Source organism: Carcharhinus amblyrhynchos, chromosome 4, assembly GCF_965287045.1.
Source record: "Carcharhinus amblyrhynchos chromosome 4, sCarAmb.v2.hapA, whole genome shotgun sequence".
Taxonomy (NCBI): Eukaryota; Metazoa; Chordata; class Chondrichthyes; order Carcharhiniformes; family Carcharhinidae; genus Carcharhinus; species Carcharhinus amblyrhynchos.
The window spans coordinates 104,229,099-104,301,187 of NC_137327.1; positions in this window are offsets into that span (position 1 = coordinate 104,229,099).

Sequence of the window (72,089 nt, forward strand, 5' to 3'; positions counted from 1 at the left end):
ATGCATGCACATGCCTCTTCCATCGGTTTCATGGTGTTTTGTTGCATGAGACATTCCATTGCTTGTCTTTGCCATATTCCTACAGAGGAATACAATTTGGACAGCCACTGTTTGAAGGACCAAGCAAATAGGAAGTAGTAATTGTTTTCAAGTAAGGAAAATAGTGGCCACTGTTATAGGAAGCAAGAAGGAAGGAGAGCATAAAATAGGGTCAGTGCTTCTGGCCTACATCAATTGTGATATTTTGGGATAATACTGGAGAGTGTGATTATAGCCTGGGGCTCTGGGGAACTGCACTCAGGTACAAAACAAATTCCACGTCATGGAATCAGCCTCTTTAAAATATGCATTATTTTATTTTTATTTTATGTACTTTGTAGAACTACACGCCAAGCAGAAACTTAGACAGCACAGAGGTTGTAAGAAGTTTGGGAATCGCTGGTACAGATAATGTTTGTCTTCAACCATGCAGTATGGCTATGGGTCACCAATTAAATGAAAAAGCTCTGGCATGCTGCAGTGGGTAATGCCAATTTGATTTACTATTAAATAGTCTACTGCTGTACATTTTTTGAAACAGGAAAGGATATCTGGAACCATGCAAAATATTGATGAATAGTGTGGAGTACAGTCAATAATGCGTTCCTGCTCCCTTATCTCATTATTTAGAGTGGCATGGTGCACAGTGGTTAGCATTGCTGTCTCACAGCGCCTGGGATCTGGGTCAAATTCCCGGCTTGGGTCACTGTCTGTGTGGAGTCTGCATATTCTCCCTGTGTCTGCATGGGTTTTCTCTGGATGCTTTGGTTTGGTCTCACAGTCCAAAGAAGTGCGGGTTAGGTGGATTGACCATGCTAAATTGCCCCTTAGTGTGAGGAGGACTAGTTAGACTAAATGCATGGGGTTATGGGGATAAGGCCTGGGTGGGATACTGGTTGGTGCAGACTCGATGGGCCAAATGCCTCCTTCTGCACTGTAGGATTCTATGATTTGGTTTCAGACTATCTCCCTTGGAGCCTCTAGAAGTGCTAACAAGTCTAATTGCAGCAGTGCTACTGTCACTTAACTGACTGTATTCTGATTCCATTGCCTCTCACTACATAAAGCATAAGCTCATGATATACAATTGGAGGATAAAGTACTCAATGATATTGCACTAGTAATGTTTGCCTAAAGCTGATTTTAGTTTAAAGATAAAATTCTTAAACATTTTCAATGCAATCAATTATAACATTATTTCAAGCAATTTCACTTTATCCGTTAATCAAAATGCTTGGAGTTACACCATGTTAGGACACAAGAACATTAAAATAATTGAACAGTCATTCAACCATTTGGCATCCTCTTTTTACTAAACAGGTAAACTTTGTGCTAGTATAAATAACATCAAACCTATTTAATCTCCTGAGGGCACTGAACACCAGCATAAAACTTCCCAAATGCTGAACTCTGGAGAACTTTTTCCTTTAATTTGAAACATGCAGGATATCAATTCAAAACTACAGTATACTTTACTCAACATTCAAGTAGTTCAGTTTCATATAAAATAGATTCCATATTCCTCTGATTCTTCTGATCTGGTTTGGAAAGCACTTAATTGTTCCTCTATCATCCATTCTTGCACTCTTTTGCACAAAGGTCATTTCCACCTCAATTTTTAAAAGACTAGGCATGGAGGACAGGAAAATTTAGATCTCTGATGGGTTGCTTTTGACCAGAGAGCAGCCATTTTGCACTAACTCATGAAATTTAAAGTTTCAAGCTTGAAGGTTTGGAGTTTATTTATGTTGATTTTTGTGTGCAACACGAAGGGCTTCTTTGCAGATTTGTGAATGACTTTGACAAATGTTTTTGATCCCCTAGCACCAAGAGGTTCGATGTCATTGTTATAGACTATTTAATTGTCCATATGTTACTCAAAAGGCAAAGTCCACAAAGAATGGCCAAATGAAAGAAAATACTGTCATCAGGTTGTATGTAGATCCTCCCCAGGGATACATCATGTAAATTACAGAATAGTCCTAAGGATATGCCGCTCACAGTCACTACCCACCATTATTTCAGAGTGAGACAACGTAAATATAATAATGCAAGTTGAGTAGAGTCAATATCAGGGCATCTTGCAACTGCAATGTTGTTTAATAAGGGCGAAGCCTGTTTTGCTCCAGTATATCACGTCATTTTAGTGAAATGAGCACAAAAACTGCCCTTTAAGATGTGCGCTATTTAATATTCCAATGATTGATATATTCATTTGGCTAGAAATAATTCTTATACAAAGATAATTGTGATCGAAGTCAGCAAGTACATTTTTAAACTGTCAAGATGCCAGAAAATTCAATCTTTGAACCTAAAAACACTAACGTTAAACTTCTAATTGTAAATATTGTATCAGAGTTCAAATGAAAGTTTAATATCAAAATTTGAGATTGCTGAATGCATTATTTGAGAATTAGATAAAAGAAGGCTGTTGTTCTGTCAGAAAACTAATTCCATTGACAATTACCTACTAGTTTCTGGAGGTATGCACATGGGAAAGCATATGATGCTTTCGTAAAGGATTTTAAAGCATTTTCTTAAATATTTATTTTTAACTTTGTGCATTAAATCTAGATAACTGAAGTTTATGACATCATACCATTGAGGAACAATTTCAGACTGTGTTAATACTGGAAGGCAGGTTTCTTCTTTTGGAAATATGATCATCAACACACAGCAATATTGTAACAAACAATGCTATCATGTTAATGTTCTTTTACATTTTCTGTTTCCCACCAGTGGATCACTTTTCAATGGAACATGCAGTAAGATGTAGACAATATTCAGGGTTTGGTTGATAAATCATTGCAATTATAGAATTCCTGCAGTGCAGAAAGAGGCCATTCGGCCTATTCAAGTCTGTAATGACTCTCAAGCTGAGCATCTTACCCAGGCCCATATCATCACCCCTTGCCCTATCCATGTAACCTCTTATAATTACCCCACAAATTCCCCCATTCTGCACATCTTGGGATACTAAGGGATAATTTAGCTTGGCCGATCAACCTAATCTGCAGGTCTTTGGATTGTGGGAGGAAATTGGAACACCCAGAGGAAATCCACACAGACACAGGGAGAACGTGCAAACTCCACACAAACAGTCACCCAAGGCTGGAACTGAACCCTGGTCCCTGGTGCGGTGAGACAGCAGTGCTAACCACTGTGCTACCGTGCCAGCATCACTTCATAAGTAGCAGATAACATTTACACCACAAAAGTGCCAAACAATGATCATCTCCAACCTGCTTCTAACCTACTTCCGTGATGTTCAACGACGTCACCATTACTGAGGCCCACCATCAAAATCTTGGGGGTTACGATTGACTACTGAGCTCCACTGAATTAATCATATAAATGTTGGGTTATGGGTGGGATCTTGTCTTCTTTAAATACAAAATCATGGGATGGAATAATTTCCAGACCTCAACAATGCATGGCCAGTGGCATGTCTACAGGGTGGCCTCCTAATTTGCCATCTCTGTAACTTCCATCCAATTGAGAGTGATAGATGGATCCCTGCAGGCCCTATTTGGAAATGTGCAGCCTTCAAAGGATGGCACACTCATCAATAGAGGCAGGTACTTAAGAACATAAGAAATAGGAGCAGGAATAGGCCACCTAGCCCTTCGAGCCTGCCCCGCCATTCAATAAGATCATGGCTGATCTGTCGTGGCTCAGTTCCACATTCCCGCCCTCTCCCCATAACCCTTAATCCCCTCGCTTATCAAAAACCCATCAACCCGCGTCTTAAAAATATTTAGCGAGGCAGCCTCCACCACTTCAACGGGCAGAGAATTCCAGAGATTCACCACCCTTTGAGTGAAGAAGTTCCTCCACAACTCTGTTCTAAACCGCCCCCCCTTTATCTTGAGGCTGTGCCCCCTAGTCCTACTGTCCTTTCTGAGCGGGAAGAGTCTCTCCACCTCTATCCTATCCATCCCATTCATCATCTTATATGCCTCAATGAGATCTCCCCAGGAGATGTAAGGGCTCTTCCATCTTGAGGCCCCTTTGAAGAGGTTTCAACTCAATGATGGGCATGACTGCCAGAAGCTGCCCTGTGGAAGGAAAACTCTCTTGTTACTTACATATCAGGTGTGGAAGAAACTATAATAGTCTGTGCTGATCCACTGTCAGCTGCCTCAGGGACCTGCTGGCCTTTGGCATCAGTAGTGTCTGTCCATCACGAGGAAGATTCCCAGCAGTCTTCCTAATTTCTCCTGAATTGGGAACTTCATTATTTAAAGGCAAAATACTGCAGGTGCTGCAAAACTGAAATAAAAACACAAAATTCGAGAAATGCTTAGCAGGACATGCAGCACCTGCTGGGAGAGAAAAGAAAATGATATTTAAGATTGATGAACTTTTTTCAGAACTGGGAAAAGTTAGAAATGTATTGGGTTTTAAGCAGGTGAAACAAGCAAGACAGGAAACATGACAAAAGAATGAATTACGCCAAGTCAAAGGGAGCAATAATAGAACAAATAAAGAATCAAAAAGGTGTGTCCGGAGGCGGTCTGAATGACAGGATGATGAACAGTTGCTGTCCAAAAGCAAAAACAAGTGAACATCAAGTTCAAGAAAATCACTCGAGTATACAGAATTGAAAAAAGTGCTCATAAATCGTTGTTTCACCCAGAAGATGCTGGAAGTGATGGAGGATGTTTCCCTGAATACAGAATCTGATGGGTGGGAAATGAGGACAAGAAAAATGCTGTCATGGTTCTGGGAGGGTTTGGGGAAGGAGGGAGAACAGCATTGTAGTAAATGGCCAAAGGCCTTAATAACCATGGTGAAGAATTTGTAGGCTGAGGAGAAAGGAAGACACATCAGATACACAGGTACAGAAGTTTGCTCCATCAGGACAGATGCAACAGAATCAGAGAAACTGAGAGAACGGAATGGAGTCAATGCAGGAAGGTGTGAGGAAATGTTGTTGAGGTAACTGTAGAAGTCAGTGGGCTTATAGCGAATATATGCTCATAGACTATCCCAGAAATTGAGACAGAAACGTTCGACGAAGGTAGGAGAAGGCTTAAAGACAGACCTCGTGAAGCTGAGAGAAGGGTAGAGGCAAAGTTGATGAAGCTTTTCAGTTCTGGGTGAGAACAGAAAATATCACTGATGTAGTCATCAGTGTACTGGGAGAAGAGGTAAGGAATGAGGCCTGATTAAGACAGGAAAAAAGAATATTCAACATGTCACACAAAGTGGTACATGGACCCAAACTTTCAAGAAGGTGGCTCCTACTACCTTTCGAGGGCAACTTGGGATGGACAATAAATGTTGGTCTTGCCAGTAACGTTCTTGTCCCATGTAATAATTTTTAAAAAGATATATTTGTCTTCTTGCTAAAACATGCATTTAATTTTACAGGTGGATGGTATCACTAATGTTCAGTAAAGTTCATGAATTTAATAAGCTTACTCAAAGCTTTTGAAGTGATGAAGAACGATCTTGAAATAAAGGCCCCAAAGAGAGATCTCTGAAGTCTGAGCTAGAAAGGAGCTTGGGCTCAATTTCAACTCTAACTAACTATTCTCCACTTCTAAATCTGGCAGTGCCTGTTAGAACTTCCAAAGGAATAGTCATTATGGTGTCTTTCAAAGATGGGTGACCAACAAGGAGGTTAATGAACGGAAAGTTTATTAAGGTAAGGAGCAAGATACAGAGAGTGATAAAAAGTCTACTGTATGCCATGACTCCTGGCAAGCAAAACATTGTGCTCCCCCCCTAGGGTTTGCATACTCCAACTCGATTGGCCAAACAAGCCTCATGACCCTCTGAGAGCTTGCCCCTTAAAGGAGCATGCAACCACAGTCACCCTGATACTTATCTTGCTGCCGGTACATAACAGCTGGAAGTAAGCCTTATAGGTAATAGAGTTATTAATACAATTCTTGCAATGTGAAGAAATCAAGCCTAAATGCATGATGAAACTTTTGATTCAGAGCCTTTGGATTTGCAACATCATTTGCAACTACATATGCTGCAATGAGAACCATTGCAATGTGTTTTGTTTTGGTAAATTTTATGAATAATATTTAAATAAACATTCTCAAATCCACTTCTTGCAAGAGCGGACCTGATTGGTAATGCAATGTGGTTTTAGTTGCATGTTCCCCTTTGCAATCTTGTAAGTTGATAATGGACTGGGTAACGCAATGAGCTAACAAATTAATCTTTTATTTGTGGATGCTTTGTTCAAATTTATTCCAGATCGATTAGAAGAAGGAACCTTTTCTTTAATGGCTGTAAATGTGTGTGAAATTGTTTTAAACGGATTCACTAAGGCTACAAGAATACCCAGAATTCAGCAAAATTTTGCGGATTTTACAGCCTTGCTTAGAAAATTCTCCATTTGGTGTTTTCTGTGAATCAGGAGAACTTAATAATAACATAGGGCTGCATTGTATGTGCCCCCACAAGGCAAGTTTCCGGCAGGGTAGGCATGTAAAATACAATGGATGCCCACCCCATAACCTTTACACGCAACCCAACCCCACCCTTTAATAAGGGAGATGGGTGCATGTTAAAATTGGCAACTCATGCTCCATATTTAAATAGGTAAACAAGGGTCAATTAGACTTGTTACCAAGCCAATTGATCCTTATAACACACTATACATCCATAAAACATTTGGTGTGGGCATCTGGGTGGTAGTGGGCAGCCCGATTTATTTAAAGGGGACCATCAAAGGGCGGGACAAAAGGGGATGTTGATCATCCGGAACTGTCCTTTATGGATGGCAGATTGGCCACAATTAAAATCAACCACCCCCTCTTCCTAACACCCCCAAGGCCTAAAGCCCCCTTGACCCTGACCAGCTAAAACCCATCCCAGCCAAGAGCCAATACTTGCTAGCTTTGGGGAGGCCTGGACCTTTCACTTCTTGCAGTCCTGTAAGTGGCTCCTAAAGTGCCCTTGGCAAAAGGGACAAATGGAGCCACCAGGCAATCTGATTGGCCCGAAGTTCCAAAGGGTGGGACCACCTCCCCAATTGGGGTAGAAGTCTCACATTGCCCTTGAAAAACCTGCCTGCTGAGTGTTACGAGTGCAGGGAGGGCTGACACAGAATGGGTCGGATCTATGCCAGCTGTACTTCCAGCGATCCATCCAATTTGTTAATAACCTTTTGCATCAGTTTTGAGTAAGGGCATTGATCCAACATCAGTCTGTAATGTTTCTTTTGCTCCCTCTTGAGAGAGAGAGGTGAGGTTCTGGTCCACAAAAAAAGTCAGATGGCCCTTAGGCAGTCATATTTTCAGTTTTCATTTGTGTTCAGTCTTAAAATATAAAAGTTAATTTGAAGTTCAGGTTACACTGGGCAAGACAATAGGATGCCTATAAGGGAAGTCACATACTTCATTGCACAGCATTAACTTCCATAATCTTAAGTACAAGTATTCATCAAAACCCTTGGGCTGATATTGTGAGGTTCAGCCTCTTACTTTCATGATTAGAATTTTCTGACCATGTTTTCATTGAGCTTCATTAAATTAGCCTCAAGTAAAATGCAACCTCTATTAATAGCCCCACAATCTACCTTACAATTTGATAGATGTCTGGGATTGCTGTCTGGGCTTGATTTCTTTTTTTGCATTGCAAGAATTTCAGCCACAACTCTATTTCCTCCAAGTCTTGCTTCCAGCTGCTATGCACTTGTGCAAGAAAATTGGGCAGAATAGATATTCCTTTTGAAGTTCCAAACACACCATTAGATTTGGAAGAGGAAGAATAGTTCTCCAGAGAACAAATAAAGGTAGAGCTCAAGCATTGAGTAGCCACCTTTACTCAAGACCACATTTACTGACCATATCATGGGATTCAAAATCCACCCAATCACACAGAGTTAAAATGAGTTCCAATCATTTTTCTAGATGTGCCAAAGTTCTGTCTTTGGCATCTTCATTTCAGCATGATGTCACATAGCTATGATGTCATCAGGCAACTCCTGCTGCAAGGAAAGCTCTCTGCGGGGGGCATGGGGGGTAGTTACATCTGGATTGATTGTCCTAGAAAATCAGTTCTTCCAAATGCTCATGTCAAATCTACACATGTGTCAAGCAGGTAATAGATTTTGTCCCAAATTCTCCAGCCTTTCATGCTGCTGCAATTCTCTGGTCCCACCAACGGCGTATCCCTTGCCATGGGTGTCTGGGTGGCATGGAGTGGCTTCAATGGGAATTTCTATTAACAGTGGCAGGACCAGAGGATCCTGTCACCAGTGAATAGTGTGCCACCTGAGGGGAGGCCAGACAACCTCACCTCTAGTTTTTAATAAGGGACATGCTAATCGCTTTGCTTTGGAAAGGAGAGATCAATTCAACAGGGCACAGATTGTTTACCAGTAGACAGAATTCCCAAAGCCGATCAAAAGTAACATTCAGGACGATCCAGGTCCTTTTCACAGACCCTATGACCTACATGAATTTAAAGAGTTTATAATCTCTTAATAGTTCAGCGGTGTTGAACCATATAATGTCATTTGGCTGGCTAATGATTGATATCCCGTGAACACCTGCAACTATTTCCTGTTGCCAGAATTATATGAAGGATGTAGGAGATTAGACTTATGGTTCTCTTGAGAACATGGGACATGTTGCCAGTTCTGGAGCGTAACAGATCATAAATGGCAATAATCTGTCTTGTTTTTTTTTCCAGCCAATAGTAGATTTGATGTGCATTTCTAGTATTCTCTGTTTAGTTTACTCTTACAAATTTGACTAATGACCCTCGAGGAAAAGATAATTAGCAAGCATATTCCATGACCAGAACTCACGTGCGAAAACAAAATTTCTGTTCTCCAGATTAATTATGGACCAATATATCTCCAAAATCATTAGAATTCTGTTGCATGTTTTTGGATATTGGAAATAAAATAGTGATGTAATAGGATTAGAAGGTCCAGGGTCAACATCATCCCTGTGCCCATGCATGATGTGATGATGTATTGGTTTCCAATTAAGCAATGCCCCAATTTTAAAACTCTCATCCTTGTTTTAAAATTCCTCCATGGCATTGCCTCTCCCTATCTTCAGCCTTGCAATCCTCTGAGATATCTGCATTCCTCTCATTCTGACCTCTTGAGCGTCTCCTATTGCTGGCTGTGTTTTCAGCTGCCTGGTCTCTTAGTTCTGGAATCCTCTCTCTAACCTTCTCTGCTTCTTTTTCATTCCAGCCAACTTTTACATAATCCTTCAAGCCTATTACTTTCAATAAGCTTTGGTCACCTGTCCTAATATCACCTTATGTGGCTTCGTATCAAATTTTGTTTTAGGACACTATTGCGAAGGGCCTTGGGTTATTTCATTACAGTAAAAGCCTTATAGAAATACAAATTATTGGTGGTGGTGTTATAAGATAGGGTGAGAGCGATCAAGAAGGAAAAGATGAAAGAAAATGTGTAGCTGGGAGAGATGCTGTAACTGTCACTCTTCAACAATTATTTCCACTAAATGTAAAATGCAGCTTCTGCAGTCAATCCTTCCCAACTCAGTTGTTATTTCTGGTGTGTTTGATGTGAAGGGGGTGGGGGTGTGGGATGGGGTTGTTCTTCCATCTTCTTTTCATGATAACTTTTTCTTCCCTCTGTAAGGGAATGGTATTTGAACTAGATACATTCCCACACAGTTTAGCATCCAATATTTTTGTCAGTTCTGGACAAAAGTTGAATTTTACTTCTTCTTAATAGCATGTACCTTTGAAATAGTTGGAGTTAGGCAAAGTTTCTATTACCATGTTACGGGGCTTTGGATTCTCTGACCATTCATCATGAAGGATCAGGCTAACACCAGTCTGGAAATGTATGGATCTCTGACCCTTTGTAAGCAATGCCAGGAGATGGAGGTTAGATCTGAAGGAATCAAGGTTTGTCCTAGTCTTTGTGAAATTGTAGACTTAACAGTCAGCACTCAACAGATGTAATTTGGATAAGGGGCTGCAATTGAGTAGGGGAAAAGTGTAGATATTAATTCACATTCTGCAGGTGTTTGGTGACTAGAGGATGCGAACATAGGAACAGAAGGATACTATTTAACATTAAGGGCCTGCTATGTTATTCAATGAGATTGTGGTTGATCTGTGGCTTAATTCCAAGTATCCATTTTTGTCCCATGTATCTTAGTGTCTTTTGTTTGCAAAAATCTATTAGTTTCAGTTTTAAAATTAACAATTGGCCCACCATCAGTTATAATTTGCAAGCAGCGTACCGAACGTTTGCTGCCCTTTACACATAAAGTGTTCCCAGACTTTATTCTAGAAAAGTCAAGTTCTAATGTTTCGACAAGACCCCTTACCAGTGGGAATAGTTTCTCCCCAACTACCCTGTCTGTTCCCATGTATTTCCAAAACTGTTCTCTCAAGCATAGTGAATAGGAAGCACTATACTATCTTTATTTTCATTCTGAAGGCCAGCGTGAATTGTAACATGCTGAACAGTCACCTGGTCATCTGAACGTTATTATATATATCTTTCATCGCACACGAGCATTGCTGGCAAGATCACCATTTGTTGCTCATCCCTAATGTCCTTTGAGAAGGTGGACATGAACCACCATCTTGAACTGCTGCTTCCCATCTGGTGTGGGTATGCCCCTTCTGTTATTTCAGTGTTAATTACAAGGTAAGGCAGGAAAAATGATTTCTTTGGAGGGGTCGGGGGGGGGGGGGGGGAGCGCAGGGGCGTTATGCAAATTTCCTAATTTCATTGTTTTAATTTCAAGATTTTGAACAATTCCACATTAAAAGCCGAGGTTCACTTTTTAAAGCAGTGCTGGAGTATTCACCACACAGAACTTCTATACTCTATTGGGATGTATAAGCCAGAAGATGCAATTTAGTATTCATACTGTGTTATAGGCAGCTAGTACACTTTGAATTCTCAGAGGAAACCAGTTATTATATTTATGCATTCTGACAGATATCGTCTCCCAGCCTTTGCAAGTTTGAAAGAGGCAGTCCATTTGTATGGAATGCATATACTTGTGTGCACTGATCTAACAGTTCAGAAATTAATGCTTACACTGATGCAATGTGCTGTCATTACAGAACACAGGTACTTGCACTGTGATCTTAATGACAGGCAGGCAAAATGATCAGCAAATTTTATTTTAATTCTTCTCAAAACATGCATCTTGACTTTGACAACCTGTGTAACTTTAGACTTTCTTGCAATTTTCAACCCTAACACTATAAACTATAAATTCCATAACTGCAGGTCACATAATGCCTCCAGCAATATTTTATAAATCCATGTAACACCAAAGCTGAAAGCCACATTTGTACTAGGTTGACCTTTTTAAAAAAAGTTTATTGATTAGTCAAAGTAAAGCTTACATTAATACTGCAATGAAGTTACTGTGAAATTCCCCTAGTCACCACATTCCAGGACCTGTTCGGGTCAGTGCACGTAACCTGCATGTCTTTCAGAATGTGGGAGGAAACCTGGAGAAAACCCACACAGACATGGGGAGAATGTGCAAACTCCACACAGACGGTGACCCAAGCCATGAATTGATCCCAGGTCCCTAGCACTGTGAGGCAGCAGTGCTAATCACTGTGCCACCGTGCCACCCTATGTGCTCATTTTTTGACTGCATGAATACTAAATTAGAAATGCTCTATATATGAAATAAATGAAACAATTTATGACTGAGCAAGTACTGTGGCAGATGAGTAGGTATCAAGTTATACTTGGGCCATGTGGGAGTTAAATCACACTTTACCTTGGACTGTTGTGTTGTCACCAAGTGTAGAGTGCATTGTGGCTGCAAAGAGTGATGGAAGGTAGCATCACCATGATCCTCAGTTTCTTTCCCTGAGGACCAAAGTCTTTGTTTGAAGCCAGCGACATTGCTAACTTCTTAGCTTATCATGAATTACTGCTTTCGGGAGGTCACAGAGATGCTGCACACAAATACAGGGACTTTGAATACCAATGGCACAAAGAGCTTACACCTAGTGATTTAGCACATACTGATTTTGCCTCTATGCTACCCTCTAAAGAGGAGCGATTCCAATTTCTCAGCCGGTGGTTGTGAGTATTAGGTCCAGTGACAGGGCTTCTTTATTAGGTGTTCCTGCTCTCCCTCTTCTCGGACAAGCTGCTGCAGTTGGCCAGTGGCAGGTCTTGGCAGATCTATGAAAGCATAAATGCAGAAAGAGAGGATTGGATGAGGGAAATGTGGTGATGTGGACATTAAGAAGTTCAGGATTGCACCAGTTACAGCTTACAATCTGTTCCAGAATTAGGGGCAAGGATAAAGTGAGAAGATGTACAAGACAATGGGCCCGATTTTACCAATCGGAGGCTAAGGGCCGGATCCGGGTGTAAAACGGATCCGAGCGCAGAATCCTCGTTCCAGCACGCCCATACGCTTTTTGCTGACTCCGATCCGGCCCGCTCTGTGGACGGGGCTTAGCGCTGCTGGAACGATCGGAGCTCTGAACTGTGCATGCGCAGTTAGAAAAACACATGAAACAACGTGACTGAACGCAAAAAAGGAAAACAGCAGAGAGAGCTGGGGGAGGTTGGGGGAGTGGGGGGAGGTGGGGGGTGTGGATGAGCCACAATCGACCCCCCTTGGAGGCAGGCCCCCTGGCAGTTCCCCACCAACCCCGGATCAGACCTTCCTGGGAGGCAGGCCCCCCTCGGCAGAGCACACCCCTAACTTACCTCGATTGCTGTTCTCCCTCCACCATCCTTCTGACCTGCAGTCATTGGAGAGCCTGCAGCACTATACTGGCCTTCCGCTGGCGTCTGCCGGAGGAGGGGATGGGGGCAAGCTCAGATGGATCTCTGGTTGGGGGGGCTATTGGAGATTCTCCCAAGTCCATCCTCCCCCCCAATATCCTTCACCACACCCCCCCCCCAACCAGAGATCCATCTGAGCCCACTCCCCTCCTCCAGGAGTTGCCAGCGAAAGGCCAGGAAGGTGCTGCAGGCTCTCCAGTGACTGCAGGTCAGAAAGGTGGTGAAGGGAGAGCAGCGATCGAGGTAGGTTGGGGGTGTAGTCTGCAGCAGGGGGCCTGCCTCCTGGGGGGGTCCAATCACGGGTGGTGGGGGAGGGAGGAGCTTCCTCCTGGGCGGGGTCCAATCGTGGGGGGGGCGGGGTGGCTGCCTCCCGAGGTGGGGTCTGATCGCGGGGGAATGGGGCTGCCTCTCGGGGGGGGTTTGATCGGGGTGGGGTCTGCCGGGGGGAGACCTGCCTCCCAGGGGTGTCCGATCCGGCGGGGTTCTGCCGGGGGGGCCTGCCTCCCAGGGAGGTCCGATTGCAGGAGGGCCAGTCTGCCGGGGTGGTTAGTGGGGCATCTGCGAAGGGTGATCGAGGACGACGGGCTTCAGAGGTTCCCCTGCAGAATAGGAATGAACTTCGGATTGTTATTCTGCAGGTTGATAACAGCGTGGATCCGGAACGGACCCAAAGACGGTGAAGTGGGATTTGGTAGTAGAGTTGGGTGCACGGTTCATTAAATCGATTTAATTGCATGCAATCTGCTCGGATTCGGGTGCAGATCGTTTGACAGGCCTGACGCCCGAATTTACTGCGATTTTGCGCCCGAAAATGGGCATGAATTTTTGTTAGAATCGGGCCCAATGTGTATGACATTGAAAACTAGCACCACCAAACTTTTAGCCCGGCTTATCTAAACAGAAGAAAGGTCTTTTTCCCACTTACAACTTCTCCTCACTCAAATACAAAACAGGCCATTTTTCTTCACAGTTACAAAATAGTAGTGACTATTGGTGTGAATAATTGACCTGTACAAAATAACAAAAGATTGAATTTGCATCTGCTTTGAGTCAGAAGATGTAATACCATTCTGACATTAAATACCAATGTTTTTTTTATCTCAGTGTGCAGCTTCTATTCTGGGCACTAAATTATCTTCCACTGCACATTCTCTCAGGTGGTACTGTTTGAACAGAGTCATGCCCAACACAAACACCCAGCAGAAAAATATATCTAATTTTTTTTAATACAAAGGATAGTCTGCAGCATGGAGGCATAAAAGCTTCCTGCAAACATATCTATTAGACCAGATCATTTTGAATGCTGCAAGTGGTGTGAGCAGCTACAAAGACACAGATAACATACTGGGACATTAAGCATTTGCCATATTTATAGCAAGCAACAGGGCAAGAAAATTTAAACAAATCAGATATAAATAACTAATCTTTCAAAGCCTTTTCAAATTGTAACTCATTTTTATCTACCATACTTTGTGCCACAAGTGTGGAGAGAAATCAGGTGGGGCAAGAGATGGCAGGGATAGAGTGATGGTAGAGATAAAGAGATGACAGAGGAAGAGATACAGCTGAGGCAGTGATACGGTTGGGGTAGAGATATGGCAGAGGTAGATAAATGGCTGGGTAAATGGATGACAGAGATAATAGTATGGCCAGGGCAGAGAGATATGACCAGTGTAGAGAGATGGCAGGAGTAGAGATATGACCGGGATAGGGAAATATGGCTGGGGTAGAGAAATACAACTGGTGTCGAGAGATAGCAGGGACAGAGAGATAGTAAGCGAGAGAAATAGCAGGGAGAGTGTAGAAAAATACTGTGGTAGAGCATGGGGAGAGATATAGTGGGATAAACAGACAGTGGGGTAGAGAGAGCGCAGGAAGAAAATATAACAGGGCAGAGAGATGGTGGGGTGAGCAATATATTTGGGTAGAGATAGTGTGGGTAAAAAACTGATGGAGGTGGAGAGATTTCTTTTTATTCATCCATGTGAGGCTTGCTGGCTAGGCTAGCTTTTATTGCCTATTCCTAATTTCCTATGTAAAACTGGTGCTGAGACATTTTTTTAAGCCACTGTGGTCGGTGTGGCGAAAATATTCCGATCATACTGTTTGGTACAGAGTTTCAAAATTTTGACCCAGTAATGATGAAAGAGCAGCAATATATTTCCTAGTCAATGCTTGTTTTCAACAGTTTAATTGTTAAATGTTTGATTGTTTATGACTGATCTCTATACTTGTACAGAGGTCAATCAAGGCTGTGTGTGAGGTTACAGGGAAAGAGAAACTGAACATAAGTTGAAAGCTGATGGCTGCATACATTTTAAAAGAACATATTTAATAAAATCCTGTTCACACACAAGAAGGTGGTGTGTGCCATCTCTACATATTTCTGAAGTACAAAATGAGAACTACATATTTCTGAAGTACAAAACAAAATGTTGAGTATGGCTTGTAGTTTGGAGGTGGTAGCATTCCCATGCACCTATTGCCCTTGACCTTCTACATTATAGAAGTCATGGGTTTCTGAGACCCTGGTAAAGACGCCTTGGCAAGTTGCTGCAGCACTTTCTGTATATGGTATCCAGCATGTACACAATGCATTATTGGTAGAGGGATTTAATGTTTAAAGTGACAAATAGTGTGCCGATCAAACATACTGCTTTGTCTTAGATGGTGTTAATCTTCTTGACTGTTGTTAGAGCTGCACATGTTCAGGCAATTGGAGGCTATTCCATCACATTCCTGACACATTCCCTACAGGTAACGGAACTGCTTTGGGAAGTTAGGAGGTAAGCCACTCACTGAAAATTATCCAGCCTCTGACCTGCTTTTGTATCATGACGTGGAGATTCTGGTGTTGGACTGGAGTAAACACAATCAGAAATCTTAAACACCAGGTTAAAGTCCAACAGATTTATTTGGTAGCAAATGCCACTAGCTTCCGGAGTGCTGCTCCTTCGTCAGGTGAGTGGGAGTTCTGCTCACAAACAGAGCGAACAAAGACACAAACTCAATTTACAGAATAACGATTGGAATGTGAGTCTTTACAGCTAATCAAGTCTTAAAAATGCAGACAATGTGAGTGGAGAGGGTGTTAAGCACAGGTTAAAGAGATGGGTATTGTCTCCAGAAAGGATAGTAAGTGAGATTTTGCATGTCCAGGCAAGTCGTGAGGGTTATAGATAGTGTGACATGAACCCAAGATCCTGGTTGAGGCCATCCTCATGTGTGTGGAACTTGGCTATCAGTTTCTGCTCAGCGACTCTGCGCTGTCGTGTGTCGTGATGGCAGCCTTGGAGAACACTTCCCTGAAGATCAGAGGCCGAATGCCCATGACCGCTGAAATATTCTCCAACAGGGAGAGAGCAGTCTTGCCTGGTAATTATCGAGTGGTGTTCATTCATCCGTTGTCGTAGCGTCTGCATGGTCTCCCCAATGTACCATGCCTCGGGACATCCTTTCCTGCAGCATATCAGGTAGACAATGTTGGCCGAGTTGCAAGAGTATGTACCATGTACCTGGTTGATGGTGTTCTCATGTGAGATGATGGCATCTGTGTCGATGATCCGGCACGTCTTGCAGAGGTTGCTGTGGCAGGATTGTGTGGTGTCGAGTTCACTGTTCTCCTGAAGGCTGGGTAGTTTGCTGCAGACAATGGTATGTTTGAGGTTGTGCGGTTGTTTGAAGGCAAGAAGTGGGAGTGTGGGGATGGCCTTGGCGAGATGTTCATCTTCATCAATGACATGTTGAAGGTTCCAGAGGAGATGTTGTAGCTTCTCCGCTCTGGGGAAGTACTGGATGACGAAGGCTACTCTGTCCACCATGTCCCGTGTTTGTCTTCTGAGAAGATTGGTGCAATTTTTCGCTGTGGCACCATTGTCTACCTGATACGCTGCAGGAAAGGATGTCCCGAAGCATGGTACATTGGGGAGACCATGCAGACGCTACGACAACGGATGAATGAACATCACTCGATGATCACCAGGCTCGATGATCACTGTTCCCTTCCTGTTGGCGAACACTTCAGTGTTCACGGGCATTCAGCCTCTGATCTTTGGGTAAGCATTTTCCAAGGCGGCCTTCACGACACAAGACAGCGCAGAGTCGCTGAGCAGAGACTGATAGCTAAGTTCCGCACACATGAGGATGGCCTCAACTGGATCTTGGGTTCATGTCACACTATCTGTAATCCCCATTACGACTTGCCTGGGCTTGCAAAATCTCACTAACTGTCCTGGCTGGAGACAATATACATCTCTTTAACCTGTGCATAATGCTCTCTCCACTCACATTTTCTGTACCTTGATTAGCTACAAAGACTCACATTCTAATCATTATTCTGTAAATTGAGCTTGTGTCTTTATATGCCCTGTTTGTGAACAGAACTCCCTTTCACCTGACGAAGGAGCAGCACTCTGAAAGCTAGTGTTATTTGCTACCAAATAAACCTGTTGGACTTTAACCTGGTGTTATAAGAATTCTGACTCAGCTTTTGTAACCATAAGATAATGTGGTTGGTCCAGTAAGTCTCTGTTTAGTGGTGCACCCAAGGATGTTGATGGTGGAAAACTTGATAAAGGGAATATTATTGAATATCAAAGTGAAATAGTTCCATTCCCGCTTGTTGGAAATGGCCATTGCCTAGCATCTTTGTGGCACAAATGTTTGCTACATGCCTGAATGTTTTTCAGATCTTGCTGTATGTCAGTATGGACTGGTTTAATAACTCTGGAATTACAAATAGATCTAAATCTTTTCACTTCTAAGCTGATGAAGGAGGAAAGTCCAGTGATGGAGCAGCTGAAGATGATTGGACGTAGGACACTGAAATACTTTAACAATGATGTCTTGTGGCTGAGGTGATTGGCCTCCAACAACCACAGCCTTTTGTGCTAGGTATGACTCCAACCAATGAAAAATGTTACCTCAATTCCCACTGACCATTACAGCTTCTTAATGCCACATTTGGTAAAGTGCAACTTTGATGTCAAGGGCAGTTGCTCTCACCTCATCTTTGGAATTGAGCACTGATATCCGCAGCCTCATTTTGTAGGCTTGCAGAGAAATTGGAGAAGTCTGGCTCAAGCATTGAATGTCATGATGTTGCAGGTGTTTGCAATGATGTTTTCATCCATGGATAGAGTGCCCACCTGTTGGGAACACAAATATTGTGAAATAACCCTTCTACACAGGCACGTAGAACAGCAGTTATGAGCACTAAGTATTTATTGATGGAACATGATATCCATGCAACAAAAAAATCAAAGTTTTTTGATTTTTTTTTGCATGGATATCATATTCCATTCCCCTCAGTTGCCGTTATCTTCCCATCTTGTTTTCACTGACGAGTTCCAGGAAACCTATCAACTCAAAGTTAACGTTGAAATCCTGCATCAATATCATTCGAATTGTGTTCATAACAGACTGAAATTGAGAACAGGCCTCCCCTGAGGCACAGTTGGAGGATTGGAGTTGGTTTCCTTTCCCCAACATAATGGAATTTTGCCTGACTGGAAACAGGTGGGGCAGCTCGCCCATGTTCAAACTCCCCCCACCACAGAAACAAGAGTAGGCCATTCAGCCCCTTCAGACTGTCCTTCCATTCAATAAACACATACTGACGTGTACATTAAATCCACCCACCTGCCTTGGCTCCATATTCTTCAATACCCTTGGCTCGTAAAAAATCTATCACTCTCAGATGTCAAGCTGCTAACAGTGCAAACGTCTACAGCTTTTTGTTTTTTGGATGAGAGTTACAAGATTTTACTGCCCTTTGTATGAAGACATGTTTCCTAACTTCTCTCCTGAATGGTCTAGCTCTAACATCAATATTATCTCACCCTTTTCCAGGCTCCATCATCAGCATAAAACACTTCTTCTGTCAATTCTTTCCAAAATTCTAAAAACCCCCACCAAATCAACCTTTAAGCTTTTATATTTCAGGGAATAAAAGCCTACTCTATGTCATTATTGCTCATAATTTAGCCTGGGGGCACAAATGAAACAGCACTACATTCCTTCCTAGGTTCATAGCTTTTCTAAGTGACAGTAGCCAGGACAGTGCACCATACACCCGAAGTGGAGTACCTGGAACAAAACTTTTTCTTCTTTGTTATCTACCCCTCTAGATATAAAAACTAACTTTCCATTAGTCTTTTTGTTTTTTTTATTTTTGCATACCTGACTGCTACATTTCATTGATCTGCGCCTGTCAACACCTCTATTTCATTGGGCCTCCACTAGTTTTAGCTTTTCAACATTTAAAACATGCACATATCTATCCTTAATTGGTCCAAAATGGATGACTTCATGCCTTATTTCATTGAAATGCTTCTGTCAAAGGTTTTCACATCAATCAGTCTATTAATATTTCTTTTACTTTTAGCCTATGTTACTTCTATGCGATCAGTTTTCATGTCATTGGATGTACATCTCTCTAGGTGTCATCCATTTTGTCAATAAGTGTCAGCCAAAGTTTCTGCTTTGATGCAATCAGTGATTCAGGTGTAAATTGTGTCCATTTTCAGGAGTGATTAGTCAGCAACTCTGTTCTCATGATATCACAAAGCCCTGTGGAGAAGGTGAATTAATTCAACCTTTGCACTTTATTGTCCAGCAGTTTCTATGGGGAGAATCTTAGCAATGTTGTTTCTGGCGAGAAAACCAGGGAAACATGACGATTTTCTCTCCAGACCTTATATGATGCTGCCTAACAAAAAAACCAAGAGGCTTATTTAAGTCGTCATGTGATGGTGGTGTTGGCGGGAGGGGTGGGGGGAGGTGGCATGGCCTCAACATATCATCAAAACTCGGCTGCACTCAGATTGGGGTGCCAGCTTTAACAGGCACCCTGATCCTAACAAGAATAAACTTCCCCCTCCCCTCCCCACCCCACCCCTGCCTACCACAGATGACTCAAGAGCTTCCCTCCCCACCCCTCCCCACACCCATTTGGAGCTGGCACTTCTCTGGCCTTGTTCTCCCCCAGATCGTTGGTAGCTTCCCCTTCCCTGATCATTGGCCCCAGCCCCCTTTCCCCTGATGATCAGTCCCTCCCTCTCCGATCATCAGACTTGGTTGGCATGGGCATGGTGCCGAACTGGCAGTGCCAACCTGTGCCAAGGGATAGTGTCAGATGGCATTGCCAAGTAACTGTACATTCAAGCTGCAAAGTCAGAGAAATATTTTTGATTTACTGCCTGGCTATGTCCCTCTCCCCTGGGGCCAATTCCCCGGGAGATACCCACGACATGTCTAAGGCTAGGTGAACCTGTTGTAGATGTCACTGGCATGACGTTATCCTAGCACCCGCTATATATCCGTTGAGGGGGACAGTCTGGGAAAGAGCGCTCACTCATCACCATGTTAATGAATTAGAATAAGTTCTCTGCAGTCCCGCGGTGTGATTCACGCCACTGCGCCAGTGAGGGGCCAGGAAGCTAAGAACTTGGAAAGTCGCCGGCGGGAATCGTGCTTCCTAGATTTTGAGCAAGTGCCGCCATTCCTACAGATGGAAAGTGCGGACACAAAATTGCCACTATGTTTATTTGCAGGTTTCCTTTGGGCTGAATTTTCCCACCTCTTGACCAGCAGGATCCTCCAGTACTATCAAAGGTAATTCCACCATCCCCCCACCTCCTCCCTCCTCCCCACCTCCCCCACTCCCATGGCAGGTTCCCAGTGGCATGGGTAGTAAACAGTGCAAAATGCCTTAGACATCGGTGGGATTGGATGATCCTGCCTCCACTCTTGAGGCGGGGTGGCGGGGGGGTGGGGGGGGCAGAAAATTCCACCCTTTATCTTTCAGAAGATTACCGTCATCCCAATGGAATGAGGAAGCTCTACTGGGCTCAGGTTTGTTATGAGGTGATTAAGCTCTCGGCACTCACTGGTAACTTTTATTCCCCGCAGCTTCTTTGTCATCGTAAAGTCAGCATTTTAAAGGGAACAGTTTTACAGGTAACTATCCCATTATAGAACAACGGAAACCTATATAATTGTAAATCCAAGCTGCAAAGTCAGAGAGACATTTCTGATTTCCAGCAGTTCTTTTAACAAATCAATGTTATTGACCTACTCTCTCCCATACATTGTCAGGACTGTCATTTTGGAATCAAGACTCCAAACAGAGAGGTAATCCTATTAGGACTTTAGGGAAGCATCGTGACCTATACTTCTGCAGCGGAAAAGATGATTATAGAGCCAGTGATTAAATTAATCCTGCTGCTGAAAGATGCTTAAGGTAAGGGGATTTAGAATAGTAGAAGTGCTACATTGCTTAAATCAAAGGGCAGAGATTCTTTATTTCTCTAAATAAAACGATTAGTTGAGCGATATGTAAAACTGCATATATAATTATAGTAGGCTGAATTCATTGTCATGGTTCCACAATGGGTACCCCAATCAAGTGACCCTACCTTCATGTTCCAACCTTGACAGTGAGTAGTTTTAGAACACTTCACCTCAAGAGCCATCAGTATTAATGCAATCCTCTCCTAAACTGACTCCAATTCACTTTGGCAGGAATTGCTGTATATCACTGTGCTGTTACCCATTTTCAACTCTCTGACCCCAGGCACTGAAACCAATTTGAGTACCTCAACCATCCTCCTCAACTAGACACAGACAGAGGAGTATAATTCAGATACTCACTCGAACATCCCTCTCAGAATCTTGGAAAACCATAGATGATATTTTTATAAAATCACCAACAAATCCACAGAAGCTTTCCAGTGATTGTCTTAGTGTTAGTGAGGGTCTTAATAGTTGCAAATCAGATATTGGAGCCTATATTTTCTCAGTTACTGTTCACATTTATATTTCTCCCGTTTGGTTTCTGCCTTTCCTCTTAAACTATTGGGTGATTTTCTTTTATACCTTCTGTTTACATGGAGGGAAACAATACAATAGAACTATTGAAACAATGAGAAAGTTAAGTTGGTGTAATCTGCACTTTAACATGATATAATACACCCAGTCAGAAAATAGGCTGGTGGCAACATGCAAAATCCTTATAGTCTATAATTAATCAAACAGTGAATGTTATCATCCAGCAACAGCATGTACTGCATTGTCTGACAGCATAAAAATGCATTGAAATGAATAAAACTGATTAAAGAATGCAGGGAAAGGGCAGGAAAATGGACAGTCCTAGTTGAAGAATCAATATTTCCGCAGTCACACCAGGCAATAAGGTTTCCCACTGGCTGTAGACTTTTTTTATATAATTCTATTACATTTATAATATCTATTCGTATTCTAAAATTCTAACGAAGGTTATGTGCTCCATTGAAAATGCAGGTTAGACATTTCCTATGAGAATTGGTATTTTTTGCTTAGAGCTATGACTCAGTTAGTTTAACATAGACTGTGAAATTTGAATGTGCACTGTATGCATTTTCCAATGTATCAATGGAATTTAGTCAGCTGAACTCTTGAACATCTTTATTTCATTTTTGTTTGTTTCAAAATTATTTAGACAAAAATACTAGAGGATGAATTTCAAAAGCTCCATGCTGGTTAAGTGTGTATTCTGTGCACTTTATAAAACAGAAAGTGTTGCATCTATGTTGAGGTAGGGATCTTACCATAAAATAGCAGTATGTTGCTTCTGGCAATGAAGATTTTCTCTTCAAATTTTATGACACTTTGCCAAATAAATCAAAGGGTCATCATGCCAGGAAGGGGGGTGGGGGGGTGGTGGTGTAGTTGTCAGGGGAGGGACTCAACATGCAGGTACAACCCAGCTGCACTGAGGGTCGGGGCACCATCTTTAAAGTTGGCGCCCTGATCTTAACAGGAATAAACCTCCTCCCCAGCCCAACATGGAGGTCTCAGAGGCTCCCCTCCCTATGCACGTTTGGAGTCAGCATTTCCCTCGAGTACCCCCTTTCCCCCCAATCATCAGCCCCTTACTCCAATCATTGGCTCCTTCACCCCTCCCCTCAATTGTCAGTCCGTTCCCCCCCCCCATTCCCCTCAAAATCTGGTCCCTCCTTCTCCACACCCCCACAGTAGGAGCTGACACCCACCCCACACCTCCCAATGGCCATCGCTGGTATCCTCTGCTCCTCTGTCTGCTCTGACCCATAACCAAATCTGAATGAATCAACCCACCCCTCCCCCACAAGGCTCTCACTCGCTTCTTGGCACAGGTTGGCACTGCCAGGTTGCTATGGGCATGGTATCAACCTGGCAGTACCAACCAGTGCCAAGGGGGAGTGCCAGGAGACACTGCCCAGCCATGTCCATCTTCCCTGGGATATACTCACTTTACATCCCCCAGTGAGATCCCATGTTATGTTCACATCTAGGTGGACCTGTTATAAATGGAATGCCGGCAGCCGCTGAATGAGGGGTAAAGTCCCAGTGAGAGTGCTCGATAATGACATGCTAATACAGTAAAATGAGCTTTCTGCAGTCCCACAGTATGATGCACGCCACGATCCCCCCAAGGGACCTCAAAGCCCGGAGTTCAAAAAATCTCTGGTGTGAGTCGCGCACTCCAGATTTTGAGCGCACGCCGCCATTCTCGCAGGCAGAGAGTGCGGCTTCAAAACTTCACCCCCCCCTCTCCATTTTATATCATGTATGAGAAAGAGAAGATACTACACTGACATAATTATTTTTATTTTGGACTCTGAAACTGTTAGAAAGTACATTAAGCTGAGAGAGACAGCACTGTATTCCTTGTCACAACTGAAATTCATTTTTCAAAAATTCTGACAGTAAACAAAATATCTCAATCCCCATGTTTCAATGGAAGTATTCTAATTGCTGACATGCGAGGCTCCGAGAGGGATGATTTTCTTTGATTCGGGGAGGCTCCGTGGGCCTTTAAAAATAACGGCAGGCACCTAATTCTAGGATCCCTGACTCCATTTCCTAGATTCTAATTTTCATTGGTACTTTTTTACAGGTGCAGGTTAGTTTGGGTTGCGAGGCCATACTCTGCACTCCCTTTTGTGGAGTCAGGCCAGCTTTTCAAATTTATTCTCATATTTATTAGTGCGTTTCAAAATGAGGAGTCAGGGTTCACTGCACCTCAGAGGTATCATGAGCCTTCCCCTGCCCGAGGGAAACTTTGACAGCTGAGTTCAAAATATTCTCCTTTTGTCATCCCCTCGACCAAGGCATGCTCTGTAGCCCCCCCCACGTTACCCCTCAAAACCTCCCATGTCAAGGAATGATCTTGCCCACTCCCTCTGGCCCCTCATGCCCCCTTTATAAACAAAACTCTTCCCAACCAACCACTATGGTCCCTCATGATGCATACCAATCTGTGGTGCTTCCATGTCAATTCACTTATAACTAATTTAAACTTTTAGGTTTCCTAATTCTGTTAACAATCACCAAAAGTCCTCTTACACCCTTGCTTCAAGCTGATCAAAATGTGCCTGCAGTCTCTGAGCTTCCTTATTTCACTTTTATTTTGGAATTGGATGCGCAATCACATATTTCTCACCTTGCAAGTTGTCATTGAGATCAATCTCTTCCAACACAAAACTAAATGAGTTGTTTCCCAAGTGTAATTTGTTCTGTGGTCCATATTTCTTTCCTGAGGCCTCATTTACATTGGAGCCACATATTTCCATTTATTTGTTGCAGATTTGTAGCCAAATCACTCCACCTGGTCATATTGCAGTTATTTATTCTTGTAATAGCTCAGAGGAAAAGTTTTTTTTCTCCCCCATTTGAAGCTCCGAGCTGGCTTGACTTCTGAAGCAACTGTTGTGAATCTGCTATTATTTTATAGCAATTAGAAAAAAGCTTGGAGCATGGATCCTCATACAGTAATATAAATCACCTAAACTGAATCAAAATAACATCAACTAGACACCCTGAGCCTAGGAGTGAGCAGGGTATGATGATATCCTGCCCGGCTCCTTGCAATCATAGAGTGCATGATTCTCTGCAGGACACTGAGCTCAAATAAACTAGTTATGTGCAGAATGGGCTTTGCACAAAGTGTAAATTCTCATGAGAAAAATGTGGTATAAATCAGATGTTGGACCTATCTTACACATGCTTGTTAGTGTGGGGCTAGAGGGTGTGAATTCAGATTTTGTTTCAATTTCATGATGTTGCCAACAATTTAAAGGTTGCAGCAATATCAGCAAATAAATAAAAATGTTGCTTTTAGATCAATCATTGCTACCTCTGATTACATGCTGAATATCAATTATTGATGTCCTTCCACTCAGTGGCCAGAACCATATTTATTTTCATGGCATTGTTAAAATGATGAACAATTTAGCATAACAGTGTGATGAATGTGACAAATCTTTCTGTGAAGAGAGTTGATTGCACACTATCCAAGGAAACAGATGCATTGCCTGAGTACAGGAGAGGATACACTTACTGACAATCAATGCTTTGCTGACCGAGCCCAGCTCTTGGCCTGACATTGCCTTCATTTTAACATTCCTATCCTAGTTTCCAAATCCCCTCCTAGCCTCCTCCTCTATCTCTGTAAATCCCTTCCAAGCTCCAATTCTGGCCCCTCGTGCATCCCCTATCTTAACTGCTGCACCATTAGTAATGGTGCCCAAGTGGGGCAAGTCCGCTAAAGGGAATAGCCACAGTCCCATCACTTGAAATCTTCAAGACCCATTTTTAGATTATTTCTGTTTAAAAGTTTCCATTATCAGGATTAGCAGTTCAGCAGGTCATTACTGTTCTAGCTCGCGTTACCCATTCCAATGTTGATGGAATACAGATATTAGAGTCTGGGCTGCTTACACAACTGCAGCACAGGCCTAAGCTTAAAGCTTTTTGTCTCTCTCTTCGGCTCCTTTAAGACCTTCAAACCTACCTTTATACCAAACTTTTGGTCACTTGTTCTGAGATCATCTTATTCAGTCCGTGATCAAATTTTGTCAGATAATACTCCTGTGAAACATCTTGGCGTGCTCAATGATGGTATTCAAATGCAAATTGTCGTTCTTCAACATTTGACCAGCTGGCTGGCTGTTTTGATGTCACTTAGATCTTTCTCTTGGAATTTCAAAGAAAATGTCTGAGGACAACTTGTCAACTGGCTGTTACTTGGAAATCGCTTCTCACAAAGTGCCCTGAGCCCCTAATTTATGCATAAACAGCATCTTACAAAGTGGTGCATGCTCCAAATTCAAGTTAACATACAACCAATTTCTTGAATGCAGCACAAGATAAGGGAACAAACTTTCACAAGCTAGAATGCCATTAAATATAGCACTGTACAGAGAAAATAACATTATTCCTTTGGAAGGGGTTGTTATTAATAGTGTATATTTTATTTCATCCAGTGAATCACAGAAATAGCTGCTTCTTTCCCAATTGTCTGGAGTGACATTGGAACTTGTTGCATCTGACACTATTATGGTTGCCTATAAAACAGGGTTAAGCTTCAATGCAAGTACAATTCTTTGCAAAAATGTACTATTTGTTTAAGTAAGTTCTACAAACATAACATTGCCAATGGTGAACAAGCTTCATGCTCATGTAACGTAGTTATTTATAGGCCTGGATTTCATAGTCCTACAGCCCTGGCACATCTTTTCAGCAGACGGTGAAGTAGGGGGCATTTAAAAATGTCAGATGGCTTCCCATCCACCCCCACTGTCCTTGACCTTGAGACAGCTTTCAACTGAGCATGACATCAAGGAGTCACAGTGAAACTAAAGTCCATGGGGAATCAATTTTGCTGACATAAGCATAATATTTGTTACAAAGGGAGATTGTGGATGGTCTACCACCTAAGCCACAGGCAGGAGAGCTAGAAATCCTTAGGGCTGTGTCCAAAGTCCAACCATTTTTTGCTGCTTTAGCAATGACCTTCCCTTTACAATCAGCTCAACAATAAGGTTGGGAGGGAAATGGTGGGGTGATTGGCAGGGTTCTCCTGAGAGTTGCACAGTGTTCAATTCCATTCACAATTGCTCAAATAATGAAACAGTGCACGCCAAAATGTAGCAAAACTTGGAAAGTATTCGGGTCTGAGCTGATAACTAGTAAAGAACAATAGCCATGCAAGTGCTTGGCAATGCCTATCTGCAAATAGAGAGCCTAACCAACTTCTCTTGACACTGAATAGAATTACTATTGTTTGATCCCCGCATTAACATCCTGAGGGAGATACCATTCTGACACCATCAGAAGCGTAATTGGATCAGCCACATAAATAGAATGAATGCAAGGGCAGGCGAGAGTCTGGGCATTCTGTGGTGCCTTTGTCAAGCTCTTGGCAAGTTGCTGCAGTGTCTCTTACAATGGTGCACACTGGAGCCATATGTTCAAAGATGAAGGGAATGAACGTTTGAGGTGATGGATAGGGTGCCAATCAAACATCCTGTTTTGTCTCTGGATGGCAAAAAGCTTTGAGTGTCTTAGAGCTGCACTCACTTTCTTCACCACAACACATCCCAAATATCTGTCCTTCCTCTGCATGTTCCTGTCCCTCACCCCCATTCTAAACTCCTAATCTTCTCCCCAGTCCCTAAGCATTAGATCTTTTTTCCCATTCAAGCTCTTTACCTTTTACAGGCAAACAGCAAACTGGCAAAAAATGGCAAGCAGAGGAGAAACACACATCAATATCTGAGGTTTCACACTTCCCAGCTCATTGCTCTGGGCTGGACAGTCATCAGGCTCCCCTGATGTGAATGCATGAACAGAAGTACTCATAATGAAAAAAAAAGTTTTATTTCTTATGACTAAATCTAACCATTTATTAACTATTCCCTGGCTGTTTACAGTGACAAATATTGTAGTTTTTGATGTAATTGGCATAATATACTTTCTTAGTTGTGATAGGTTTTGGGGCTTAAAAGGAACTATACAAACAAAAGTTTTTTTTCCTTTTTACTATGCCTTCCTCTTTTAAAAACAATTATCTTACGGTGTCTTTTCATATTGAGCTTCACCAAATTGCCAATTCAACCTTTCTCTGTATTGTTCACTGAGTTTGCAAATGATCCAATCTTTTCCAAAAGCCTGCATGCCTTACACTTTTTATCTCATTGTCAGCTCAGACCGTTTATTCATTTCACCAATTTTGTTTTTTTTAATACTTGTTAGCTTGTAGGAAATCTATGCTCATTGTGGTGTGACTCTGGAACAGTAGAACAATGACTTTTTTTTCAACGTGTCATTTTAATTGGATCAAATTTAAACAGGTAACGGCGAATGGTAAGAAGGAGATACAAGCACAAATGGGCATATTGTTAAGTTTTATTTATTAATATCACAAATAGGCTTACATTAACACTGCATAGAAGTCATTGTGAAAATCCCCTGGTCGCTACACTCTGTTGCCTGTTTGGGTACACTGAGAGAGAATTTAGCGAATGTACCTAATCAGTGAGTAAAATCGATAATTAGTGTTCACGTGCATTAATTTTAAACTCATCAGCTCTTCTTTGGTGAAATCCACCTCAATATTGTCAGATGAATATACATGATTTAATATCTAATTAAAGTTCTGATTTCCTCATGTTGCTTCTTTCATCAAGAAAGAACCTCTTTCAAGACAAGCTTTTAAAAAATTATAATCTAGAATGAAATGGTTAAGAATAAGTGACAGGTTTTGTCCTAACCAATGACAGAAGCTGTTCATGTCCTGGGGGAGAAAGTCAATAAAGCTACGAATTTTTTTTTGTGACAAAGTTAAAGGTGAAATTAAGGGAAGAAACATAGAAGCAAACATCTGCTCCACTGTTCTACATTGTACTGATTCCCTCTGGACTGCATGTCTGCAATAAATATGTACCTTCATCTACAATAAATGAACATGCCAACCAGTAGTATTTCAAAAACTCACCACTACTTGTGTTACCACCACAAGCAGTGGAGGGAGGAATTTGTTATGAAAATATTAAGCATTTATATATTAATATTGCACAAATTTCAGGATCTGGTCACTTTCCTTTTCTAGTCCTGAACCTCAGAATGGCTGATTGGGCAAATCCTTTGATGAGAGTTCAGGCATTGAAATGAGACAGCTTGACATTCATGCAAACTTCGGTTCATGCTAGAAATAGTGGCAACTCCCTTGCACATCTGTCAAGTTTGCTGTTTCAATAGAAAGGAAGAACAATACACAAGACATTATTGGTACCTTTCAAGCTTTTAGGTTTTTAGTTGTTCTTGCACTTCGGCTGACTTTATCTTCATGATAAAAACTATTTCCAACCATATCTATAACTTTCCATCCCACTCTCTGCAATTATAATGATCAATTTTTAATTGGAGACAATTATTTGAAGTTCAAATTTCTGTAAATTGGGGCTGTGAATGGTTAATATATCTGCATCTAACTGCCCAGACAGACTGGCATTCAGAAACATATTTTTCCATTTCATTATCCTGATAAGTTATTGTTAGAGAGCAAAAACTTATTTTACAAATGCTACTGTCATCTGGTTAACTGTCCAAATAGAACTGTTCAAATAATTACTCAGGTTCCATTGTGTCTGAAATTCCATGCTGATCCATCGGCTTCCCACTACTTAGTCCACTTTGAATCATAGAATTATAGAATCTGTACAGTGCAGAGGGAAGCAATTCAGCTCTTTGAGCCAGCACCGACAACAATCCCACTCAGACGTTATCCCTGTAACACCACATATTTCGCCTGCTAATCCCCCGGCAATAAGGGTGGAATTTTACTGGCACATCCACCTGAGGCCAACAGAGAATGCCACACCCCAAGCCTTGCCCGTCCCTGGATTCGGGGCGGGTGTGCCAGTAAAATTCCAGTCTAAGTGTCAATTTAGCATAACCAACCAATGTAACTCACACATCTTTGGAGTGTGGGAGGAAACCCACGTAGACATGGGGAGAATGTGCAAACTCCACATAGACAGTGACCCAAGGCCAGATTTGAACCCAGGTCCCTGAAAATGTGAGGTAGCAGTGCTAACCACTGTGCTACCATGCTGCTCACAAATGCCACCCATTTGGTTTTGCAATAGTTGTTGGCTTCTAATGAGATGAACTGGATTAGTTCAGTGGCTTGGACCAGGGAAAAAATCAATTTGTTTAAAATCTGGGAACATTGTTCCAGTTGGTCACTGGCTGGTATTACAATTGTGTGATTCAAGAGTCCCATCTGCTACCAAATGCATGCCTGATAGCCTAAAGCAGACAAATGACAAAAGTCCATCTAACTGCTAACTTAGTAATGAGTTGCCCTCCTACTGTCTTCGCAAACCCCCAGATGGCACCAACGTTTCTTTTTGAGACCCACAAAGATCATGTTTGTTCCTGGCATAGTTTTGACTGGAATTATGAGTCTATAAAACCATCAGCCGGAACTCTACACCTCGCCTGCCACAGAATCAGAGCAGGCGAGGGCCTGACAATGGAAATTTCAGTTGATCTTGGCGGGGGTTTCTGGTCTCACCCAAGCAAGGCCATAGAATTCTGTCCAAAGTGTCTGCGCCAACCAAAAAAAAGATAAAAAAGAAACTAGCTGCTCATCTTAATCCAAGTTTCCAACACCTGGTCCATAAGCTTTGCAGGTTACAGCATTTCAGATGTCGATCCAGGTACCTTTAAAATGAGTTGAGCATTGCAGCCTCAACCCACTCAGCAGCTGAGCAGTTTCTGGGCAAAATTCCTCTTTGAAGGCTTAAGGGGAAATTTATGCTATAACAATACAAATAAAACAATGCATATTTTAGGAGCGCACGGTGCTCACATTTTCTACTGTGGTAACACAAAGAATTAAAGTACCACCACAAACAAAAGGATGAAAGGTTAAATGCTTAATTTCAACTATGAGTAGAAGTTTATTTATCAGTCACAAGCAGGCAATGAAGTCATTGTGAAAAATACCCTAGTTGCCACACTCTGGTGCCTGTTTGGGTAAATTGAGGGAGCATTTAGCATGGACAAGGCACCTAACCAGCACATCTTCTGGAATGTGAGAGGAAACCAGAGCATCTGGAGGAAAGCCACGCAGACGTTGGGAGAACATGCAAACTCCACACAAACAATAACCCAAGCTGGATTTAAACCTGGGTCCCTGGCACCGTGAGGCAGAAGTGCCAACCATTGTGCCACAAAGTCACTACCTTGGAATACATTGCAGACTAGATTATTTAGAGTAATATATGTAGAGATTTACTATTACTTATGGTAATTTGATAGACCAGATCTCGTACACCCTGCCACTGCTGCCAGCACATCAAAAAATTTCTGGTCGTACAGTGGTTAGCACTGCTGCCTCACAGCACCAGAGACCCAGGTTTGAATCCCAACTTGGGTCACTGTCTATGTGGAGTTTGCATTCTCCCCGTGTCTGAGTGGGTTTCCTCCGGGTGCTCCGGTTTTCTCCCACGATCTGAAAGACGTGCTGATTAGATGCATTGACCCGGACAGGCACCGGAGTGTGATGACTAGGGGAATTTCCCAGTGACTTCATTGCAGTGTTAATGTAAGCCTTACTTGTGACTGATAAATAAACTTTAAAAAGAATTTGGCACTCAACCAAAACTCCATTCACTGCAGTGGGACCAGGGAATCCCCAGCTGCAGGTAAGGTTGGAGAATTCCAGCCAGTGTCTTCTCCTGGCAGACGAAATGTAGAGGCAAGCAAGTGATAGGCTTTGGTGACCGAATCACATATTTGAACAGAAATGGAATGATATTCTGTGATCAGAACAATGTTATCAGGCTGTTTGTGATACTGGTGAACACCACAGCTTGCACATAGTAAAAGACAGCTGGCTAAATTTAATGTTGGTTGTTTGGGTAATTATAGTTTTTGAGACTTTTTCAACGAGCATCATCACAGTCAGAATTGAATATCCTGAACTCCTGCCAAAATAAATTAATCATAATGAAATATATATTTCCAGATTTTTGTTGGCACAACATTGAGCATGAGAATTGCAATATGGATATTGTGCTGCAGGGTCTATTTTGTGGCTTCATTGGAACACGTTGGTGCACCTCAGGCTTGTCACATTCTACTTTTCAGCAAACGTCACAAATTCTTCTTTTAACAGAGCTTTTCCCTCTTTGTCATTTGGGAAAAGAATCCATTCAGAATTACAGTTAATGCGTATTTCAAAATGTTTCCATTTTGTCAACATGTGTGGCATGATGCCACAGTGGTTAGCACTGCTGCCTCACAGCGCCAGGGACCTGGGTTCAATTCCAAACTTACGTGATTGTCAGTGTGGAATAGGCACGTTCTCCCTGTGTCTGCATGGGTTTCCTCTATAGTCCAAAGATCTACAAGTTAGATGGATTGGTCATGCAAAATTGTCCCTTAATATCCAAAGATGTGTAGGTTAGGGGGATTGGCAGGTTAAATATGTGGTGTTACATGGATTGGGCCTGGGGTAAGACACCGCATTGTAGAGTCAGTGCGGACTTGATAGCTGAATGGCCTATTCCTGCACTGTAGGGGAGTAGTACAAAAGTGTCCAGAGGCATTTTTTTCACACAGAGGGTGGTGAGTGTCTGGAACAAGCTGCCAGAGGTAGTAGTAGAGGCGTGTACAATTTTGTCTTTTAAAAAGCATTTAGATAGTTACATGGACAAGATGGGTACAGAGGGATGTGGGCCAAATGTAGGCAAGTAGGATTAGCTTAGGGGTTTAAAAAAAAGGCGGCATAGACAAGTTGAGCCAAAGGGCCTGTTTCCATGCTGTAAACCTCTATGAGTCTATGTAGTGATTCAATGATTCTGTGATTCTGTAAAAATATATGGATCGCATAGTTTCTGTTCAAGCATCAACATGAGGCTCCATGAAATGGAGAAACTCAGATATTTTCTCCTCCATGATATTGAACTTCTAATCTTTATTTTCTGAGGTTGGTCATCCACATTTGAGGGAAATGGAAATACAGAAAGGAAAATCTCAATAGGCTACTGTGAACAGCTAAGAGTATTAGAGGCTGTGACTGGCATCAAACTCAGTGGCACAATGGTTAACACTGCTGCCCCACAGCCAGAGACCTGGGTTCAATTCCCAGCTTGGGTCACTGTCTGTGTGTAGTTCACCTGAAGAAGAGGGAGACCTTGAAAGCTAGTGAGTTTACTATCAAATAAATCGGTTGGACTTAAACCTGGTGTTGTCAGACTTTTTACTGTGTGTAGTTTGCACATTTTCCTTGTGACTGTGTGAATTTTCTCTAGGTGCTCTGGTTTGCTCCCACAGTCCAAAGATATGCGAGTTAGTTTGATTGGCCATGTTAAATTGCCCTTCCTTGTCCTGGGATTTGTAGGTTAGAGGGATTAGCAGGACAAGTGCGTTGTTGTCGGTGCAGACTAGCTGGGCCAAATGGTCTCCTTCAGAATTGTAGGGCTTCAATGATTCTATGAAGCTAACGCACCATCCCACTTAATAGCAGCACAATTGATTTTAGGAAGACAAAGAGGGAGACAGACATGAGGATAATTAGATATAATTTTACCTTTGAAAGACTTGAAACATTTAACTCTCCCAAACTTAAGGACATGAACCAGTCAACCTCGACACGCAGATGGAATTAACTCACTGATTTATAATTAATTTGGGAACTGGACAATAACACAAGTCAACAATAATTATGAATTGCGTGCAGTTCCTGTTTTGAGAATGAAACAAACATTTACACTAGAATGAGCTAAACTCACCATGGGAGTGAAATCATGGCTTGAATCTTCAGGATGAGAGTTGGCAGATCTAAAAATTGAAACTGGGTAGGAACAAGCTCTTCAGTGGCCATTAAGTGGCCACTCAAGTGACTTAATAGGGGTATGGATGGGCTTCCTATCTGAGGCCTTGTCTGCTTTCCCCCATAAATTTGATCTGCATTAGGGCAGATCCTGGAGGGAGTCCTGTCCAAGCAATTTTACATTCTTGCCCTACCTCAGAACCCACCAGGACTGAGCATAAAATTCTAGCCTATGTTATCCTTCAGTTGTATAAACAGCAGGAGAATTATCCATGGCCTTGTAGTTCTGCATAGCACAGGACACTGAAAAAAACATTATAAAGGAGTGCAAAAATCTGGCAATCCAGCAGAATGTTAAGGGAAGATTCAGCTGTACAATAGTATGATTGAACAATCTAAAAAAGAGACAACATCCACATGACATTACTGCAGTGAGGAAAAGGATGGGAATCTGTCATGACTAGATCCAGGTCTATAATCTATATCGATAACAACCAGCCATGCGGATGATTGTAAGTTTCAATCAAATCATAGAGGGGTTTGCACTGTTAGCTCAGTAAACAAACAAATGTGTGCTTGAGCTGAACCCTGTTTGTTCTGTGCATCTTGTTCTCAAAGTTCCAGGGCCCAAGAATGATTAGAAGGAGGAATAAAATGGAATCTCAAAAAGACCTTGGTGATTGCAGCAGGAGCCTAAGGTCATGAACAGGATGTTACCTGGATCAAGGATAAGAAACCCTTATGCAGAATAGGATATGTGTGCAGCAAGATAAATATTCCTGGGCCTTGGGTGCAAGAAATGATGTGCTTGGGAAATTGGCAGGTGAAGATAGCAGAGTGGAGAAGTAAACACCGCCATAAAAGATTGAAAGAAATGGCAATTTGGCTACGGTATTCAGAAGAACAAATCCAGACTCCCTTGGAGATAGTAAAGCAATTGGAAGAAGAAAAATGTAAATTGAAGAATAAGGCAAATGACAGAGAGGCTGTGGTGGATCAGGTAATGAAAGATTTAGATGATAAATGGCAGGAAAGAAAAGTACAGGAAGAAATGGCATGAGATACAATAGAGTGCTTATAATGCTACCTCCCAGTATGTAAGAGACAGTTTCAGGCCCATTGCAAGGAAAGCGCCAGAAACCTAGAGCGAGCTGACAAAGGGACTCTATATATATGGTTCGATTTTACCATCAGGTTATGTCTGTCTTTGGGCCTGAAAACTTGGTAAAATTGGGCGTAAGGCAGGTAGCGTGTTCCATGCCTTTACCAAAGCTCGAAAATAGATGTGGTAGCCGTTTAAATGCATTTGAATGTAATTAAATTAAATTAAATGACTGCACACCCAATTTTACTGGCACTTCCCCCATTATCACCGCATTCGCCAATCCGGAATCGGCACGAAACAGACTTGCTCTGTAAAAGCCATCAATGAGGGTTAATGAGGAGGTAAGTGCGTAGCATCCGACAGCTCTCTGCTGCTCACAGGTGTCCTTTTATGGTGGCCATTTTTTTTCTTGGGTTGGTGGCAGCTCTGCGAGTGTTTGGGGAGTGTTGTTCAGCAGGGTCTCTGATATCTGACTTGCAGCACGGACCCGGGTCTCAGCACTGACCTCTAATCTTGCGGTGCTGCTGGGTCCTAGTGCACTCAGCTCATTTCCAGCTGAAACATATACACAAAGCCCTTTCAAATTGCACTGCTGTAACATCTCAACTTTGCAAAGAGCTGTGTGATTGCGGGCAGCATGTGGCTTGGTAAATTGGGGAGGGGCTGTGATTATGGGGAGCATTTTGCTGGGAGAAATTGGGGGGCTGTGAGTGTGGGGAGCATGTGGCTGGAGGAATTGGGGGGGCTGTGATTGTGGGGAACATGTGGCTGGGAGAAATTGGGGGGGTGTGTGATTGTGGGGAGCATGTGCCGGGGGAAGCGGGGGGATGCATAGTGACTGTCGTTGTACTAAAGGCAAGCAGCATTCTTTAACGTCTACATGTGTACTTCTCCATCGGCCCCCACCCCCACCTTCAGAGTGATGAGATGACTTTTGCAATGCAACCAATTACTCTTGTTGTTATTTTAGTTGCTGCTGGAGTTGAGGAGGAGGAGTTGAAGGAAGAATTGTGGCCACAGAAGGCCCGGGCCTTATCGTTTGCAGGAGCAGTTCCGTGCACAAGTGCCATTTGAGCAGATGCCAGACATCGTGTGTCGCCAATGTCTCTGCCTCTGAAAGGGGACAGTACAACACCTGTGCAACCTGTTGTAGGACCTGGCAGCTGGAGGCGGGGCCAGGGGTTGGTGGGTGGGGCACCCGCTCTCGGTGGCTGTCAAATTGACAGCCGCTCTGAACTTTTCTGCAACTGACTCCTTCCAGACCCCTAACAGAGATGTCTCCTAGCGGTATCTCCCAATCAGCTGTGCACACCTCAGTCAAGCAGGTCACAGAAGCCCTGTATACCCAGGCTGGGCTGGACATCAAATTTAATCGGAGCAGGCCCATCAGGAAGGCCCGGGCTGCAGGATTCACAGCTATTGCACAGATGCCTCATGTACAGGGAACCATTGGCTGAACAGGCGTCACCTTCAAGGCCCCCCTGCAGAGATTCATCAACAGAAAGGGGTTCCACTCCCTGAATGTTCAACTGGTGTGTGACAATAACATCGGCACAAGATATCCAGGTAGTTTGTACGACAGCTTCATTGTCAGGAGCTCGCACATCCCAGAGGTATTTGAGAAGGAGCCCAGGCTAGCTGGTAGGTGATATGGGTTACCGGCTTCGGACGTGGCTGATGACGCCGGTGTCTGAAGTGGAGACCTCGCTATATGAGGCCCATGTAGCCACCCGCGCAAGAATGGAGAGGTGCACTGGGCTCTTCAAGGTGCAATTCTGGTGCCTGGACAGCTCTGGCAGGGCCGTCCAATACAAACCAGTGATTTCTTCCCACATGGTGGTCCTATGCTGTGCCTTGCACAATCTGGCTCTGCAGAGAAGTTTCATATTGGAGGAGGAGGGGGAGGCGGTTGACCAGCCAGACATCACTGGGGATGATGACCAGCAGGAGGAGGAGGAAGAAGAGAAGGAGGATGAGGAAGAGCACACTGGGGAACACTAAACAGGAGCTGGAGGACTGGCAGCTCAAATGAGGCACGTGAGGGCGGCAAGGGAGGGCCTTATCACCAGGCAGTTCAGTCACTAGGGCTTGTGTCTGTGGGTTCCATCCCCCACCCCTCCCCATAATTCCTCCTATCTCCTGCAACATTGTTACACCAGAGTGGTGGGTCTTTACACTCTGTGTTAGCGAGTTTCTTTGGCAGGCAGGAGGGTAATGACAACTCGCAAAGCACCATTATGACGATGCCCTGGTGCAAACTAGTCTGACTCCGACCTGAGCTCCACATGCACGCTGAGGGGTGCGGGGGGGGTGTGTACCTGAGCCCACGGTGTGTGCTGTGGGTAAGGGATCTGAAACCCCCTTACAGGACCCTGGGGTCCCTCAGATGTGGCCCACTGTGACTCAACCGCAGCTCTGTGGGACTCCACTGTGGCCTGCTATGACTCGACCACGGCCCTCTGGGACTCTACCGTGGCCAGGGGGAGGCATTATCTGGCAACTCAGGGAGCTCCATATGGGGAGCCTCCAAATGTTAGCTACCCAATCATTGCAGGAGGGTGAGATGACATCCAATGAAAGGAAAGGGCTGTAATACTCCTCAGAGACACTGTAAATGCCTGACTTCTGTCTGGTTGATAACTGCTCACAGGTTCTCAGTGCCTTGGGTCATTTCAGATTGATGATATGCAGAGTCAGTTATCTCTGCTGATACAGTCTTTGGGTGCAGGGATTGGATTCGAGGATTCCCTGTATCATTACTGAGTCCTGCCAGTGCGAGGGAAACACATGCTCCGATTTGATATCATTGCATAGAGGGGATGGAGTCAGCGCCGTATGTTTGAATGCATCCCTAATGCTCGAGGTGCCTTTGCTGTCACCAATGACTAGCAATTGGGCTGCCTAAAAGTGTCTGACAAAAGTGAGGAATAATACATAGCAAGCTCAAACATATACAAATTCAGTACTCTACCTCCCTAAATGCTTAACCTCACCCATGCCTATGGCGTGCAACTACAATTTCTCAACCCTGTTATCCCCAACACTAAGCTATGTCTCCCGGGGGTCCACATCTGAAATTGAGGCACCCTGCTATCTGCCACGGCCTGCTGCTAAAGATGACTTTGGCAGGCATCCTCTGGTGGGCTTGGACCTGAAGGGCCCCGGCCTACTTGCAGTTGGCACAGGTGTTGCCAACATGTTCTGTCTCCTGGGCCAGAGGAGCCTCGGTTTCTGGAAGGGGCGAATCAGATGTACAGGACACTCCCAAAGTCACCTGTCAGCCTGCAGATAAATGGTTGCCCTCCTCCCCTGTTTCTAGAATCTGTAAGAAGTCTCACAACACCAGGTTAAAGTCCAACCAGTTTATTTGATAGAACCTTCCACACACATGATGAAGGAACAGCGATTCCGAAAGCTTGTGGTATTACTATCAAATAAACTGGTTGGACTTTAACCCGGTGTTGTGAGACTTCTTACTGTGTTTACCCCAGTCCAACGTCAGCATCTCTACATCACGTCTAGCATATGTGTCAGGGTGTCATCCGTGAACTTTGGAACTGGGTTTCCTGCTGCCATTCTCTTGGCTGGACTGGACGCAAGTGCTATGGGTACGGCGTTATTCCTGTGAAGAATTTATTTTTCAAGTACCCGGCACTTCCGGTCCGGATCATGCTGACAGGTCAACGGGGTTCACTTCATTTTTCCTGCCCAAAATGGTAGCCAAATTTTGGGACAATTCTGCCCAAGATATAAAACCTCTCATTCAAACTATGTTAATAAGACCTCTGAGTGTCAAAGCAAATTAATTGAAAAATGTTGAAGAAAGGAAGAGTCAACCATGCAGAACACTGGTGTCAAATAATCAGGAAGAGCATACAGCATATAAATTTTACATCAGGGATGTCCAGTCTGCAACACTAGATCCACATGGGGCCCTTGAGGCTTAAGCATTCAACTCTCAAAATGCAGGCTGCTCAATAGTGTCTGTGCTTATTTATTATTTGCCTGTTTATCCCGTTTGACTATTGTGGGCCTGAAGGCTTGCAAAGGGCTGTTAATCATATGGTTGCCTTATTAATGATTCAATACTGAATCAGGGTAGCAAGATCTGGTCGTGTCAACAGCTTGAAATATAGGAAAATAAATCAGAATAGGGGTTTAAATTTTATGTGGTAGATTTTAAAATTCAACACGAGCCCAGTAAACCGGTGGCAGCATGTTATAGAAGACAATGGAAGTGGAAATCAGGCACGGTGTATAAAAGGATAGCTGATCTGCAACACTAAATTTACTGCCCGACATTAAATTAAAATCTAGCCCAATAAGTGGCCTCTCAATCTTACGAGCGTGTGTTGTGAGGCGCAAACTGGGGAAGAATTCAGTAAAAACTGATCTGTGATCACATAGTGCCAAATAACCCAATACATTGCTGTGAAGTACTTGCGTGACATTGTAACGACCACTACTGTGGTCGTTTAAACATTACACCCAGAATGGCAAGTAATAATGTATGCAAATTTAATTTCTGCATCGCATATTGTCTAGTTCTAAGATTATATGTTACAACTATTTTGTTATGGTTTACTGTGTTTGATGGATGTTATCATTCATGAGAAAATGTCATATTATCATTGTTCCTTCAATATTAATAACAGTTATAACAATCATTTCTCTTTGGGAATATAGTTGGATCACAAGTGCAATAAATCTGCCAGGATTGTTCAGTTAGTCAATTTTGTTTTCACTTGTAAATCACATTAATTACCTTTTTTAATAGAGATGTTACCATTAGCCAATAATTCATTAAAACTGTTGCACCAACATACAAGTTGCTTATGTATTTCTTTTATTCATTTGTGGGACACGGGTGTTGCTGGCTGGCCAGCATTTTTTGTCCATTCATAGTTGCCTGAGGGCAGCTGAGAGTTTCCTACATTGCTGTGGCTCTGGAGTCACGTGAAGGCCAGACCTGGTAAGGACGGCAGATTTCCTTTCCTAAAGGACATTAGTGAACCCGATGGGTTTTTCCAACAATCGAAAAAGGTTTCAGCATCATCAGTAAATTCTTAATTCCAGATATTTTGTATTGAATTCAAATTCCACCATCTGCCGTAGTGGGATTCGAATCCAGGTCCCCAGAACATTAGCTGAGTTTCTAGATTGATAGTCCAGTGATAATACCACTAAGTCATTGCCTTCCCTAGTGGGTGAGAAATTGGGATCACTGTCTTACGAATGAGACAGGAGGAGGAGGCGGGTACGTGGAGGGGGGTGGTTGGGAGGTCACATGGCAACCTTCCGTTACCATTCTGTGGTGTAGGACAAGAGAGGTGTACTCCCATGGCTTGAATCTTAAGGTGTTTAAGTGGAATCGGGATTTTTTTTATTTTAGGAGACACTGGTTTTGGGTTGTTAAGATAATCTTTTTTGTTGGGACATTGTGGTAGAAAAGTTAATGCTTAGGTGAGCAGCATCAATAGGGGAAATTAAGATCTGCGAATGTTTACCTTTGGCCCTGCAGACATTGGGCCTGCTCCAGCCAACTTTGAACAATGTGTTGGAATGTTATGCACAAGAGTGGGGGTGGGGGGATGGGGGGGAGTGGGATTGGTGGCAGCGGTTGAGGGTGGGTGGGGGTGGCGGTTGGGGGGTGCGGTGGGGGGGCAGGGTTGGGGCGGCGGGGGGGTGGGGCAGGGGGGAGCATTATATTCCAGACATTTGAAGTGTTAGCCCTTTATCAACTTTGAAACTTCCAGACACCAGCATGTGACCAGCTGGAGCCATCTTGTCAACTTTGTCTATTTCAAAAAGCATAATAAACATCTCTATAAAAGTAGTCCAGCTGACAAATATATATAAATATATAATACATATTTTCTTTCACGTCTCAACCATGACAGAACTGTTGCAGATTATAGTTAATTCAGCCTTTGATTTATGATTTCCAGTCTCCCAAGTGACAAACCTGTGGTTTCTTGAATGGGCTCAGTGATTTAAAATGAGGGCCTTTAAAGCAAGGGTTCACAGCAGGTTCTGAAGTTTCTTTTAGTTGAAAAGCTGGGAGGTTGTTTCTCTGGTTAACTTTGAAACTTGAACAAGTTTGCCTGCTTAATGACTTGTGGCTGGTTTCAAAGTCTAGTTCTGAAGAGTGATGGTTCTCTGCAGACCAGCTTTCCCTGCTTTTAAAAGCAAACAGATAGTATGGTTGTCCCCTCATGTGACCTTTTTCAAAACCAAAATCCTTTCCTGAATAAGGTGATGGGTTGATTGATTGTAACTCCTGTGTGGTGGCTTTCACAACCTGAGAGTTTGAGACATCTAGGACGGAATCTTCACATCCAGCCGCCGTGGGAACCATAGGGGGCAGGGGCAGACAATGCAAAAGCCCATTGATCGTGGGCAGGATTTTCTGGTCTTGGGGCAAGTGTGGCCGTAAGATCCCATGCCTAATGTCTTCGTATCTGAATGACCCATTCAATTTCAAATGATCTTTTTGACTTAGTTTCAGGAAAAGCCTTTATCAACATCAATCTGAAAGGTACAACTTGTTCCATCTTGAGATAGGGAAGGGTTTCAGTCCACTAGATATAAAATGATCTTTGGGAGCTATCTATCATATATGGGAACATGATAGCATTGTGTTACCAACAAAACCCTTTGCCACTATTCAGCTAATATGCTCACAGATATAGGATCTGCATATCCTACACGCAAAACTGGATGCAGGTGCAAATAGCCTTCAACTTTGCGCACTGGAATGTATTTACCCACAGAAATGGCAAGTGATGATTTAGGCAACCAGAGCCAAACTCACCATGTACAATGACTCAGACATACAAGTGTCATTACAATAACTCACCCCAGTCACACCAGATATTTGATATTATGCGTACCAATGCCGGAATTTTACTGCCTTGCCTGCTCGAGGCTCGTAAAATCTCGACCGAGGCCAATGGAGAATGCCTGCCCCGATTTCAGGGTGTGGTATCAGTAAAATTCTGGCCCATAGGTCCAGTGTTCAGAAGCCTAATGGTATGCAAGGATCTGTCCTTGGTCAACCATTCATGATGTTGTCATGACAAGGACAAAGACCACAGACCACAAAGATCTGCATTGGAAACAAAATGTGTTTTCCCAGGGGGATCATCATCTTCCTCTGCAATACAGTTCATTAGCCAACAGGCTGTGTAACACAGTTGGAAATCAATTTGTGTACCCATTCCAAACTTACACATTGTATCAAACTGCAGAATCAGTGCAGAATTACTTTTCAGCTGACAGGTGTAGAAAAACCTCCCTAGTTTTCACTTGTGGACACTCCCAAGGGTGCAAGATATATTATTCGAAAACAAGAGATGAAAGATATCCATGACCGACATACGGATGAAGAATTATCTACCTGAACATTAGACAGTACGTTTGAGTGCAACACCCAAGTTATTTATTGAGCAAATGCAAAGTGCCTTAGTCAGGCAGTTTCTTTCTGTCTTGCTGTTTTCGGAGCGGATAGGCTTCCGCTGAGCCTGTAATACTCTTCTACGGCGTGGTGCGTAGTTTGTTCTCTCCAACAGGCACATAGGGGGCTGGCACTAATGCTTCATTTGTGGATGTTGACCAAGCAGGAGCTGTGGCTGGTCCTGAACCTGTTCGGGATAGACCACTCTTTCCTCGGAAGGTTGAAACCATTCAGTTGTTGGGTTGGTTTTGAGACAAGGTACTAGTGTTTGTCGTGTCCAATAATTCCTATTCATTTGTCCAAATGGAATTTACATTGGAATCCTGTGTGGAGAGTTTTTTTTCCAAATCAGCCTTCATACTTTAGGTGAATTGAATAGATTAGCATGAATTGGCGAGGGGGATGGGGGGTGGGGAGGTGATTGGTGAATATTTCCTAAAATTTTGTGGGTATCGCAAGTAAGCAGATGTGTGGAGGAGTAATGTTTGAGTGGACAGGAAACCAAAGAGTGGTGTTGAGTGTAATGTTCCAATAATGATGTGCATGGGAATATACAGCTGGGTGTCAATTCTGTGTGTGTGATGATCTTGATGAAACAGGGGCACAGTATTCTGCTACTGGGTATGAGAGTATGAGTGCTGAGATTCAGAGGGTGATAGTAGAAGTGCCCCATGTTGAGTCAGCTGGTTTGGCAATCAAGTTGTTTCTATAATTGACCTTGGCTGCAATTGTTTTTAGATGTTCCTGGAAAGTCAGTGTCCTATCTAGGGTAACTCCAAGATTTGTTGGAGTTTGTTCAGGCTCTGAGACAGTTTCAGAATGAGTCCTGTGTGTCAAATGGTGCTGTAGGTGACTGTGAGATTGAGGAACACAACACCTGTCTTCAATTTTTTCTGAAAGCTGTTTTCAATGTAAGTGATAAGACCTAAAACCTATTCCTCTGTGCTTGTGGAAACCAGCTTTGTCGAAGCTAAGGATGTCTATGAATGGAGATATGTGTTCAAGGGTGAGACATACAGGAATTTTGTATAGAATTCATAGGAGAAAGAATGGACAGTAGCCAGTTGCAAGCATGGGGTCTTTATCAGGTTTTGGTATGGCACGAACTTTTACTGTCCGCTACTTTTTTGGAATGGTGTTCGAATTTATGACCATCATGTAAAACCAAGTCAGCCAGGCAAGAGAGCTCAGGGCCCCGGTGTTCCATAAATTCTAGTGTGATATTACCATGTCCTGCTGCCTTACCCCACACAAACCCTGTAAGTCCTTCTTTAATTCTGAAGCCCCAAAGAGGCTGATGTCTTCTCTGGGTTGCTGATGGTTTTGTCTCAGTTTACCGCACATGTTTGTTTTGTTGTTTCTGTCCAGTAGTGCTTTAGCTATGGCAGGCAATTGGCTGCAGACATGGCTGGGAGTGAATGACGGGTGGTTTTATACTCAAGGATTCGAGCAGAAATCGTCAGCATAAGCCTAGAATCCAGATTGTAACAACTACAAATACCAAATAACATGACAGTTTGAGGAAACAGATGCCAAATCAGAACAATGCCACAACCAGAAACATCAAGTTTCTATTATAAACGGGAGATTGTAAAAGGTTTCAGGTTGGTTGCAGAAGGTAGACAAATCAACACCACAAGTAGATTTAAATGGTTATGATATGATTGCAATTACAGAGACATACTGCAGGATGTCCAAGCTGGGAATGAAATAGCCAAGAGTATTTGATATTTAGGAAGGACAGACAAAAAAGAAAAGAAAGTTCTGTTCGTAAAGGATCAAATCAATGCAATTGTGAGAAAGAATATTGGTTTAGAACATCAAGGCCAAAATTCTCGTGACTTGCCCACCATGGGAATCGTAGCGGGTGAGGCAGAAAATTTGCCAGACCATTTAGAATACCGTTGAGCTTGAGCGAGAATTTCTGGTCTTGCGGCACGCACAGCTGGAGAATCCCTCCCCAAGATGTAGAATTGGTCTGGATGGAGCTCAGAAGAAACATGGAAAGGAGAATTTTAATGGGAGTTGTCTATAGGCCCCCAAACAGTAGCGGTTTGGCAGAGATGGTGTTAAACGGGAAAATAGAGATGCATGAAACAAGGGTGATACAGCAATCATGGGTGATTTTACTTTACATATAAACTTGGCAAACTAAACTAGCAATAATACTGTGGCAGTTGAACTCTTGTATTGTGCACGAGATGGCATTTTAGACCAGTATATCAAAGAACCAAATAGGGAACAGGCGATTCTAGATTTGGTATTATGCAATGAGAATAGGTTAATTAATGATCTTGTTGTGCAAGGTCCTTTAGGGAAGAGTGACCATAGCATGATAGAATTCTTCATTAGAATAGAAAGCAAATATTTCAATTGGAAACTTGGGCCGTAATTCTCCCATCGCAACCCACAACTTTTCTAGCTGGTCGTGATGGGAGATGCACATTGTCGGCCTTGTACCGGTATTTGCACGTGCATCGGGAATGCATATGCATCTCCCAGAGCCAATGAACAGTTGCTGGTCAGATCACGCTAGAAACTAGTGGGAAGGCAGGTAAGTAATTTGAATATTTTTAAAATGTATTTTAAACATGATTAGCAGGTCATTACTGGAAACTTTAAAGTCCCAGTTGAATCTCTCATCCCGCTGGAGCACTTCATTCAGGCGTGGTTTACACTAGGTCCCCATGTTTGGGGAGCTCAGGGGAGACCCCACAGTAATGAAGGGGGGCAATTGGGGCACCCCCAGGAGGTCAGACAGTGGAGAGGGGGCTGATGCCCTCTGGATATTAACATCCAGGCAGTGCCATCTTGTGCCCCTGGCACTGTCCAAGGGGTAAGGTGCCTATGCCCACCAGGCACCTTGGTACTGCCAGTGGGCATCGGGCAATGCCAACGGGGTGGGGTCTATTGTGGACGGGTCCTGGGGTGATCGGTGGGCATGGGGGTGGGGAGTCCTGCTGCCACTCTGCAGACAGGATTGGTCTAGAATGGAGGGTCAGCAGTGATTGGGGCAGAGTGGGAGGGGTCTTCTGGGGGGGGGCTTCCTCTGGGGGGTATCTGACTCTGGGGGATGGGATGATCTGCTGGGGTCGCAAATGCTGGAGGGGGGGGTGGGTTGTGCATCAGGATGCTCCAGGATGGGGGTGTCAGGGCTGGCCCGAGAACTGTTGTGATCAGGCCGCGGGTGGGGCATGGAAAGTCAGCGCTGTGGGGGCCCGAAGCTGGCCAACGATTGAACAGGCCAGCAAATGGGGAGACTGCCAGATTGGGAGCGCTGCGCATGTGCAGCGTTCCAGAATGGTCAGACTCTGCCGTGAATAGCTCCCCAACCCCCCCTTCCACCCCTATCAATTCAGCACTTTTGGGAGAATCACCCCCTAGGTTCCCAAATCTATACAAAGGAATCAATTGATTCCTATGGACCTTTCAAAATATTTCATGGCTCACTTGCTTTATTTCTGCACTTCTGGGGATTCCGTAAATGTCTGTCTAAGTTTTGCATGTTTATTGATGTCTTTTCTTTTACTTCACAGGTGATTCGGTCCGCGTTGTTGACCAACAAGGGGCATATATACAGCGGGCCGTGCGATGGCTGCTCTTGGATGTTACTTCGAGAGTTGCCTAGTCCTTCACGTCGTTAGTGTACACTTAAACTGGACCATCTGATGGGCAACATGACAGCTCAGTGACTATCACTGTTTGCTGTGCAGATACATGGATTTGGGCTGGTGTCTGTGGGAGTTTGCACATTCTCCCCATGGTTGCGGGGGTTTTCTCCGGGTGCTCCGGTTTCCTCCCACATCCCAAAAAACATGCTCTTAGGCTGATTGGTGTAACAAATTGTCCCTAAATTAGTCTTCCCTCAATCTTCCCCAATAGGTGCAGACAAAGGTCATGGGTAGAGGAGGGCACTCAAAATGTTAAAATGGCGGAGCGGTCTCGTTGGGCCGAAGGGCCTGTTTCCCGTGCTGTGTTGTTCTTTGTTCTTTGAAACTATGAAGGTATGAGGGTTGAGTTGGCTGCAATAGATTGGGGAATTTCATTAAAAGGCATGATGATGAATAGGCAATGCCTATTATTTAAGGAACAAACACATGCATTGCAACAGTCATACATTCCTTTCTGTTGCAAAACCACAACAGAAAAGACAGCCCAACCATGGCCAACAGGGATAGTATTAGATCCAAAAAGAGTCATATAAAGACACTGGAAAAATTGTAAGCCCGAGGATTGGAAGCAGTTTAAAATTCAACAAAGGAGGACACAAAAATTGATTAAGAGGGGAAAAATGGAGTATGAGAGTAAACTTGCAAGTAACATATAAGTGGGCTGTAAAAGCTTCTGTAAGTATGTAAAAAGAAATGATAATGGAGATAGATGTATGTCCAAAATGGTAGAATTCATAATGGAGAACAAGGAATTGTCAAAGCTAATAAACATCTACTTCAATTCTGTCCCCACAAAAGAAGGTGCAACTAACTTCCTGGAAATGGTAGGGAACCAAGATCTAGTGAGAACACTCAATAAATAATAGGAGCATATAAAAAGAAAAGAGAAATAATAATGGGTGAGTTCAATTTTTTTGATGATTAGGGTAGCTATGACAACAAATTCATAGAGTGTACTAGGGATAGTTTCCTTGAGCAATATATCATGGAGCCAACCAGTGAACAGGCTGTGTTGGATCTGGTAATGGATAATAAATGACATTAGAGTAAAAGATCCCCTAAGGAGTAGTGATCATAACATGAGAGAATTTAATGTTCAATTTGAGTGTGAAGCAACAGTGTTTAACTCAAATAAAGGGAATAAACAATGAAATAAGGACAGAGTATATAAAGTGGATTGGGTGGATAGATTAACAGGCAAGATAATAAGCAAGCAGTGGCAGATATTTATGGAGGTAATTTATACTTTCAGCAAAAATATATCCTGGTAAGGTGGAAAGATTCTAAGAGAGGGATAATCCAAATATGGCCAACTAAGGGAGTTAAGGAGACTTTTTAGTTGAAAAAAAAGCATATTCCATGATGGTCCTGAAGACTGGAATAAATTTAGAATCCAGCAAAGGAAGACTAAAAAGAGAAAATGAACTATGAGGACAAACTAGCAAGGAATATAAAAAAACTGACAATAACAGCTGAAGGAAAAGGGAGGTCAAAGTGAACATAGGCCCCTTAGGAAATGAATCTGGGGAGAATCTGGGAATAGGGAAATGACAGAGGAACTAAACAGATATTTTATATCAGTCTTTACAGTGGAAGATGCTTCAAACATCCCATTAATACTAAAGAATACAGGGGAGGAATTAAGTGCCATTACTATCACTCGAGAAGTAGTATTGGACAAACTAATTAGTCCCTGAGAAAATGAGGAATTGCAGACTAGTTAGCCAAAAATCAATAGCAGTGAAAATGCTGTAGTCTATTATCAAGGATGTGATAACAGGACATTTAGAAAATATCAATGGGATTAGACAAAATGAACATAAATTATGAAAGGGAATCATGTTTGACAAACCTATTAAAGTTATTTGAAGACAAAATAGATTAGATAAAGGAAAACCAGTGGACATGATGTATTTGAATTTTCAGAAAGCTTTTGATAAAGCTCCACAAATGAGGCTAGTGTGCAAAATTAAAATGCATGGAATTGGCAGTAATATATTGGCATTGATTGAAAATTGGTTAGAAGATCGGAAACAGGGTGTAGGAATAAATAAATATTTTCAGAGTGGTTAGCAGTCACTATTAGGCTAGAGTGCTTGGTCCTCAAATATTCACAATCTGTATCCAGGATTTGTATGTGGGAACAAAATGTAACATTTACAAGTTTGCTGATGATACAAAACTAGGTGGGAATGTGAATGGTGAGAGGCATATTAAGAGGCTTCAAGGCAATTTAGGCAAGTTGAATGAGTGGGCAAATACATGGTAGATGTGGTATAATTTGGAGAAGTGCGAAATTATTCACTTTGTAGAATTGGGAAACATAGATGTACAAAGGGATCCAGGTGTTCTTGTACACCAGTCACTGAAAGCAGTGAAAGCAGAGTTACAGATGCAGTAATCAATTAGGAAGGTGAATATTATGTTGACCTTCATTGTCAAAGGATTTGAGTACAGGAGTAAAGGGGCTGGATTTTCTGATTTCATCCACAGCTGAGGTTCTTAGGCGTTGCTGCAGCAAATGGAGATTTGACTGAGTATCCTGGCTAAGAATTCTGTCCAAGATGTCTTACTACAGTTGTACAGGGCCTTGGTGAGAACATCACCATATTGTATACAATTTTGGTCTCCTTACCTAAGAAAGGATATACTTACCAAAGAGGGAGTACAGTAAAGGTTCTCAAACTGATTCCTGGCATGACAAGATTATTGTATGAGGAGAGATTGGGTCAATTAAGACTTGTATTCACTGGAATTTAGAAGAATGAGTGGAGATGTCAATGAAACGTATTGGGTTCTGACAAGGGTGGACAGACTGGGTGCAGAGATCATGTTCTCCCTGGCAGGGAATCTAAAACAAGAGATTACAGTCTTAGGATATGGGGTAGGTCATTTATAATGGAGATAAGGAGAAATTTTTTATACCAGGCCACTGTTCAGGCGAAGTCAATTACGAAGGAAACAAATGGATTTCTGGACACTAAAGGCATCAAGGGGAATAAGGAGAGAGCCAGTGTGTGGTGCTAAAATAGATTATCATCCATAATCGTATTGAATGATGGTGCAGGTTTGAAGGGCGGATTGGCCTACTCCTACTCTTATTTTCCAAAGTGTGCAATTTTAAAGAGGATGTAGAGGCAGAGGGATCTGAAAGGAAGTCTACACAGTATTTGCAAATAGAGGTATATTGATTACACAAGGAAGGAAGTTATGAAGTGTCTCTGTGAAACACTGGTTTGGCCTCTACTATTACATCCAATTCTGGGTATCACCATTTAAAAAGGATGTGCAGACAATTAGTGACGATGCAAAAATACAGAAATGATTCTAGGGATGAAGGACTCCAGTGACACGGAAGTTGAGAAGTGAGTTGATAGAGGTGTCTGAAATCATAAGGGCTCGAGACAGAGTAGATAGGATGAAAGTGTTCCTTTTGACTAAAGGGTCAAGAATTAGAAAACACAATTTAAATTTGAGTGGCAAAGAAGCAATACCAAAATGAGAAAAAAGGCTTTTTAATGCAGTGCTTTATTAGAATCTGGAATGCAATGCCCGAGATTGTGATGATTCAATCATTGATTTCAAAAAGGTATTTAATAATTATTTGAAGTGAAAAACAATTTCATGGCTCAGTGAAAAAGAAAATGGGACTAGCTGATTGGTCTTGTGGAGAGTCAGCAGTGACGTGATGGGCCAAATGGTCATATTCTATGTCGCCATTGTATGATTTAATGATTCTATTACACAGGTCATTGGCATACCACTTAAAGTTGCTATTTTATGACACGCAGATCCATGCTCATTGTCCATGTTCACAGTGAATAGAGTTCACAGAGCTGGCTGCAACATTAAACTAACTATTCACAGTGAATAGAGTTCACAGAGCTGGCTGCAACATTAAACTAACTATGCTGGGTTTTAGTGAGTCCAGCAGTGAGATACTGGTCTTATTGAATGCAATGAAGTGCATCAGGCAGTTGACAGTATGGCTTATTGCAATGTAAAAGCAGCTTTGCAAGCTATTGCTCACTCCGTTGTTAATCTACTCATGGACAGAAAGTAAGCCTCAGGGTGTTACATGGCATTAAAGATGAAGCTGGACTGCCCAGGCAAATTAAAACCTGTGCTTGTGTGCCTGTTGATGTAGCAAGATGGTGTTAACACAAGATTAGAATTGTAGTGTACTGTCATTTATCATGAGTTTTTGAAGATCATTCAGGTGTAGAAAGACAGCAGTCTTGTAATGTGCTTTCACACAATCTAGCTTAGAAAACTAGAAAAAGCTGAGGCACAGTTTCAAAGATCCACAAGAAGTGAAAAAAGCTTTGAATATCAGCTAGAAAAAGCAATGGGATATGACTGCCAAGATTGTCTGGTCTTTGGAGACTAGAGTTACCATGAAAGATATGAGCAGGACTCATAAGAAGACCTGATGTGAGCACATCCCCAGTGCTTACATAGAAAGTTCGAACTTCTGATTTCCAGTTTTACTCTAACTGGATTGCTCCCTACTAGGCCAGATCCAAGCGGACTTGTGCTAGAGGCCTTATAATTACTTGGGATTTACTTCAGATGTCTTCATAGCAGGTATAAAACCAACAAAACACTAAAGTAAATCACCTGGTGTGTCAAAGCACTCCGGAACTTTTAGGCCACTGATGGCCAGAATTGAATCTCTGATACTGTGAAGTAGTAGTGCTAGCCACTGTGTCACCATGCCACCCCATAAAATGCATTAGCCAATTTGTGTACAAGAAGCTCCCACAAACAGCAGTGTAATATATACCAGGCAGTGTGTTTTTGTCATGTGATTGAGGAACAAATATTAGCCAGAACATCAGAGCCAACAGCCCCATTGTTCCTCAAAATAGAGCCATGGGATTGTTCACATTGACCTCAGGAGCAGATGGAGACTTGAGACTTGACTTAATGTCCCATCTGAAAAATAGCATCAGCTGAGTGATAGTTACCCTTCAGAAAAGGCATGCATTTATATAGCACCTTTTGTGACTACAGGACATCTCAAAATGCTTTATAGCCAATGCAGCACTTTTGTGGTGTGGCCTCTATTGCAATATAGAATACAATTCCCAAGCACTTTCTGAAGTGCATATTGAAAACTTTTAAAACATGTTGCTGCAATAATTTCACTCTGCGGTATATTTTATGCCCACAAATCAAAATTGCTACACTATTGTAAATTCTTATCAGAAGTCAGCAAATGAAGTGTATGGTGATTTCACAATTTGAAATAAATAAGTTTTACCTTAAGTGTATCAGAAAGATTAAGGCTGAGTTAATTTCATTGAAGCCTGAATTAGGACCCTATTTTACCATTTTGATTCTAAGTGCTGGATGGATTTGAAACTGGGAGTGTTTCAGATTTGACTTTTAAACCCAATCTCAAGCCCCCCATATGCGATTTGCCTGTAAAAATATCAGTGATTACAAATCATGCTGCACAAATCTGTGGGCAGGGCTTAACATGCCCAATACCCTGCAGCTCCGTGTGTTGAGGTAAAATAAAACACTGCGGCCAGACATTGACCTGTCTTTTCCACCTTTTGAAGATCAGTGCACTTCATACCTCAAACCGTTTCTGCTTCTATCATCTCAGAAAAAAGGCTATAAGTTGTTGGTGATAACAGCAGAATAACACAAAACATGTTCTTATGATTTTTCTTTAATTGCAATTTAAAATTGTTCGTGAGTATTTTCACCTGAAGTGTTAACCCATTATTCAGGCATTAGAAAGATAATTATCACATAAATGCATCAGCATCCATCTGTTCTTTTTTGGCTCAAAATCACTACAAAACCAAAATCGCGAAACAAGTTACTATTTTTAGAAAGTGTTCGATGAAGAGTGATGAGAGGGGGCTCACGTTGAACATTAATACCAACATAGACCTTTAGGGCAGAATGGTCTGCTTCTGATCTCTACATTCTATCCAATTTCTTTATTGAAAATAAAACATTACTGTTACCATCAAAAATTTTCAATTGACACAAAAACTCAGGTTGTAGGACACGCAGAAATGAATTTTATATTCTCAGGTGAACTGAACCGACAGCTTCCAGCTTGCTATCTATTGTAGATGTTTTTTGATTATTGTCATTCCTCACATTTCTCTGTGGATGCTGCACTGTTAATTTAGTCGCCCTCCCTCAGTTTCTGTATAATAATAAAGGGCCTCCGACATGAGAATGGCAACTCATTGAAATTAGCTTTCCGTTGCTGAACCTGCTGGAGCATCGCACTCACACACAAAAGAGATCAGCAGTTCAGATCGGAAACCACACCTGAGCATGAAGAATGTTTCAGAAAGCTGAGTACAGTAGTTGAGTGTGGCCAGAATTCAAAATAAATTTCTGCAAGTGATGATGCTCAATGTAAGTGGGTCCAGGGAGTTAATCGTGGAAAAGAATGAGATGACAGAAGAATTGAATAGGTGCCAGAATTTTACTACGTCGCCTGCCCCAGAATCGGGGTGGGCAAGGCTTGCAGAATGGCATTCTCCATTGGCCTCGGGTGGGATCTTATGAACCTCGGTCGGGCGAGGTGGTAAAATTCCGGCAGTTATTTTGCATCAGCATTCAATATGGCACATACAAGTGGCATGCCAGAAATAGTTCTCAATCAGGAATTGGAAGGGAGCGAAGAACTCAAGAAAATTAGAATCACAAGTTTATTGTGGAAAAAAAATCTCATGGTATACAGGCTAAAATAAAATCAAGCAGCGTGCCTTAATGACTATGGTCCAGTGGCTCTGACATACATCATTATGAAGGGTTTTGAAAGGCTAGTCATGGCATGAATCAATTCTAGCCTCCCGGAGTGCCTGGATCCACTACAGTTCACCAGTTCGCCTGCCGCCGCAACAGGCCCCCAGCAGATGCCATCTCCCCGGCCTTGGAACACCTAGCTAACAAAGACACCAACATCAATCTCCTACTTATTGCTGACAGCACAGCCTTCAACACCATTATTCCTACGAAACTCATCTCCAAACTCCATGGCCTTGGCCTTGGCTCCTCCTCTGTGACTGGATCCTGAACCTCTAACCCACAGGCTACAATCAGTGAGGATAGGCAACAACACCTCCTCCATGATCATCCTGAAAACCGGTGCCCCACATGGCTGTGTTCTCAGCCCCCTACTATACTCCATATACACCAATGACTGTGTGGCCAAACTTGATTTTCAAGTCTGCTGATGATGCCACCATAGTGGGTCAGATCTCAAACGAGACAGACTACAGGGATGAGATAGAGAATCTGGTGAACTGTACAGTGATAATAATCTCTCCCTCAATGGCAACAAAATTAAGGAGATTGTCATTGACTTCAGGAAGAATAGAGGAGAACATGCCCCTGTCTAAATCAACGGGGATGAAGTAGAAAGAGTCAACAGCTTCAGGTTTTTAGGTGTCCAGATCACCAACAACCTATCCTGGTTCTCCTATGCCAACACTACAGTTAAGAAAGCCCACCAACACCTCTACTGCCTCAGAAGACTAAGAAAATCTGGCATGTCAGCTACAACTCTCACCAACTTTAACACGATAGAAAACTTTCTTTCTGTTTGTATTACAGCTTGGTATGACTCTTGCTCTGTTCAAGACCACAAGAAAGTACAGCAGGTCACAAATGTAGCCTAACCTACCACACAAAGCAGACTCTGTCTACACTCGCTGCTGCCTTGGCAAAGCAGCCAGCAAAATTAAGGACAGCACACAACCTGGACATTCTCTCTTTCATCTTCTGTCAGGAAAAATATACAGAAGTCTGAGGTCATGTACCTAACAACTCAAGCTTCTTCTCTGCTACCAGCAGACTTCTGAATGGACCTACTTTGCATTAAATTGATCTTCCTCTACACCTTAGCTATAACTGTAACACTACATTCTGCACTCTCTTGTTTCCTTCTCTATGAACGATATGCTTAGTCTGTACAATGTACAAGAATCAATACTTTTCTTTGTATGCTAATACATGTGACAAGAATAAATCAAATCAATATTGGTATGGGTAGAAGAAGGAAGCAGAGAGTACACATAAATGGGTTATTTTCTGGCTGGCCAGATGTGACAAATTGTTTTTCACAAGGATTAAAACTTTATAACTTATGAAATTGATTTGGGTGAAAGGGCGCAAGGTATAGCCATTGAATTTGCTGATGACAGAAAGATAAGTAGGAAAGTAATTTGTGAAAAGGACATAGGATATAGATAGATTAAGTGAATAGGTAAAGAGCTGGAAAATGGAGCATAATGTTGGAAAATGTGGCAAGAAAAGCCAAAAAGCAGTTTATTATCTAGAAGGTAAGGTATTTCAGAGATCTGAGAGGCAAAGAGACATTTTAGTCCTAGTGCATGAATTGCAAAAGGTTATCAAGTGGCTGTAGCAAGTAATTAACAAAGTTAATAAAATGTTATCATTCATTTCATAGGGAACTGAATACAAGAGTAGGGAGGTTACGCTGCAAGGTATTGGTGAGACCACTTCTAAAGTGCTGTGTACTGTATTGGTCTTTTTATTGTAGGATATATATACACACATATTCGAAGCAGTTCGGAGAATGTTTATTCGATTAATACATCGGAAGGTTGGGTTGTCTTATGAGGCAAGGTCGGACAGGCTGTGCTTGAGTTTAGAAGAAGAAGAGACAACTTGATTGAAAGATACAAGATCATGAGGGCACTTGACAGGAAGAATATTGAAAGGATGTTGTCTCCCATCGGAGAATCTAGAACTTGGGGTCACTGTTTCAAATTAAGGCATCACCAATATTTAACAGAGATGAGGAAAATGTTTTTTCTCAGATTATTGTGAGACATTGGAATTCTCTTCTTCAAATAATGTTTTGAGGCAGTGCTTTTGAATAGATTTAAGACAGTGATAGATAGAGGGGATGACCTGACCAAAATTTTTAAGTGCCAAATGAGCTTGAAAATGGGAGAGAATTGAATCTATTTTTTGGACAAACTCCCACAAGCAATTCTGCAACATGATTGCTGGCCTCTTTAGCCAATTGTTGGCCTCCCTCACTGCTCACTGCCCCGAAACGCCCTTCTATACACCCCAGCCCATTGCCACCCTAGCTGATCACCAATGCAGAGTACCCCGATGCCCCCATTCCCTCCCATTGGCTGGCAGTGCCATTGTGCCTGTTGGGCAGTGCCAGGATTCCAGGCTGGCATTTGGCCCTTGTCCCCGAACATCCGGGAAACTCAATTATCTCCAGTGTTACTGGCGAGGCCATCATGTCTGGTCCCTGTTGCTGGGAAGCATATGTGATCCTCACTGGTGAGGACATCCACTGGTGAAGCTATTAAAGCAAGTGAGCCTGAACAGTTGTGTGCTGGGCTCATTAATAATCTTCAAATAAGAATTCAAATATTGAAGTCAGCCTTCCACTTTTATCAGGTGACAGTCCGATTATGCCAGCAAATTGGGGCTGGTAAGATCTCATCTTCCAACATCTGTGCTGGGTAAGTTGTTGGAAGGTATTTCAAGTGACAGGATCTACAGGCATTTAGAGATGCAAGGACTGATTAGGGACAATCAGCATGGCTTTGTTAGTGGAAAATCATGTCTCACAAATTTGATTGAGTTTTTTGAAGAGGTAACCAAGAAGGTAGATGAAGGCAGTGCAGTTGATGTTGCCTACGTGGACTTTAGCAAGGCCTTTGACAAGGTACCGCATGGCAGGTTGTTGAATAACATTAAATCTCATGGGATCCAGGGTGAGGTAGCCAAATGGATACAAAATTGGTTTGATGATGGAAGACAGAGGGTGGTTGTCGAGGGTTGTTTTTCAAACTGGAGGCCTGTGACCAGCAGTGTGCCTTAGGGATCAGTGCTGGGTCCACTGTTATGTGTCATTTATATTAATGATTTAGATGAGATTAGAGGAGGTATGGTTATTAAGTTTGCAGATGACACCAAGACTGGTGGCATAATGGCAAAAACAAAATAACCCAGCGTCAGAAAATTAGAAAAAGTCCCAAATATGTAACAAACAGTGGAATTTAACCTAAGAATTTAAACTACCATTGGATACTTAGCTGGCAAAAAGCTGTCATTGTTGACTCATTGATAATAAGCTTAAATCATCCATTCGAAGCCAATGAGATCTTCATTCATGCAAGTTAATTAGAGACTGCTACTGTTATCAGACCCCAACAGGGTGATTTAACTTGTATGGGTGGAAATTCTGACGTGTTTTTCTGGTCAGGCTTGCGAGAAAACGGTCTGCAGTTTGAAGAGGTGTTCCCTGTAAGCTTTCTGAGGTTTCTCCAACCTCATTAGGTCGGTTAAGGACTTCCATGCCTCAGACTCCTCCCTTGTTCCTTTATCCTTCCAGAGCTTCCCCAAATATAATTGAGCATCAGCAGTTGCTTTACGTTCCACATGTTTGCAAAATGGAATAGCAACATATGAATGAAACCTGCTGGTTAAAATTGTAGTGGCCCCATGTGCAGACAGGAATTGACTAAAATCTGCTGTTACCCCTCCCCCGTCCAGAAACCCACTGCTACTCCTCCAAAAAGTTTCAAATATGCCATTGACATCACCACTTAAAAACTACACAAATGCAATCATTATTGATTCAATGCCCTCTTCATTAAATATACTTCTCCATTTTTTCGTCAAACACCCTGGGCAACTTGTTCCAAACTCTCGTTTCTTAACGTTCTGTATATGTCTTTTTTTATTATTCATTTATGGGATATGGGAGCCGCTGGCTGCACAGCATTTATTGTCCATCCTTAGTAGTCCTCGGAGGGGCAGTTGTGGGTCAACCACATTGCTGTGGTCCTGAAGATCAGGTGAGGAGAGGAGATTTCCTTCACGAAACGATATTAGTGAAGCAGATGAGTTTTTCTAATAATCGACAGTGGTTTCATGGTCATCAGTAGATTTTTAATTCTAGATGTGTTTTATTGAATTCAAATTCCAGGCTTCAAATCCAGGTTCCCAGAAAATTCATTGAGTTTCTGGATTAATAGCCAAGTGATAATACGACCGTAGTCTTTCAACAAAGTGCTGTTCGGAGTAAGTCTGCAATAAATTCTCTTTGCAATTGCTGTGTTACTGATATCAAGTTTGCTGAGGCTTTTAATTTCTTGTCATGGTCCTAGAATGTCAGTTAATGAGTCAGAAGATCCAGTTGATGGCATTTGAAATAAAAGCCTGTATATATATTTTCTCCTTTAAAGTAAATCTATTTTAAGGAGAAGGTCCAGCCTCCTATTTGAGAAAACTCAATATACAGGGGTTACATTGTGAAACAAGATGCAGCTGATTGCTTTTAGTACTGATTTATCAGCAAGTGCAAGTCTTGGAGACTATGGTACAAGAGATTTATGGGATCTGTGAAGTATCAAATTTTGGCACTATCCTCACTTCAGATAAACAGAATATGAATAGAAAAGGAGCAAGCAATGTCATCATAGTGGTAACATCCTCCTTACGGTAAGTTGTCTGCACAATGACAAGGATCTCTTATGAGAATTCTTCCTTTTTATAGATTTAAAAGCAGAAACAGTGATATCACGTGATGCTGGTCGTGTTCAAAGTTAATGATATAGATTTCACTTCACAGTTCCTTAAACTTGACTGTCCAGGTGTCTTCTCACGCAGCATGACGACGGTAAAAAGTAGTGTTAGTTTCCAACCCAACTATTGCATTGTGTGCTGCCTGGCTCTCTTGACATCTGTTGATGCAAATAATGATACCCTCTTTTCTTTGAGTACCCTACTGAGCCCTACGTGTTTTGGATGAGCCTCAAAACTGCCTCAGGCACCTAAAGAAAAACAGTTAGATAACTCAGCTTCTGATTACCCTGCACATTAGCGACCCCAATTGGAAGGCATTCTCCTTCTGTTTAACAGTTAGTAATGCATTCCTGAGAAGCATCTCATAATTTGCTCCCAATCAGCTTGCCTCATAAACTGACACTTCTTGCATCTGAACATACCTGAGCAATGATCAATGCTGATTAGTAATGTAGTTTAGAAATTACAAGAGTTGGCTCCTGGACAAATCTCTATTACTGGAAGATGTAACATTACAGTTGCTATAATATGAACTGAATCAATTTTCATTACAGTAATGGCACAGGTGATGTCTCAGTGGAATCCTGTCCAAAGTGTACATAATTTCTTTTGACATACTAGATGGGGTTTTTAGCGTATTCCATTGATTTGGAAAATTAAGTCAAAGGACTATAAATTGCAGCATGACTTCAGAATTTGATACTTCCAAATGCCAACCAGAAAAGATACAACAGTGAATTAATATCCTGAAGAACAGACAAAATATCACCATGTATGCCAATTGAATATTTGGCTGTATCCGGTGCAAATTAGCTATATTACAACTAAAATATTATTACATTTATAACAGCTTTCAAAATAATAAAATGCATTTTTTGCACATGGGAAGTCAATATCAACTGCAGGCTTTAAGTGAAATGAGATTAGAGTTGAGGAACAATTGTGCAAAGGCACAAATTCAGTGGCCCATTTTAAAGTCAAATTTGTCCTTTTTTATTTTTATGACATACAATATATGAAGTGGTATCATTTTTGCAGTGCCTTTCACTCTGGCAGGAGTTCTCAAAGGGTTCACAACCAATAAATAGGAAATAGGTATGCCACTTTGTAAAGCAAAGGTCATTTTCTGGAATTATCTGGAACGAAAGCTGGGAGTGCTGGAAGTTTCAGGAAATTGTGGGGACTTTTCCCAGTCACAGGGAGATCGATTTGAGTGTGCACAGAAAGTTACACCTCTAAAAGAAATAGCATTGATCTGGATCTCAACATTATCCTGCCCTTCTGCAGGTTTCACTGGAACAGGATTGAACTAGAGCAGGAAATTTGCCAAGAAACCAATTAAAGTACTTAAAAAGCCAATAAAGTATAGCTTGAACCCTCAATTCTGGACTTCACAGTCAGAATACCTGCTTCCTCACCTTCCAGTAATGTTCCAGGGTCACCAAGGTGAATGCATGGCAGGAAGAATTGTGAGTTGAGATGAATTTGATCTGTGGAATTGAAAAACTCCAATCATGGCCAGGGTAGAGACCATCGTTCAAACCACTTCTCCTTTTTCATTGCTTGACAGATGATGGCCAATATCTTGGAAGATACTTCACCCAGCACTTCATATACCTGCTGCTGTACCTCTCTGCGGCCAGTGGTCACCATGGCTTGGGAACAGCTGATCATCAAATTCAATATCCTAGTCCTCCCTTCCTTCCATATCCCTTGATCTCTTTGGCCACAAGATCTACAGCTAATTTCTTCTTGAATTCAGACAATGTTTTGGCATCAATTACATTTGTTGGGAGTGAATTTCATACATTCCCCACCCTCTGGGTGAAGAAATTTCTCCTCACCTCGGTTCTAAAAGGTTTACCCCTTATCCTCAAACTATGACCCTTAATTCTCAACCACCCCATCATTGGGAACATTTTTTCTGAATTTACCCTGTCTAACCCTATTAGAATTTTACTAGTTTCTATGAGATCCCCTCTCAATCTTCTAAATTCCAGTGAATATAATCTTAACCAACTTAATCTCTCCTCATATGACCGATGATTCCCAGGAATCATCCTGGTAAACATTTGCTGTACTCCCTCTATAGCAAAGACATCCTTCCTCAGATAATGAGTCCAAAACTGCACACAATATTCCAGGTGTGGCCTCACCAACACCCTATACAATTGCAGCAAAACATCCCTATACTTATATTCAAATCATCTTGTATGAAGGCCTCCTTTACTGCCTGCTGTACCGGCGTGCTTACTTTCAGTAACTGATGCATGAGGACTCCAAGGTCTTGTTGAGTGTCCACCTCTCTCAATTTACACCCATTCAAGTAATAATCTGTCTCCACATTATTACTATCAAAGTGGATAATCTCACATTTATCCACATTATACTGCATCTACCATGCATATGCCTACACACTCAGCCTGCCCAAATTATGTTGAAGCATCAGCATCCTCTTCACAGCTCACCCTCTCACCCAACTTTGTAGTACTTGCAAATTTGGAGGTAATACATTCAGTTCCCTCTTCCAAGTCATTAATATATAATGTGTCTGAGCACAGGTCCCTGAGGAACCCCACTAGTCACTAACTGCCAATCAGAAAAAGACTCATTTATGCCAACTCTTTGCTTCCTACCAGCTAACCAGCTTTCCATCTATCTCTAGACATTATCTGCAATTCCATGTGCTTTAACTTCACATAGTAGTCTGTTATGTGTGACGCTGTTGAAAGCCTTCTGAAAGTCTAAATAAATCACATCCACCGGTTCTCCTCAGTCAACTCTACGAGTTACATCCTCAAAAAATTCCAAAAGAGTCATCAAGCATGATTTCCCTTTTGTAAATCCATGTTGATTTTGTCTAATTATACCATTGCCTTCCAAATGCCGACTTATGAAATCCATTTTAATAGGCTCTAGCAACTTCCCCATTACTGATATTAGGCTCACTGGTCTATAGTTCCCCGTTTTCACCCTATTTCCCTTTTTGAATAGCAGGCTTACATTAGCTAGTCTCCAATCTGTAAGAACTACTCCAGAGTCCAAAGAAGTTTGGAAAATACCCACCAATTGATCTACTGATGAACCCAGAGATACAACTGCAAGAACGTTAGGCAGCAGACACTGAGTCTACAGCCAGAGGATCAATTCTCTTGACACTCCTGAAGACCAGTGTCTCAGGAGGTTCAGGTCTTCATGGCAGGTTGTTGCTGACATAAACAATATTCTGGGAAAAGACCTCCTTCCCATTGATCAGTTGGGCATGTGGTGTTGGCATGTGATAAGGTGCAGTGCTGCTGAGTCAGTGTACTCATATCATGGTGCCTTTAGATAGTAATGTTTCTTTTATAGAATGAACATTTCATTCCGCCTGCCCTCCAAATTTGTTGGAAAATGATCATGCAATGGCTTGGTGAAAAAACATTTGTTGAGCCTGCTAATGGATAAGTGGGTTCCCTACATGTTAACAGTTGTGCCATTGTAGTAGGGATTAAATTTGGATAGATTTACCTATTAGAATGAAACATATTTTTAAAATAAGGATATCAAGGGGTTGGAGGTAAGATAAAGTGTCACAATTGGGCTTTCATTAATGCTGCAATTAAGTTACAGTGAAATTCCTCTAGTTGCCACATTCCGATGCCTGTTTGAGTACACTGAGGGAAAACTTAGCACCTCACCTGAACCTCTTTTGCATTGTGAGAGGAAATCAGGGCACCCAGAGTAAATGATAGAGACAGGGGGAGAATATGCAGACTCTGCACTGACAGTGATCCAAGCCAGGAATAAAACCTGGGTTGCTGACATTGTGAGGCAGTAGTGCTAATAGATAATGGGCTGTGCCACCATGCCACGTAGGTACATGAATTGTGACACAGAGCTCGTTAAATAGGAGAACAGACTTGGAAAGCTGAATGGCCTATTCCTATTCCTATTCCTATCTGGTATATGATGAGGAGAACAGAGATCCAAAATGGCAATGCAATAGCCCTGCTGCTAAATGGCGGAACGTAATTCTCATGTGACCATTTCCTTAGGCAGCTTTAGAAGAATGAGGGGAGATCTCATTGAGACGTATAAGATGATGAATGGGATGGATAGGATAGAGGTGGAGAGACTCTTCCCGCTCAAAAAAGACAGTAGGACTAGGGGGCACAGCCTCAAGATAAAGGGGAGGCGGTTTAGAACGGAGTTGAGGAGGAACTTCTTCACTCAAAGGGTGGTGAATCTCTGGAATTCTCTGCCCGTTGAAGTGGTGGAGGCTGCCTCGCTAAATATTTTTAAGAAGCGGGTTGATGGGTTCTTGATAAGAGAGGGGATTAAGGGTTATGGGGAGAGGGCGGGAAAGTGGAACTGAGCCACAACAGATCAGCCATGATCTTATTGAATGGCGGGGCAGGCTCGAAGGGCTAGATGGCCTACTCCTGCTCCTATTTCTTATGTTCTTATGTTCTTATGTTCTTCCATTGTAAGAATAGATAGAACTATTTTTAGTTGAAAATGCTGGTAGGCAAGTGTGACAAAAAGATAGCAGGAAGTACATTTTATAGACAGAATGGGAAATACGATTAGGAACATATATAGATCTAAATAATTTACATTACTATTAATGTTCCTTAACTTCCCTTAAGAAAGTGTTGCTGAAAGTCTTCTTGAACCATTGCAGTCCATGTAGACCAACATGGGTATTAGACATGTGTGTGTACATATCAGACAAGCACACACATATACGCACATATGTACATATGTGTGCGCACACATAAATACCTCCCATTTATAAAAATAAAGTTCTGGATGTATGTGAGTAAGCATGGAATAAGAAAAGAATATTTAGCCCTTTGAATGTGTATAATTCTGATGAATTATGTAAACTTTGATGTACTTTCAAGTATGGAAACATCTTAGCCTGTTTAATCCTTTATAACAGTGAACAGCTGTACCATACATTTCAGAAAGAGAAAAGAGTGAAATTTCTTCTCAATCAGAAAGCCAAAATAAAAACTCAAAACTCTCAATCCCATATCACAATCATGCATTTTGCAAACCTGAATGCATTTTACAAATATACTTTTTATGGCCACAATAAAACCCAGTAAAAAGTCTGACAACACCAGGTTTTAGTCCAACCGATTTATTTGATAGTAAACGCACAACGAAGGGACTAACCCGAAAGCTTGTGCGTTTACTATCAAATAAATTGGTTGGACTAAAACCTGGTGTTGTCAGGCTTTTTACTGTGTTTACCCAAGTCCAACGCCGACACATCCACATCATCACAATAAAACCACCATGTTATAAGAAAATTTGATCACCTATTTTAATGCATGTACATACATCATGTTTTTTCATACAGGATACAGAACCCAGCTTCTGATTAAAGGAGGCAACTAAAAGTATTAATTGCTTTTGGTTGGAGTTTATTCTGCCTAATTGATCCTCTGTGGAAGAAGAAACACTTACACCCTGAGGCTTGTTAATACTGTATTTCTCTGTTTTATTCTTACAGATGCTTATATTCACATTGCCCATAGCTTCCAGCACTTCAAAGTCATAGATCACACCCTTCTTAACATTTTCTTCCTGTGGTTAATGAATTCAGTTCTAATAGCCTATCAGGACTATTTTTAATCATTCATAATGATGAAAAATAGGTGGAATGGTCGGTGATTATAACATTAGGCAGGGTGCATGGATCAACAGCAGACCCATTTTCACCAGTTTTCTCTCTCTACTGAAAACTAAAACCCTCCTCAAGTTTTACTACCATCTTGCTTTTCTAAATTGTGGATTAATGTGTAAATTATGCACGTTGTGTTTTATTTCTCTACAATTGTGGACAAACTATCATGTTCTTCAACAATGAGAAACCCACCATTTGAGAGGATCTGTGCTAAGCTTGAGGAACATGGAATTAATTTTACATTTAGGACAATCAGGGTGTAAAGCCACAACCCAGTATGAAAGACTGAGGAAGACATGAATTACACAAATGGCTATGTTGCTGATTCTCTTCCTACATTTAACAGCACACAAGGCAGACTTTCACCTGATTTCACAAAGAGTTTACCTGGAACAACTTGCTAGCCTGTCACCAGAGGCTTATACCTTGAGGGGCACCACTCCATACCAAGCGTAGGTGACCAGGAATCTCTCCCACTCTTATAAACTGCCATTTTGCAAGTTGATACTCAACCTGTTGATTGCATTGTGAACACATCTTCTTTGACCATGGAGTGGGATTCAAAACCGGTGCTTGTGACCCAAAAATAAGGTGTGATACCCATTGTACCACAAGGCCTCTGTGCACACAGCTATGTTACACCCAAATTTCCTTGATTTTCACACCAACCTATTGGTCTCAAAATGTGAGAAGATGGGAGATGGTAACATTGTGGTAATGTCACTGGACTAGTAATCCTGAGGTCCAGATGAGGTGACATGGCAGCTAATGGAATTTAACCTTTAATTAACCTTTAATAAGATTTGGAATATAAAGCTATGCTCTTGAAGGAAGGAAATCTGCCATCCTTACCTGTTCTAGTCAAGATGTGACACAAGGCGCATAACAATGTGAATGACCCTTAATTGCCCTCTGAAATGACCTAGCAAACCATTCAGTTCAAGTGCAATTTGGAATGGGCAAAAATATAGGCTGTACGCAAATTTCCTTCTTTTTGCTGGATTTAAGATATTACCCAGAATCTTAAGTGCAGCAGGAAATAAAGTGGGCAGCACGGTAGCACAGCGGTTAGCATTGCTGCCTCACAGCGCAAGGTTCGATCCCCGGCTTGGGTCATTGTCTATGTAGAGTTTGCATGTTCTCCCCGTGACTGCGTGGTTTCCTGCAGGTGCTCCAGTTTCCTCCCACATTCTGAAAGATGTACTGGTTAGGAGCATTAACCCGAACAGATGCTAGACTGTGGCAACTAGGGGAATTTCACAGTAACTTCATTGCAGTGTTAATGTTAGCCTTAGCTGTGACTAAGAAATAAACTTTACTTTAAATAAGTACATTTTCTGGTGTTAGAGCGAGGAACAAAAAAAAATACAGCAGAGGAACAGGCTCTTCAGCTTTCCAAGCCTGTGCTGATCATGATGCCGTGATTAAACTGAAACAAAAACCTCTGCCCTTACTCGATCCATATCTCACTAGTCCCTCCCTTTTCATGTCCCCATCCAGATGCTTCTTAAACGTGACTAGTATGCCTGCTTCCATCACTTCCTGAGGCAGCACGTTCCAGGCACGCACAATAGTTGTATGGTAATTTGTAAAATAATTTTTAAAATGTTAGCCTCATGGAGTCCTGCACTGTATTTTTGTTGCTTTAAATCCTTTATTTTGGCATTAGTATAAATCAATTTTTAACTCTGAAAGCTTTCACAATTGCATGTTCTTGAGCAAGATGTGTACTTAATGTGCAGAAATAATGCTTAAATGGCTTCAAATAGTTTTATTCTTAAAACAGGAATATATGATGCGAGTTATGTAATCTCCTTGTGCCTCAATTATTTGAGGTTATGTATGATAGTTTATCCTGATTTGTAATTGGTATCTGATTGGCAGGAAATTTAGGCATGCATTGACATAATTAAAATGGGCACACAGATGGATGTCATTTCTAAATGTAGCATTCTAATTACACTCAGCAAGCTTTGGATAAGTCTCAACCCCATTGCACTCCTGTGCTTCAAGGTGAAGAAGACCCAATGAAGTGCCTCATGGCCCTAGATATTTTAGCTGTGACAGCTGAGAACTCTCCTGTTACCTACTTTTCATTAGCTCTGAACTTAATTCATTTTGACAGACAACAACTTAGTAACAAGTATTTCTTGTGGGCTAATATACACACATGTCAAGTTAAGTGGCACTGTAGAAATTCATCCAAAATAAAAGTATCATATATAATATCAGAAAAGTTTTATTGCAGTATTTTCTTGTTTGCTTATCTCATCGTTCTAGTTTAATCAAGCCTTGTACATATGCTTAATGAAAGTCGCCACATCCTAGAAGACCATAGGCTGTTCTCCCCTTTGAGAGAAAGAGAGCGAATTGGTGGTGATTTCATCCTTAGGGTCACCACACTTGGGGTGAGGGGCAAGGTTGTTTAGCGATAAACTCGGCATGTGCAGGAATTGAATATAAACTGTTGCCGTTGTATCGCACCACAAAATCAGCCTTCCAGTCAACTGAGTTAATCAACTCCCTGTATGTTTAATAGCAGAATATGGAAAAATTGAATTTTTCTGCTGATTTGTCTTAAGTGTGTATAATGTTTATAGTTTTAAAAAATGATAACGTGTATCTGTCAACATAACTGAAACTTTTTTCAAAGGCAAGAATTAACAAAAAGGCTTTTAAATTCTTCAAATTGTTGATTATTTTATCCAAAGTGACAGTGCATAAAACATCAATGTTAAGACAGACACATTACTAAATGATAGCTGACAACAGGGCTAGCTAGTTTATAATGCAAAGTGCTCCCAGTGACAGCTTCAATTCAAAGCTATTTTAAAGTATTTTATTGCAATTTAAAATGGGTTGTGCTTTGGTTAAGAGAATTGTTGTTAAAGTTGAGTGAAATGCTTATTCTTCTACTTGCATGGAAGATGGTGTTGCAACAAGATTATTGAATAGATGCTCACAACTGAAACATTTTCACTGCAACTGCAAAACTGTTAAGAGTGGTTACTTAGATCCTTCCACTTCTCACTTCAAAATCTGACGTCCTTGTATTAATCAACGTTTGAAAATGCCCATGGTTAAGCAGGCTTATCCTGTTACATGTAGTTGCTTTCTTCATGCTATAGGGTGAAGACTGGAGGTTTAGTTTGTAAATAAGGCAAACACGCACTTACATTTTATGCAAATCAAAATAACAGATTACAATAAAACACTCCTTCAGGAAATAGACTTTCATGAAAAAAGACAGACATTGAGTCATTCTCCAGTGAAGTGCTGCTGTTGTATACTCTTCTCAGCAATTGCCACAGGATAAGGATGAACTTTATTTTGTTAATTATTGAAGTGTGTACTTATGCAAATCAAAACAACAAAACTCTAATAAATTGTTCAGTGAATTATACTTTGCTGAAATTGCAGTCTTTGCCTTGAATACAAATTCTATGGGTAATTTTAATAGCAGCACAATATTGGAGTGATGATGCATCCAGCTACAATCTACAATCTATCCTCTATCTGATGAAACCCATTTCATATTTTTCCTGCTGAATCTATCCACTTTTTTTTATTGTCTAAGTAGGTCATCATTTACTTTGTTAGTTAGCAATTTATTCTATGAGCTAATAAATAGTAAATGTGCAGTCATTCTTTTTTGAATTGTTTGTCTCACAGCTCTTTAGCTTATTTTAAAGTTACATTATTCTCGGATCCTACCTCTTCTCAATTTAGTTATTTATATTTCTCCAACTCATCTTCAAATTTGAATCATGTTTTTTCTTTAACATCTTTCTCAGTGAACAGGAAGTAAACTGGCCCTTCGTAATATTGTGATATCCTGATTGTACTACCAACTTGCTTATTTACTTCTTGAAATGCTGACATTGTTCACAGAGTCATAGAATATCTACAATGCAGAAGGAGGCCATTCTGCCCATTGAGCCTGCACCAACAACAATCTCACCCAGGCTGTATCCCCATAACCTCATGTATTTATCATGCTAATCCTGCTGATGGAAAGGGGCAATTTAGCATTGCCAATCCACCTAACTTGTACACCTTTGGACTGTGGGATGAAACTAAAGCATCTGAAGGAAACCCACACAGACATGGGGAGAACATGCAAACTCCACACAGAGTTAAGTGACTTCATAGCTCGTAGGTTAAAGCAAATTCTGAAACTCTGCCATATCCAATTGAAAAGGGTGAGGGGCAATTGTCCCATCCGCTATGATTCCCGTGTCTGCGTGGGTTTCCTCTGGGTGCTCCGGTTTACTCCCAGAGTCCAAAGATGTACAGGTTAGGTTGATTGGCCTTGCTAAATTGCCCCTAGTATCAGGGGGATTAGCAGGGTAAATGTGTGGTGTTGCTGGAATAGGGCTTAGTTGGGATTGTGGTCAGTATGCACTTGATGGGTCAAATGGCCTCCTTCTCAACTATAGGGATTCTATGATTCTGTTCTATGAAAATGTTGCAAGATTCCTAAATTTTGTCCACAAAATTCTTACAGAATATTCAAATTAAAAAAAAAACATTTTATGCATTTCATCATCAGAATACAGTCAGATCTTAACCATACAATCAATAATACCTTTAATATTTCACAATAACAATCGACACAAGAGTTAAATTTGTCTGTCTGATGGTAGCCAAGAACACTACTTCAACCAATAACAATGCTAAACCAAAAGCATTTTTCCTTTGCCCAATCAACGGATCAAAACATCTTAAGTGCCAGCCAGGTGACACAAATATATCCTCATATCAGGTGTGAATTTCCACTGTGACCTACTATGATCAATGTTCTGGAAATGCACTGCATGTATTGCTGAGAAGTATGATTTCAACTGGTTTTAGTGCACTGGTGTCACCAATATTTGAAGCTTTAATACTATTGTCTTATGAATTGCATGCAGATCATCTTGCGTGCTCCAACATAATTAAAATCTATTTAGCACACTGACAAACGTGAGACCTAGACTTTCACACAAATCAAGGTTAAGTTGATTGACCATGCTCAAATGTCTTTAGTGTCAGGGGGACAAGCTAGGGTAAATAAATGAATGGGATTATGGGGATAGGGTCTGGGTGGGACTGTGGTTTGTACGGATGTGATGGGCCAAGTGGTCTCTTTCTGCATTGTAGGGATTCTATAATTCTACAAATTGTTACAAGATAGTTAATAATTACTTCTGCTATTTTAGAATCATCTTAAAATATTAAGGACCATGCACAAGTTGTCTTTCTGAATGCTGTATTTTGTTAAAATGCTTAAAACCCTTATCTTCAATCAACTTCACTCTACTCCATCCCTTTCTCAGCTCATTTGTCGATGAATCCCTAATCCATGCCTTTGTTACCTCTAGACTTGCTTATTTTATATGCATTCCTGGTCTCCCATTTTTCACCCTCTGCAAACTTAAGATCAAAAAACTATGCTGCCCGTACTTTAAGGCGCATTCAATCATCACCCTTCTGCTCAATGGTCTACGCAGATTTCCAGTTAAGCCCCACTTCTAAATACTCCCCTCCATGGTTTCAACATCTCCATGACCTTGCCCCACCCTATCATTGCAATCTCCTCCATTGCCACAACCTTCTATGATATCTTTATTCTTGCAATTTTGGCCTTGACCATCTCCAATTTTAAACACTTTACTCCCTATACCATGGCTGTTTTGGAGTTACCTCTCTTTGCCTCTCCACTACTCCTTCCTCCTTGAAGACCACCTGTAGAACCGACATATTTGATCAAGCTTTTGGTTATCTTCCCAAATACTTCCTTACGAGGCACACGTCAAATTTTGTTGTTAATTTTGATATTTATGGTCTGATGGTGTTGTCAAGGAGCTTAAATACCTTCAATGAATTCATGAGGATCATTGGTAGTTATTTTCTCTGTCCCAAAACCTGCCCTAGCGTGTTCCAGTTCGACTATCCAAATTGAAATATTACAATTAACGAATAAATTTGTTTCCTTGCAAAATTATCTCTGGTTTTCAACTTCCTCAGAAAAAATTTGAATTAGAAGGAGTAATCGTCTGAGGCATGGCATCAACTGTTTCTGAAGGTCAATAACTTCTAGTGGAGTGGCAATTGAGTTGGATTACCATTCCACTCAAAATTTCGTACCTTGAAATCTAGGCAATTCTATCTCATCCGATTTGGGATCTGGGTGGTGTAATGCATTCCCGTGGCTGTAAGGTCACAGGTAAGTAAACACTGGTCATTTTTTTGTTACAGCACTAGCTGCCATAAACCAGTTAACTTTAAATGTCCAGTCATATTTAAAGGTCCTTAACAAGGCAAGGTATAAATTAAAAAGTAAGATTGGGGGTGGAGTGCTGTCGGGTCAGTTTGGGTCCGGTCAGATCAGGCCTTGGCTGGGGGTCAGGTGCCCGGATTGGAAGGGGATGGGCTGCTGATGGGTTTGGTCAGGTTTAGCAATTGCCATGCAAAACTTCAATGTGAATTCCCTGTTGTTTTTCTGATGCATCTTTGGGGTATGCAAGAAATGCAATGCCCTGGAGCTCAGAATGATACAACTCCAATGAAGGTCAAATAACATGCCAAGCTTTTGGTAGAGCTATCCATTTAACCCCACTCTTCTGTTGTTTCCAAAGAACATCTTAATGTTTTTTCCTTCAAGTCTTTGGTCGGAATTTTCTGGCCCTTCTTGTTGCTGGGATCTCCTGGTCCTGCCACGGGCTCCATTGACAACAGCATGGTGGTATAATGCTTAGCAGCATGTTGTCTTAAAGCGCCAGGGACCCAGGTTTGATTCCCGACTTGGGTAACTGTCTGTGCAGAGTCTGCACTCTATCCCCGTGTCCCTGTGGATTTCCTCTGGGTGTTCCGGTTTCCTCCCGCAGTCCGAAAGGTGTGTTGGTTGGATGCATTGGCCATGCTAAATTTTCCCACAGTGTCCCCGAACAGGTATTGGAGTGTGGTGACCAGGGATTTTCACAGTAACTTCATTGCAGTGTTAATGTAAGCGTACTTGTGACATTAATAAATCAGCTTTTTAAACCTTTAAGATCCCATCACTGGCCATTGGTGGGCTGCCTCCACGAAACATGCTACTGGGAGGGGAGTGCGTGGGAAATTCCATCCTTTATCTTCGAGTCTCTTTACAATGTTACTACTTGTTTTATTTTCCTGAACAAAAAATAAATTGTTTTCAATATCTTCCATTCTTCCATACCAGTACTCCCTCATTTGATTCTATTCTCTCACTTTTTAAGCCCCATTAAAAAATAAATGTGCTGATGCGTGGCTATGACGTTCACTGTGCAAACCCCGAGGAGAGAATTGTCCTGGTTGTCTTGAGTGGCGACATTTTGTTTGATCAATATCTTCAAGATCGTCATGATTGAGCCAATTGTTTGTAGATTCTGTTTAATTCTATTCTTGAAATTTCATTCTCTTATTTGTGTCATACTCTTTGAAATTTGCTGCTCTTTCTCGAATTTAGTCCAGATGTTCTCAATTGAATCAGATGAGACTCAGGGGCCAATTCTGTTGTCTTCATTTTGTTACATGCAGTTTTCCTGATTGAACAGCTCAGGACTTCCATGCCATACATCCTGATGTCTATATAGGGAATTCACCCTTTTCTTGACAAGTTCTGCAGCCAAATGCTAATGGACATAATTATATTGCACTCGTCATTAAAAATAACCAGCAAAGTACTAGTTTTATACGGTTAAACACTCAGCCAACATTTTCTGCTCGTTTTGTTAGGAACCCAAATTCATGCTGTGCCTATAAAATGAATAGATTCTCTTCTACTCACTTAGTCCACTTTTTTGAAACTGAGGAAACACAGTGGCCAGGATTTTCCGGCCACGTTCGCCTGAAAACTGGAAAATCCCGCCCGAGGCCAACGGACCTTTGCATGGCCCTCATCCCACCAGCTACAATTCCCGTGGTGAGCAGGATATGGAAATTCCGCCCAACATTTATCACAGCGCCAGGGACTCAGGTTTGATTCCAGCCTTGTGTGACTGTCTCTGTGAAGTTTACACGTTCTCCCCATGTCTGTGTGCGTTTCCTCTGGGCGCTCTGGCCCTACAGTCCAAAAGATGTGCAGGTCAGGTGGATTGGTCCTGCTAAATTTCCCTTGGTGTCCTAAGGTGTATACGTTTTGGGGATTAAATGTGTGGGGTTACTGGGTCAGATTGGGGTGGGCTTGGATGAGATGCTCTCACAGAGAGTTGGTGCAGACTCGATAAAGTTTCCTTTTGCACTGTAGAGATTTTGTATTTCTATGATTCTATTCTATGAATTATGTAATGTCTGTTGCGTATCACTATTTGCACATACATACACAATTAAACAACATTGAATAACTTATTTCTGTTCCTTTCCTCCGAACATGTTATTGCTCTCTTCAGATTTTTCACTCTTCTCCATCATCATTTCTCATGTCAACTGTTTTTTTACCCTTCTCAATATTTTCCAAGGCTTTAAATCTATTTGACACTTCCATTCCCTTAAATAACTCCTCATTAATTCTTTCTCTTATGATCATTTATCTATTTTATACAATATGTATTGAATTTATGGCAGTGTTCCCTTCAACTTCCAAAATGCCCAGAACTGTTATTGCATTACATTGTATGAATGATAGCAAGAGGCTATGTAATTCACCATCCAAGGTAATATAACTTTGTGAGGCCCTACATCACTCAGAGATAATTTAAATAACCAGCTACATCTTAAGAAATGTCCATTGTGAATCTGACACAAATGGTATCCACCGCAGTCAAAATTTAGTCCTGTCAAGTCGTCTGGTAGTACTGTAATCATGTTACTCCACTAGCATTCCAAAGGCCCAGGCTAATAATACAATGATATAAAGCCAATTCTACCTTGAGCATTTGAGAATTGGAACTCAATTTAAAAAATATAATCTAGAAGTAACAAGTTGGTATCAATAAGTCAATAATGGGGATGAAATTTTTGGATTATTATTCGAAAGAACAGTTCACTATTGCTCTGTTGGGAGCAAACCTACTGCTCTTACTTGGTGTGGAATTCAGGTGACTATATCCTACAATGTTGGTTATCTTAGAAAGTGTGGGTTAGTAATCAAACCATGTTGTGCCTTGGAGCAGCAAGCTTTCAAAGATAAACAGGATAACAGCAGAGTGCCACAGAAAGGTGCTCT